The sequence below is a fragment of the Alligator mississippiensis genome, chromosome 5 (genome assembly GCF_030867095.1).
Source record: "Alligator mississippiensis isolate rAllMis1 chromosome 5, rAllMis1, whole genome shotgun sequence".
Lineage (NCBI taxonomy): Eukaryota > Metazoa > Chordata > Crocodylia > Alligatoridae > Alligator > Alligator mississippiensis.
In genome coordinates, this window is record NC_081828.1 from 94,222,601 (window position 1) to 94,289,711 (window position 67,111).

At 45.1% G+C, this 67,111-nt stretch overlaps 1 protein-coding gene across 1 annotated transcript; it reads right to left on the reverse strand.

Moving 5' to 3' along the window:
• Positions 1-27,319: 27,319 nt before the first annotated feature.
• Positions 27,320-42,704, reverse strand: LOC102558265 (U11/U12 small nuclear ribonucleoprotein 48 kDa protein). The gene is made up of 9 exons (XM_059728597.1): positions 42,589-42,704; positions 41,532-41,645; positions 41,114-41,174; positions 39,775-39,849; positions 35,178-35,366; positions 33,684-33,805; positions 31,305-31,435; positions 29,990-30,154; positions 27,320-27,642 (listed from the first exon to the last, which is right to left on the reverse strand). The coding sequence occupies exons 1-9, from the start codon at positions 42,673-42,675 to the stop codon at positions 27,603-27,605; spliced, it is 984 nt and encodes a 327-aa protein (XP_059584580.1). The 5' UTR covers positions 42,676-42,704; the 3' UTR covers positions 27,320-27,602.
• Between the last annotated feature and the right edge of the window lie 24,407 nt (positions 42,705-67,111).

Below are 67,111 nucleotides of genomic sequence, written 5' to 3' on the forward strand. Positions count from 1 at the left end.
GGTGGAGGAAATGAGCCATTAGTTCATTCTCCTATTTTCTCTAGCCTCCTGCTTGTTCTCCTGCTCATCTCCAGCCTTTAGAGGCTGGAGAAGAGCAGGAGAATGAGCAGGGGGCTAGAGACCAGTGTGGGGTGGGGGGAGAGATGTAGCCCCTGGGGGGCCTGGGACCCTGCAGGCATGTGCTGGGGGGGGTGGGGGGCTCTGCCCTGTGGGGGGGCAGGGGACCAGTGGAGATGCGTACAGGGTGCATGTGCACTCCCTGAGCATGGTGGTGCACCCCCTCAAAAAAGGTGCTGCCAACACTGTCAGTGGTGCCTGTAGGCAGTTGCTGCTTGCCACCCCTCCCCCGCTGCCAGTGGTGTCAGCGGGCAGTCAGCGATTGCCACTGGCCACTGCTGTCGCTGCTGCTGGTGTCTGTGGGTGCTCACAGCTTGCCCCACTACTGAGAATGCTGGCGGCATCTGCGGAAGCGCCCTGCTTACCACTGCCACCACGCTCCCACCGCCACCAGCGCCGCCGTGCCCTGCCAGCCACCAGAAGCATGTGGCATTCATGTAGGGGACCCACCACTCCTAAGCAGCCCCCACACCTACCCACACAGTGACTCACATCCCCCCACCCCCCTTTCCACCTCCTCCTGCAAACCCCACATCCCCGCACCACACCCCCACCATGTGATAAGGAAACCCAAAGCAAACATTAAAACATATAGATATTTAGGATTTATTTTATTATGATGCTAGAGACAATGATAGGCTTCCAAATTTCTTTAACTTTGTAAATATAACAATAAAACATTGCCCATCTGATCAATCCCCCTTTCTCTCTCTCTTTTGTTCTAATTATGGAAGAATATGGATTTTGGGGTATTTTAAAAAGAGAATTTGGGATGCTGCCTCTGCAGTCTAGCTGACACAAGGGGCTAGTGTCCCCAGATACCAGTGGCCTGGGCCCCAAGAAGCTCCTGAGGTCAAGTAACCCTGAGCTGCTGGCCAGGGCAGGTTTTTATACTGCTGGACACAGCACAGATGCTGACCCCGGGCTCTAACTTCCCCTGGCTGAAGATCTGGGAGGAGTAAGGCAGGGTTATTTTGCCCCAAGTGGCACAATTTGCTCCACAACAAAGTGCATGTCCAAGCACGTGCACTGAAGCAAAAAGCCCCGGCTCAAATTTGCACTGGTGCTATTTGAGCTGCTGCAAGCGCATGTGCTTGCATGTGTGGATGCACCCACATACACACAGACTAACAGAGTATGTCTGAACAGCCTGGGTCCGATCAGCACTTTCAGCTGATACCCTCATGCACCTCAAAACTCAGCACGTCCCAAGTTCTTGTCACAATGGTCCTAGTAGTAACTCCCTTGATGAGCAGACCCCACTGTAGTATTGGGCATTACAGGAATCTTTGGCTTAGGTAAAAGAAGTGCTGCTGTAAATAGGGAAGTCAAGGGGAAGGAAGAGTAAGTGAGGTTCAGAGAGAAAGTATAGCAGGGGTGTCCAACCTTTTTGAATGTGGGGCCAGATCATAAACTTTTTATCACCCAGTGGGCCGGCGAGCCATATTCAAAGACCTCCCAGGAAGTGGTATCACATAACCCCACCGAAACAAAAGTACATTGTTTACTTTCATTTCCCATCACAGCACCTCGGGCCTCAGAAAACGGCTTCAAGGGGTGTCATTGCATGGGTGTGGCAAGGTTCAGAGCAAGCCAGAAAGCTGAAGTGGCTTTCTATACGAGAAACCTAGAAACTACATCTACATATCAATTGAGCTCAGTGTCACTAAAGAAAACAAAAGAACTAAAATATCCACTGCAAAGCAAAACCTGTAAGAGACAAGAAAAGCCAAGATGCGTTGAAAGCGTGACTGTAATATCCTGAAGATATCCCCCCTTTGATTAAGACCTATTTCCCAAAGCTAACTTCCCATATCTGTCTAAAGTTTTATGCTAAATCAGTGTACATGACTGCATCTAACCTAACTCACTTACTGTCCCCAGTGGCCTTTGATCCTCACTACTTCACATTGCATTTTTATGTATTTCTCGCAGTGCATTTTTATATTTCATCTGTCTCATCTTCGTCATGGCATCCTGTGTGTTACATTTTATTTATGTTCTACATTATATTTCATACTCTTTAAATTAGCTAAGCCTTGTAATATTGAAACTAACTGTAAAAACTTATTGAATTGTATCTCCTTTACAATGTACCAGCCATTCCTCTGAGTGAATGAATCAGCAGATAATCGAATGGCAAAGCAAGAGCCTCTGGCTGTTAATTGACAATAGCCTAGCCAGAGAAACTTACCATTACAAAACTCTACTCTACAAGCCATTTTAAGCTAATCAAGCCACCTGAAACCTGCAATGACACAGCCATTGAGTCAATTAAGTCAAGGGTGGATTCTCAAAACTGTACCATCGGGCAAAACTCCCAGTGACTGTAACTGATAGCTGTCTTGCACTACTTAAGACCCACGTGGGATAGCGACCTCCAGATTGGGCAGCCAAGATGATGCTGGGGGATCACACAAGTCTGCCAGAGAAGGGATAAAAGGCCATGAAGTGTGACCCTCAGTGGAGCCTTCTCATCCAGCACCCAACCTACTGAGACAGAAGGACAAGCAGGTGACCCCCTTCTGGAGAAGACAGAGCCTAGGAGGAAGCTGACCATCGACAGTTTATACCTATCTGAGGCACTGGAGTCTTCTAACACTGGTGCTACACTATTATTGCAGCAATTGCGTGCATGAGTGTGTGCATATGTGCTAAAGTGACCAGTACCCATCATAACCCCCCAGAATTTGCATTTATACTTTTATTAAAACTTCACATCCCATCTAATAAACTAGAATTTATGGTGAGACTGTGAGTTGGTCCTTTGTAGACAACACTACTTAATCTTAATACAGCAAAAGCCACATTATATGACACCTTACAAACTGGCATGCTCTATTAACTGGCATGCCTGTTGACACAGCAAAAGCAAAACTGGAAATGCCCACCATGCCTGTGCTGCCAAGCCCCCATGGCCTGGGGCATAGCAGCCTGTGCAGGGCCCCTCCCTCCCTGTCCCCTGGTACACTGACATGGCGGGACAGCCACGAAGCCCGGACTGCTCCCAGCAGGGCTTGCAGCATCCCAGCTGCCTGCTGGGAGCAGCCTGGGCTCCCAGCTGGCAGCAGCTACCCTGAGCTGGGGCCAGGAGGCTGCAAACAGCTGCTGGCTTCCCAGCTGCAACGCAAGCCAAGCAAAATGGCCTCATGTGCCATGCTCAGCACATATGCCGGGGGTTGCCGACCCCTCCCTGTATTAGAGGAATTGGGCAAATTGTTCTCCCTCTTGCAACAACAGGAATAACTGCTCTTCTTTTAAAAGGAGGAAGAACAATACACAGCAACTTCAAATTACCTATCCCACAGAGCTGAAACAGCTACTTCAAATATGAGTTTATGTTCAACTGAAGCTGCCACACTAAAAAAGTCACACTAATTATAATTGACGAAGCCACTACGATGCACACTCATGCACTGATGCATTAATTTATTGTTGAAAGAAATTATGCAAAATGATATGCCCTTTGGAGTTAAAACAGGGGTGGGCAAAATGTGGCTCGCGGGCTGGTTGTGACCTGCCAAGCCATTCTATCTGGCCTGCGGGGCCCCTAAAAAAATTAATATTTATCTGCCCCTGACTGCCTGTCATGTGGCCCTCGATGGCTTGCCAAAACTCAGTAAGTAGCCCTCCTCCCAAAATAATTGCCCACCCCTGAGTTAAAATAATTTTATTAGGCGGAGACTTCACACAAACATTACCAGTGGTAGTAAGAAGTACAAGAATGGAAGCAATTGAGGTATGCATAAAAAGTAATCATTTGTGGTCACATTTCACAAAAATCAAATTATCACAAAATATGCGAATTGAAGGACAACATTGATTCAGTGAATGGACTCTGAAAATTGGTGAGGAACAATGTCAAATGTTTATAGGTTGCCACCAGATGTAATTGAAATACTAGAAAACTTTATTGAAATGAAGTCTGTTGTCAAAGCAGTTTATGGAAAACATACTGAAGTAGAAAACTTGGATTCCCTTGCAAAGAAAATTATCGTAACTCCTAAGAATAAACACTCCATGGAATTGAATAAAGAAATTATAACTCTGCTGCCTGGTGAAATGAAAAAAAATACTATAGTGCGGATTCAAGGGTAACAATGATTCTGAAAATGAAGCTACTTATTGAATGTTCAGCTTATTTAAGTTTTACACCTATTTAATTTATTTAATAAATATAAAAAGTAAAATCTTATCTGTTTGTTTTTGTTATTTGAAATTCATACGTCATTCTTGACGGGCAATTCGCTAGTGTCAGATATTTAGGATTGGATTTAGGAATCCTATGGAACTGGGAATGAGCAGCTCACAGCTTTCAATGATTTAAAAGACAACAGTAATGCAAGCCCTTCCACTCGTTAACCCAAGAGTAAATAATCCTTTCATTCTGGGGCTGGCTAAAACTAATAAGAGCATTGGTGCCATCCTATATCAGGACCATGGAACAGGAAAAAAGCCATGACATATGGTAGTCTTGTATTGTCTACTATGAACCAAGCTTTTTGTCTGTGTGAATATGAAATCTTGGTGCTCATTGGGGCATTAAATCATTGGAATTATTTCACAGGGATGTCTCACATGATTTTGAGAACTGTATATACCCCCACTAAACTCATACTCACTGGAAGAATCAAGAATACTGGGGTATCCTCCCCATTGTTAGCTAAGTGGAGAATCTCATTATTAAGCAAAAATCGACAACCAAATCAATAAGCAGTATACCAGTAGCACCATATTCACTAATCATTGAAGGAAATCAACATGAGTGTCCTCTTCCTGTTATTAATTAAGAACCACAAGAATCTCTTTACAGGTGGAGCTAGATTTCCAGAACAGGTCCTCACAGACATGGACTTTATCTGGTTCATGGGTGGTAGCAGTTTTTATGTTGAACATGTCCAATATACTGGATTTGCAGCCATTCATGTAGGGAGAGCACCCTTCATGACTATACCTCTGTTTTTTACAGTGATTCGGAATGGGTAGTAAGAGCTTTATTGGACTGGATTCCCCTGTGTAAGCTGAGAGGGTTCCTAACATCAGATGGTAAGCCTGTAAAGCATTTAAGTTTTTAGCAGTATGTTTGGCATCTGGCCTAAGGAAGGAAAACACCAGTTGTTCTCAGCAAAGTAAAGGCCCATCAAAAGGCACTGACACCAGAAAGCTCCTATAACACAGGTGATCTAGCAGCCAAAGAAGGGGCCAGGGTGGGCTCTTCTTGGGTACTGCCCAACACAAGTGGGCTTTGCCCTGTGTCGAAGGTAACACCAAGAACCCGTGACACTGTTGATTTAATTGGGCTTCAGCATCAGGAGTTGAGTTTAAACAAACTGATCCAAAAGAAAAGCTTTTCAGGATTGGTGTATATGGCAAACGCCATCAGCCCTCATCCTTGCCAGGAGAGGAGAGAAGCCGCCAGTCTGGGTGATGCCAGAAATGTCTGGGTGATCGACCTCATAGCTTTGGCTCATGAACAAGAACACTCTGGTATAGATTGGACCATTCAAAGAGTCGAGTTGACTGGATGGTAGCCGTCTCTGAAAAATGACGTAATACGCTTCATTCACAATTGTCTATCCTGAAGCAAATGGTATGCACAACTGTTTATATTCCCCAGCTATTAATTTAAACAACATATCAAATGACCTGTTTTTAGAGTGGATCAGCAAGCTCTTACAAAGTCAGAGAGAAATACCCTGTGATTCAACATTTCGGTTGATTGTGGTAATTGCAAGAGGTGTGGGCGGTGGTGCCCGGAGAGTGATAAATTCTATCCCCTTTTCCCAAATTATTGCCAAAAAGAGATGGTATTTAATTGATCTGAACACCTTTTTTGCTGGTAGTCTGCTTGCTCTAACCACTCTTAGAGGAGCCACAGTTGCAGAACTGCTACATGGTGCCAACCAACTGCACGAGAAGTTGGGGTGGTCAGCACAAAAACAGGTTATGCTGAAGGATGTAGCATTGTTCAAAGACCTGGTAAAAGTTAACATCAACATAGTTATGCATAAGGAGAAAATGGGGTGGAGTTTCTTTAAAACACAGAGCACACCTCGGTATCCAAACACTTGTTTCCTTATGTTGCATGTTGAACATTATTATGGTGTTCTGAATGTGAAAAAGGTTTTTGGGGCAAGAAATTATTGTGAACTTTGTCAGGCGTTGTACAGCCATAGCCACTCGTGCAGGTTCTGGTGCCACCTCTGTCTGACCCCAGACTAAGCAGATAATGTGGGTGAGGCACAGAGGTATCCTAACTGTAAACTGGTCTATCGGTCCTCAGGGTGCTTAGAGAGACACAGAGTTCTGGCTTCTGAGAAAAAGGTTGGCTGCTTGTCTAAAACATTGTGTTATGAAAGTAAATCTTATGTGGATAAAAACCATGAATGCAAAGGGAGGCAATGCAAACAGTGCTATGGGCAGATCAAGGATGTAGACAAGCACCAGTGCTTTATGCCTTGGATTACTAAACCTGAAATAGGGGAGGGTTACATTTTTTATGATTTTGAATGTATGCAGGAGACTGGGATGCACATACCAAATTACATTTTTGTAATGCAGTTAGCTCTAGAAACCCCCTGGGAGGATAAGACCCAAGAGACAGAACAAACTTGGAAATTTAAGGGTGAAGAATGTCTGTCTGACTTTATTAAGGTCTTTATCGATAAAAAGTATCAGGGCTACACCTTCATAGCTCACAATGCCAAGGACTATGATGGCTACTTCATTGTTAGCCAACTATTAAAAGAAAAAATGGCCGTGAATCTGATCACCCAGGGAGGTAAACTCATGTGCATAGAAGTCACCAGCCTGCATATCCGTTTCATAGATTCTTTAAACTTTCTACCTATGAAACTTAGCAAACTCCTCCAGGCCATGGGTTTTGAGGAATGCAAAGGACATTTCCCACCTTTTTTTAACACGTGGGAAAATCTGAATTATGTGGGGCCTCTCCCTGAAGCAGAGTACTATGGGGTTGAAAGAATGATGCCTAGTTAGAGAGAGCAATTTTTAGATTGGTATTGGGGCAACCGTGATAAGACCTCTGATTTACAAAAAGAGCTGGACTATTATTGTCAGGGGGATGTAAAAATTCTGAAGGAGGCCTGTCGCCTCTATAGGAATGAGATTATGAAAATGATTTGGCAGGTACAGATGGTGAAAATGGAGGGTAAACTTGAATGTGTAAATCTCTGCATAGACCCTTTCCAATATATCACGCTGACTTCTGTGTGCATGGCCATGTACAGATTTATGTTTTTGAAAGGCCAGACCATTGCACTACTTCCCCCAGACAACTACCACAGACAGAAAAAGAGATTTTCGACCCCCGCTATCCAGTGATTCATGTATCTCTCTGAAAAAGAAAATATTCAAATTCAGCACGCTTTACAGGGTGGGGAATTTCAGGTGGGGGGCTGTTTTTTAGATGGCTATGCCATCATTGATGGGAAACCCACAGCCTTTGAATTTAATGGTTGTTTTTTCCACGGCTGTGTCACCTGCTACAATGAAAATGAGTGGAACCCTTTGACAGAGACAACCTATGGGCTTCTGAATTATCAGACTCAGCACAAGGGTGATTATCTTAAGAGAGTGGGGTTTACCGTCAGGACCATTTGGGAGCATGAGTGGAGGATTATGTCACAATCAGATGGGGAGCTCTCTGATTTCTTAAGCAGAGCCCAGTTGCCTTCTCCTCTGACACCTAGGGATGCTGTCTTTCTGGGGAGGACTAATGCCATCTGGTTATATTACAAAGCTAACCCAGGTGAGCAAATTCACTATTATGATTTTACTAGTCTCTACCCCTTCATCAACAAAACAAAGGAATACCCTATCGGGCACCCCAAAATCATTCACGACAATTTCGGCTCCTGTCAAGCTATTTTGGGTTAGCCAAGGTGAAATTGTACCTGCCATACAGGCTCTTTTTCCCCGTGTTACCTGTCAGGGTGAATGGGAAACTCATGTTCCCGCTCTGCTGCACGTGCGCAGAAACAAACCAGCCAAAGCGTGCTCACACTGACGAGGAAAGGGCCCTCCTGGGCACTTGGTGCACACCTCAATTGAACAAAGGTATCACAAAGGGGTACAAAGTAGCTAAAATCTATGAGGTCTGGCATTTTCCTGAGATAAGTAACACACTTTTTAAAAAGTACATAGCACTCCACCTCCAACAGAAACAGTAAGTCTCGGGGTATCCCACCTGGTGTACCTACAAAGAAAGGAAAGACCAATACGTGGCCAATTTCTTGCAAAAAGAAGGAGCGTCTTTTACAGCCCCGCAAAATGTCATATTGCAAAATTATTTCCAAATTCTTTGTGGGGTAAATTCAGCCAGAGAACAAATCTCCCAAACACCAGTACTGTGAGAGACCCCGAAGATCTCTTTGGCTATCTCTTTTCTCTGGCCAATGACATTTCCTCCTGTGACTTTATCGATGATGAGATGGCCTGTGTGTCTTGGAAGCACGCCAAAGAGCATTACACATTGTCAGGCAACACTAACATCTTCATAGCGTGCTTCACCACAGCATATGCACGCTAAGAGCTGTATGAGGTGTTGCAAAGCCTACAAGACCGATGTCTATACCATGATACAGACTCTGTGATTTTTGTGAGCTGTGAGGGAGACCAGAACCTCCTGCTTGGCGATTAATTAGGCAACCTCACAAGTGAGATCCTGCCAGATGAGCATATCACAGAGTTTGTGTCAACAGGCCCCAAAACCTACAGGTATAAACTGTCAGGAGGAAAGGTCTGCTTAAAGGTCAAGGGGATTACCCTGAATGTGGCCAACTGTGAAAAAGTCAATTCTGAGAGCTTGAAAGACCTTGTTCTTGATTACGAAGCAAACCCTGTCAGGGACACCCATAAAACCATTGCAGTAAAACAGAACTAGATTGTCAGGAATAAACAACACTGGACAATCGAAACCAAGACTTTTAAGAAAACACGGAAAGTCATTTATGATAAAAGGATCCTTGCAGAAAACTTTAAATCCCCCCCCCCCCCCCCCCCACGGTTTTTTAATATGGATATGCATTGGAAGCATCCCTTTTCTGCGATTCTTGCACAGCCTAGCAACTGTGGCAAAAGTTACTTTATAAAAAACGTGCTAGATAATGCTGATAGTTTGTCTCCCACACCTGAGAATATCATGTGGTGTTATAGCTGTTGGCAACCTTTGTATAAAGAACTACTTTGTAAATACCCTTTTATCAAATTTGTGGAGGGGGTGCCGCACAGTCTTAATGACGACCATTTGTTTCCCCTGAATAAAGTAAATATGGTTGTGGTGGATGACTTGATGGACTCTGCTTGTGAGAGTGGTGAAACAGAGAAGGCCTTTACCAAGTACGTGCATCACAGGAACCTTAGCATCATGTATATAGTTCAGAATGTTTTCTGTCAAGGGAAAAGGAGCCGCACCATCACCCCCAACACAAAATACATAGTTCTGTTTAAGCTACAAGTGGTATCCCTGACAAGATAGATGTACCCAGGGAAGGCCAAGTTCTTTCTGGAAGCTTTTGAGGATGCCACTAAAAAACCTTACAGGTATCTGGTGATAGACTTAAAAACACTTCTACCCCAGAGGCTTTTAGATTAAGAACTGGGCTTTTCCCTCCTGACTGGTTTACACTTTGAAAAAAGTGGTGGGTGGAAATAAAAAGAGATGATGTAGCAGCGGGCTCTTTTTTAGTCCCCGAGCCTGCAGAAGGGGAACATGTCTAACTGCGTGAAGAGAAATTTTGGCTGCCTTAAAACTGCTTGTTCAATCCTCCTCCCAACAGAGGAAAGCTAAACTCTGCTCGGCCTCTGAGGATTTAATAGCCACCATTTCAGAAATTGCTCTGAACACCCTAAAAGGAAGCATCCCTTTGACGCCCCACCAAATCTGTGTACTGAAAAAGAGACGCAGAATCATAAAAAACCTAAATAACAAAAGACTCTCTCTCAAAAAAAAGAAACAGCTGGTGAAACAATCTAGGGGATTTATCGGCCCCCTGTTAAGTTTTGCCATCCCTCTGGTCACGGGACTTTTGACTAATTGGTGATGGAGTATGCAGAAAAAATGTACCTGGTGCCCAGCCACCAGCAAAGTAGACTCCTCCACTACCTCAGGAAAATATCAGAACTGAGGGCAACACGATTATTGGATGCTGAAATGAGGGACATTCTCCAAAGGCTGGGTTTAGCAGAATATGATAAAGCTAAATTGTATGCCGCTGTGCTTCAAAAAAAATACCTGGTGCATGTGAAGCAAGGTGATTTGGATAAAGGGAAATTAACCCTGTTTATGCCAGAACAGAACCCCTTAGAAATGGCAAAACCCCAACGTACACCAACGAATCCTGACCCCACTGTTCAGGAAGTGTTGGATAACATGCCCACCTGATACAGGAAAAATGCTAAAGTGTTGCTCAACAAACTGAGTCAGCACAAACATATTTCTTCTTGGGATGATCAAGGGGGTTTGGTATACAAAGGAATGCTCATCAGGGCTTCTAACATGTTTGACTTAGCCCAGGGGGCCCTCCAGACTCACACTGCTTCTAGTAAACAGCCACCTAAAGGCTGGGACATCTTTAGGAAAGCCCTGGCAGAGCTGGAAATACTGCAAATCGGGCTCATTTGGAACACCTGAAAACCCCTGCTGCAGGCCAAGAAACACCATCACCAAAGAAGCAAAAGGTTGTCTCTAAAAGCAAGTGGATTAACATGTAAAGTTTTACACTTGCAATAAACTATTATACACTGCTTCAAAATTTTGTCTACAATGTGTTTTTAATGTGATATGGGATAAAAGAAAAGTACATACACTTTTTTTTTTTTTAAACCCACCAGAGGGGATTTTTTATGTAAATAACATTTTTGTGGAAGTCACTGCAAGAGACACATGTCTGGGCATGTTGAAACATGATTTGGGCAGGCCCAGACACGTGGAAAGATTTGTATTTACTATTTACAAACTGCATCACCATGTGGTCATTTTGTACTAAATCATCAGAATACGATTTTAAAGTGTGTTCAAATGACAACCCCTTGTTCTAGTGGTGCAGGAAAAACACAAAGTGGTATCCACAGGCAAAAGAGGTGGGGTCTTGTAATTGTTTCATCTGAAAAGCATTCCTGGTAGCATTTTTATTTAAAAATAACAAAATACTTTTGAGGAAACACAGCGCTGCTTGGGGAGTGACCGTACGAATAAAAAAAACTCCCCATGGTTCCTATCCACCAGGTAAACAGCCAGCCAGTGTTCTCCAGGTTGGTTATGTGGGTGCATACTGACCACCAGACTCAGGGGTCTTTGAGACAGCCGAGCCTTAGGGAGCCAGTCACAGAGGAACATATCTAAAAAAGTCTAAGGGTCTGCAGATAAAACCCTGGAGAGCTGTTCACTGTCCATCTTTGCATGTAGTCAAGCAGGACATTTCTCCTCTGGTTTATCTCTAAAACGTTGTCAAAGACCCCATACACGATCATGTTGACAGTGGTGGGCAAAGCCCTGCAAATCATATTTCTGCTCTCAGGTTCCCAATTCTAATCAGGTAATAATGGTCAGCACATTCCTGGTCAGGAGACAGGTCAAAGGCAAACAAGGTATACCCCCGGGCAAACTCTTCATGGTTGATAAATAGGAAACAGTCTTTCATATGCTTACCAGCAGTCTGCACCAGATGCATATATTCTCTCACAGTTACCATTCTCAAAATCCAGTTGTAGCAGTTTTGCTGGGATTTGTTCTCCAACAGCATAAAGGGCAACAAAATTAATATTGTAGTGTTTAAAGTTGAAGGGGTTCACTAAAGGCATCGTGATCCACAAACCTGATAACGAGTTTGGGCAACTGTCCCAAAAACAGATTCTCCTGATTACTGACTCGACTGCCAGCAGGGATGCTAAATACTTTCAAACCTGCGCAGTCTATGGTATATTTAACATTGGCTGTAAGCAAGGCCTCTGCATGACCCAGCCGGACACCCGGGGCCACCTTCACTTTCTTCGCAAAAAGTGAGGCGTATGTGATTTGTAGTTTACACTGTCCAACTGCCGGGGCGCCCATCAAACTGAAGGCGTCTTTACTGTGAATCAATTAAATTTTCGCGTCTATGCCATTCAATAAAAGTTTTTCTTAAAAAAACAAATCGCTGTGGAGGTGGCCTAGCAGCTCTACTTTTCTGCTCCTAGCAGTCAGGCTTGCCCATCTCCTAAACCCGTGGTTATCACCATCCGGGGCGACTGCTTCATGTTGTCTGGGGGTGTCTTTGTAAAACAGGCCAGCCAAAAACATAGTGGCGAGTGTGTCATCACTGTAGTTGAGCACCAATTCAATGAAGGCTCTGTAAGGGTAACAGTTGTTGCTCTGGCTTATGAGATGATCTCCCAGAGTGACATCCAACTGGCTGAAAATAGAGGCTAGAGGGTAACTCACTATCCCTACTGCAGCCCCATCATCTAAATCAATTCCATTATCTTTTACAATCTTGCAACACAGGTACAGCAATGTGTTGTTCAAATCCATATAATCTTCGCCATTCCCAGCAATGAAAAAGTCAAGGGGGGCAGACTCTGTAATAGCTGGGGGGGGGGGGGGGAATCTCAATGTACAGACTTTTCTCAGTGCTGGTCTGCATGGGGGCTGAGTGTACCAGCTCAGATTTGGTACACTCTTCAGATCCGACATGAACAAAAGCCATGGATGGCAGTTATAATATATTTCTTTTTCTTCCAGAACAGCGCCCCTTTTTCCTCCCAGACAGCTGCTTCTTGGTCTTTCATTTCTGTCTGACCTGACGCCTTAGCTTCTTTCTTTTAAGGGGTTGGGGCGGACCTGTATGCGGGGGGCAGGACACAGCTCTTTCTTTTAAGGCTCCTTTTTTTAATATACACAAGACTGGACCCATCCTGATTTGTTGACTGGCCCACCTTATCCAGAACAGCTTGGGAGATGTGGCCATTCACATCCTGGGCTATGACTTGAGCTGTGTTCTTAACATGGGGCTTAATAATCTCGTGGTCCCTTTTCAAAAGCCAGATGGCTTTTCTAAAGAGACTGTGGAATATGCCCCCCTCACCAGCCCCATACATCACGGGCATCCGTAGTCTTGGCTAATCCCTGGGTTTTGATCTGGCCAAGTACAGGCAGCGTACAGACGTAGCACAGTTTCCTTGGGCAAAATGGATCGCATGAGCTGATTAATGTCAGCCCATGTTGGATTATAACAATTTATAACAGTCTGCAATTCTTCCTGAAATTTTTCTGGGTCTTCCCTGATTTTGGGGAATTTTTGAGTTAAATTGTAGAGATCACCTGGAGTCCAGGGTGCATGCACAGTTACTATATTTTGTCCATTGGTGCCAATGCCTGGCATTTGTCTTAGGGGGTAAACTTGTGCAGCTCGGTATCTAAGATTGATGGGAGACCTTTCCGTGCCTATTCCCATTCTTCTAAATGCACCTGTGGTGGGTTGTGACCCAGGAGTAAATTGCCACACTGGTGATGATTGAGTGGCAGATATGGTGGATGAGTCCGAACTATTAAGCTCCGTGGATGAATTTACCAAAGGAGCTTCAGCTAATGGGTTACTAGCCTGGGCTGCAGCCTGATGTTGAACCGGTTGTTGCTGATGTGGGAGTCCCAGGAGAGCAGGGTTCGAACAAAGGTCAAGGATATCCTCTGCTGGCTCCAGTGGTGGCGGTGCCCCAGGCAATGCTGGATACATCGGAGCGGTGGCCGGCGTGTAATTTGGGGGAGCAGCCAATTTCTCCCGAACAACTTTTAACTGCTGTTTTAATTTTTCTTGAGAGTCTTTTAGACTTCTAGTTTGAGATTCTGTCCGCCTTTTGGACATCTCATCATACCAATAAAAGAACACGTCCCACTGGTTTTGTGGTGTTTTGGATCCTCGGGACTCTAAAGCCCCTCTTAAGTGCGCTATTTTATCCTGATCAAATGTTCCTTCCTGTGGAAAATGCTTCACGGGATCATCCCTAGTATACCAGTTCCACTTATCCAGGTACTTGCAAGCCTCGGGAGAATAGTGTGTGTACATAAAGTATGCCAGAGTCCCCTTAGGGGGGACAGGAACTTGTTTAGACTGACTTGTTCCCATTTTCAGTCACACAGGGAGACGTAGGATAGGCTTACTTAGGATGTCCGGGCTGCTCAGTGCCTTGCCCCGCAGTTTTTCACCGCCCAGACAAAAGGCTTCTGACCCGACACCGGCTCATAAGATGGAAATGGGGAGGGAAACACAAGAGGGATCCTTTCACTCCTGCTCTCGGCAGAAGCTACTGGGACAAGGGGTTTGGAAAAGACAAAATCACTCAGACACCCTGTCCACTGGGTCACGAGGTTTCAGCTGGGCCCCCTTGCTTTTGACACTACCTTTTTAGGCAGAATCGGGGCGGCTAGACCCAGCCTTAGTCCCAGACCTGGTCAGTGGCTCATTTTTCTAAATACACACACACATTCATTCAATAGCCAGATAGAAAAAGTCAAAATCATTCTAAAGCCCTGTCCGCTGGGTCACGAGGTTCCAGTTGGGCCCCCTTGCTTTCAAAACTGCCCTGTCAGGCAGAATTGGGGCGGCTGAACTCAACCGTAGTCTCAGACCTGGTCAGTGGCTCATATTTCTAAATACACACACACGTGCATTCATTCAGTGAGCCAAACCTCCTCCCCCATACCGTCTTAGTTAATTAACTACAAGCCTGATGTGCTGTTGGATGAAGGTGCTTCAAACAGTTTCTCCCTGAATAAAACGTACGTTACCAGACACAAAATTGGATCCTTTACCAGACAGAAAATTTTAGCCGGCAGTAAGGTTCAGACTGACCTGTTTTAACATGGCCAAGTTGGGAGCCTACAGGCAGTCCTCCTCCGAAACCCCAATAGAGATTTTGAATTAGGTCTCTTACCTCTCAAGTTTGGCGCCTCGGGGTTCGGAGGGGGGCAGTCCGCGGTCCTCCTTCCTCAGCCCGTGTTCTGGATCCGAGTCACGGCACCAGGAATTGTCGTGGAAACACATGCAGCATACTTTTGGGTCAGGTCAGCAGAAGCTTTTATTCAAAAGAAACTACAGCTGTAGGGGGGATTCCAAAGTGACATGGATTTCCCAAGCACTTGGAAGGGGTCCGCCCCTCCCCCCCCAAGACAAAATCAGGAGGCTTATATACTTTTTAACAGTCACTTACAACTCACGTGATCATATAGTGAAATTAGCATGAAAAGCGGCTATAACATTACTTCATTACTTCTTTGCTGTAATCAGGATGGGAACTTATGGGGGAGGCAAGGTTAGTTCACAAACCTTCTTGCACCTGGAAATCAGAGTTGTACATACTTTTTGCTATCTTCAAGGCCGCGGTGAGTGAAGCAGTTGCAGAAGAGTTACAAAGAACAAACACTTTCCCTTATCTGTTCTACTGTACAGAGCCAGCAATTCTCCACAAAGCGGTTATGTCATCTTATAACTCAAATGATCAAAGTTTAAGGCATTTTTTTTTCTGATTCCACACAACTGTTTGTAACTGTTTTCAAACACAACCTCTTCTAAAATAGAAAAGCGGAACAAACACATACATTCATGTTTTTATCCAGTAGTAGAAGGTAAATTTTCTGAAATCAGCTTTTGAAACTATGTGTTTCTTGGGGAGGAGAGGTTGTGTGTGTGTGTGTATATAAATTAGTCCCCTGTGAACATGAAGATAGAAGGTGGGGTTAAGCAAATTTTAAATTTGTAGTGTGTGAGGAAAGTGAATTCTCAATGCTGAGATGTAAATTTTATATTTCCCAAGTGATCACACTCAACACTCCTGAAGAAAAGCAGGGGCCAGGGTGGAGACCTCTCTACACACCATCAAGAAACCACAGAAATGCTCAGCCTGTAGATCATAACAGCCAAGGATCATAAGACCATCAGGATAGAACAGAAGGGCATGGTTCCTTGGAAGAAAACATGCCATCTACCTGTGAGAAATCCATATGTAAAAAAACAAGGATTTATACCCCTAAAACAGATGATCTGGGCCCCGTGAATAAGAAACCCAGGAATGGTTGCTTACATACTTCAGAGAAAGAGGAGAGTCTTCCTCCTTTTTTGAAGGTCACGATTCCTGTGAAAAACAAAAGACGGTGTTTTTGGGGGGTGTCTTGAAAGATCATGATTATTGTGAAAAAAGAGGAGTTTCAGGGTGGGGGTAACCATCTTGTCTTGAAAGATCATGATCATTGTGAAAAAAAGAGGGGGTGGGTTAGGGTGGTGCTGACAGGCATATATATCTCAGAAAGAGTGTACAAAGGGCTTTGAAAGATCATGATTACTATTGGAGCAAAAGGGTAAATTTTATTCAGAGAGGAGGTAGTCTGTGTAACTTGGACAGCAGTCGTAACATGCATCATAAGAGGGCAGTAAGAATGGGTAGTTAATGAGCAAGTGGCTTGTGGGCTGAAAAGTAAGGGCCTGGTTAAAGAGGAGCGTGGGGAAGCCTAAACACTTGTTGAGAAAAAATAAGAGTAATGGCGCTTTAGAAGGTCCTTTAGAGGGCCTCTCAAACACTCCCCACTCCTCCCAGGCCTGACCCTCCACCAGGACCCATGGAGCCAGAGAGGGAAGATGGCAAATACGATTTAGGAAGCCCTTTAGAGGGCCCCTCAAATGTTCCCTAGCCAACCCTCCACCAAGACCTGAAGAGTCAGTGATAGGATAGCAAATCTAGTTTAGAAGACACTTTAGAGGACCCCTCAAATGTCCTCAGTCTCCTGAGTCAACAGAGGATGTTTTACCAGACATACATATGGTGCGGGTGAGAAGGAAAAGTGGTCTGTAGCTAGGTGTGGGGGCACGAGGTACACAGAGGAGTTCCGTTTTGTGAATCTGGAGCATGTGCCATTACATGTGGGATACGAAGCCATAAGCAGAAGGGTAGAACAAATTGCAGCAAAACTCCGCCAGAGATTCATGGACAATGACTATAACCAGTTACGAATTCAGGCAGATAGAATGGCAAACTGTTTATACTCTCAATCTATTAATTTAAACCAGATGATCCCAGCGCTGTTTTTAGAGTGGATAAGTAACCTGTTACAAAGCCAGAGAGAAATATTGCTTGACTCAACATTTTGACTGGTTGTGGTCATTGTGTGAGGAGCGAGCGGTGGGAGTCGTAGAGTTATAAACTCTATCCCCTATTTCCAAATCATTGCTAAAAAGAGGAAGTATTTAATCGACCTGAATACCTTTGATACTAACCCATGCTTTGCAGGCAGTCAATTGGCTGTTACAAAATGTATAGGGGCCACAGATACCGAACTGCTAGATGGTGCCAAAGAACTGCAGAGGAAATTAGGTCTGTCTATATTTCAAAAGGTTATGCTCCACCAGGTACCTTTGTTTGAAGACCTTGAACAGGTTAACATTCATATAGTAATGAATAAAGAAAAAAATGGGTGGAGTTTATTTAAAAGACAGGACACACTTGTGACAGCTGAAAATTGAACCTCTCTTTCACAAAACTTACAACCCTAGTCACAATTACCATATAACTTTACCATACTACAAATCTTAGCTAACCCCTCTAGAAAGGGTCGCTCTGTACCAACAAATTCCCTGATCAGTCAGATTACTGTCCTGGTGTCCCAGCAAAGTGACCAATAGTTGGACTGAATTTTAGGAACCAGCTCCTATACCTTTGTTCCGGGTAAGCATAACCCTCAAACTGATCACAATACCTGCCAGTTGATAATAGACAGTTTATTGATACAGAGCGGTAACAAAAAGCAACAATACAAACAAACCATTTTATATCTACCAATCCTAGGGTTGTTATCAGAGTCAAAGTGTATCAGCTGTCAGCAGTCTGGAGGTGGGATTCTGATGCCCACAGCCCCCCTCCAGTGGGGTGCATGAGATGGTCTACTGGTATGCCCTCTGTCCATGGCAGCCTTGGGAACCCTCCCCAAGGAATGGTGACGGGGACCCTCAAATCTTTGCTTTTATCTTTTGCATAATAGTCATCTGCAAAGTTTCAACAGACAGCTGACACTAAGGATTTTTTAACTGCTTAACCTGTTTCTCTAGATGTTAATTAATAAACTCCTATACTTCTTACAACCTTCTATTCAGATACCGCTTATTTCCACACTTTAAAGTCCACTTGCCTTAAGTCACAATATATCTCAAAATCTGCGGTCACCAACCGCACAACACCTAAATTTCCCCTTCTAATCCTCAGGGACAGCTACAACCAAGGATTAGTGGTAGAAGCGGAGATCCTAAATTCCCTCCCTAGTTTCTCAGGTAATCTACAGCTGAGAGACATCCCTAAACTTGTTTCCATAAGCTTGTTTATAACTCATTCCTTCTTTCTCCTAACAAAAACATCTCTGAATCTCCTAATTGGTGAGAATCTAGCTTCTCCCATAGGCTTGGGGAATTCTACAACCCCGAGGGTGCACACCAGAGGAACAAAAAGCATGGAGCTTCCTCTATATCCCCTTTTCACATTCTCCATCATTTAAATGTTACACAAATTCCCAATTGCTCAAATCACGAGCAAGATCTTATGAGGGAAGATAAGGCAAGATGTCCATTTACTGATTAAGCGCTTAATACACACACACGTGCACCACATTCATACCCCAGTTTTTGTTCTGCGCTGTTATACATTACCAGTCTTATCAGTACTCGGATCAACTTACTGGCCAGCCAAGTTGATCATGAGTAGGAGCCGGGCTCATGCTGGTCCATCCCATCAGACAAACTGATGCTCCAGGATGACATGCAGAACAAGACCCAAAATTGATATGCCTCAGCCCTCATCTTTTATAGTATTGTCAATTCACTGAGTCCTCCGGGGTTTGCTGTGTTATCACTGTGTTTGTTCTTCCTTGAAAGTTGATTGCCATTGTTCTCTTGCTGTTCTGGGGTGGATTCTTCTTGTTTTGGTCTTTTATCTGCCTGCATTCTTCAGCCAGTTGCTAACTGATGTTTTCTTTTTCCACACACTCTCACCCATTCTCTCACACATACAGCATACAAAAGTCGAACACTTATTTCAAGCTACAGAACAACACAAAGGGGAGTTTCTTAAGGCAATGCAACTCAAGAAAATACATAAAATTAAAAGCAATAGGCAAAAAGTCTATTTGTATAGCATACTCCCACCTACCAGCTCTTTTTAAAGATGAAAAACAGTGCCTTCTTCATGACTTTGAGGGAAACTTCATTGCCATGATTGCCAATGAAGCAACCAACTTCCAAAATAGACCAGTTTTCAACATTTTATTTCAGGTGCTGAAGGTGCAGCCTCCTAAGCATGCTAACATTCCTGCACCACAGCTGGTAAAGACAGTGTGCCTGAGGAAAACTAATCATGCTACCATTGCACAAGCCTTGATTTTTTCTCTGATGAAATTCACCATCCCACTTGAGCAAATATTGGATTTGTAACAGACAATGCGAACTACATGGTGAAGGCTTGAAATGATGTGCTTTGTGGTCTGCGGTCAAACTGTGTATATATTCATTGCTATGCACATATAGCAGCTGTGGCAGGAAATACTTGGCGAGATACATTCAGGCAAGTTGATCGCTTTGTTGCTTTAATGAAGTTACTTTTAGTTAAAGCTCCAGCTCATCATGCATGGTTCTTGAGATACCTGGAGGAACAGTGTTGATGCACCAGCACTTGCACCAGAACCATTTGTGACCAGGTGGAGCACATGGTTCCATTGTGTCAAGTACCATGCACAGTACTCCTGTCTCTACCACAGGTTTGTGAAACAAAAACGAACAGAACAAGGGGATGCATCTGTTCTACAGGAACTAGCCAGCCTGTTAGCAGTAGCAGACCTGCACAATGATGTGAAGTACATTGAACTGTACAGAGAACTGTGGACACCTGGTGACAGCACTGGAACTTTTATGGTCCCAGAAACGCAAAGTACACAAAGTGTACAACACTGTCTTGGATTTAATTTCATGGTTGGAGCATCTTGTCTCAGCAGCTGATAATGTGAAAGGCTCCACAGCTGCTCAGAGCGCTGCTGATGTAGATGTGGGGCTGCATTATCAACCTGGAGCCATAATCCCAGACCCAGGAATCAGGACAGAGTCTGTGACATTGGTCAAAGTGAACAGAAGGACATGGGTCCTGGGTCCATTTGTATCATGTTCGTTAAACTTAGATTGCTCTATGCAAGCAGCAATCTTTAGGCAAGTCGACATCATCTGCAGTCATCCCACTTTGGAAACTGTGGGTATGATCAGAGCTCAGGAAGTGGAGTCTGCATCTGCAGTTATCAGGAACTGTATTATTTTAGTATGGTTATTTACCCAAAATAATTTTTGTAGGTCAAGACATCAATATATATGTTAGGTATTGCATATCTGTAGACATTGTAGAAGATACAGTGAAGTCGGATTATCTAGAGGGAGAGCAGTTTGCTTTCCAGCTCGTCGACGAATTGTCATTGATGCCTACAACTGAACGGATCGTCCATAATCAGACTGTGGGATGGTGTAAGAATGGCAGTAATGTTACTCTTTTTGGAATGGTTAATGTGAATATAACATTGGCAATGGCAGGATGGTGGTTTATTTCACTGGGTCATAAAACAAGAGCAGTAATATGATGTATTATTTTTTAAATGTCTAGAAAGTTATGGGCTGACCTTTAATCAATTTCAATCTTTCTGTGCTTAGAAGGATCCAGACAAGGAAAGTGTAGAAGTTATAAAACAATGGTTTCCTATAAGTCTATAAAAGAAATTATGAACTTCTGAAGATTTTGCAAATTTTGTCATTGCAAGTGGCTTACTGTTTCAAAAAGTAATCATCAGAGTAACACTGTAGTTTTGCCTTAAATAGCACTTTGCAGGCTTTTACTCAACACAGAAGTAGCACTACTGTTCAGTATTTGAAAGGCGTACAGGAAAAGTTAGAGAACTTAAAAATATGGCTTAGTCGAGACAAACAAGTTCAAGATTCAATCCTCATCAAAGAGTATGATTCAGAACATTTAAAAAGTTTTTAGTGTTTGCTGTAAAATGACAGTCCTTCTCTCGAGGGCTTTTAAAAAGCTATGATCAACATGAACTGGGAACTTCCATGCTCTGCTTAGCACCAAGAACAGGAATGAGCTCAGAAATCTTCTTCATGTACAGTCTTTGTACACTGAGAATAAAGCAAGGAAACTTATTTTTGTACTAGACCAAGTGCAAGCCTAATGATGTCAGTGTTATATTGCCAACTGTGCTGAAAACACTAAGGGAAATGAGAACACATGCAAATTAACTGTTCACACTTTTGTGCAGAGGGCCTGGTCATGCTATTCAGCTCATGGCTGTGATGTGGTACTCAATTGCTACCTCATTTCTAACATCTCAGTCCCATATTGTTCACTAACAACCCAACAATCAGGAGCTACAATTGGAATTGCCCATTATTATCCTTTTAATATGTTTTGTTCCCCATATTTCAAAATTTCCATACACTTGATTCCTGCCTGACACTTTGCTTCTAAAGGCTTAATAGCAGCGAAGAACCTAGACATTTCATTTCTATTGTTGTAAAATGTATTTATCTCCCCCTCCTGATAGGCAAAGGGGAACCCATTAAAAACTATTCTTGAAATTATCTAAATGGTTTCTTGAACATTTTGGAAGCACAAGCAGCAGCATCACAAGTTCTGTGGCACCACAACTTCCACATAAAAGCTCATTAATACAGTGGACTACTCAAAATACATGTGTGGGATGCTAAACTGAAGTCTACCGGTAGTTTTTTTACCTCTGACACGTTTTAGATGCCCGCCCACTAGTAACCACATTCTACAATCAGGGCAGGAATGCCCTTAAGATGAATGCTAAGCAAAAGCCACCTCTTAAAATTGTAGGGTAATTGCCCTAGCTAGCACCTTGTGCTGTTGCATTCATAGTATTTGATAGTATCAGCTCTACTCATTTAAACCACGTGAGGTGGAATTACGAGGTTATACGATTGGTGGCAGTTCAAACGTGAACGGCTGCCACCTGAACCAGTAATAAAGCTAGAAGCAAAAACTGGATAGGTTCTCCAATACTTATGCAGCTCCTCCTGTACATTAGGCACCAATGTCGAAAAACGTGTGGCTTGTATCTGTGTAGGCTGCACTAAGCGTATGCTGTTTCTACCCTGAAGCGCGGACACAGGCAGCTGACAAACGTGTAGAGGAGCTAACCCTGTTCAGTGATCTGAGCCAGTCCGTAACTCAGAGCCTTTTTTAAAAAGGCTACAGAACGCTTGTGCGGAGCCTCTCCCTGCTTGCAGCTGCCTGCACTTTGCCAGGCCCCACAAGCGGAGGCACCACCCGACCACGCGCACGGCTCCCCGGGGGCGGGACAAGACGGCTCCCGGAGAGCGGCCAGAGACCTCTCGCCCCGCCCAAAGGAAGTGAACGGGCACCCCGCTCTTCCTGCACCCTGGGGAACTCTATGGTCCTCAGCCTCCAGAACCGGGAGCGCTCCGGGCATGCTCGGTGCTTCCCTGTCCGGGGGAGGGGTGGAGCGGTGTGCTGGTTCTTAAAGAGACACACACACACTCTGAGAGTGCAGACGGAGAGGCTCGTGCTTCTTTCCCATCCCCCTGCTGCCCTGCAAAGAAAGGAGCGGGTAGGGGTGCAGGCGCTGCACTAGGATGGGTGGCGCAGATGAGCAGTGGGTGCAAGGCTGCCCCGTCCCTGGCCTGGGGGCGTGACATCCTGAGGTTTCTTTGCTTCAAGAGCAAAAAGGGCTTTTCTAACCCGTAGGCAGGGAAACGCTCCCCAATGTGGTCTGAGCACACACCACCCGCTTTAATACCAGGAGGCAAAGAACTGGCATCAGGACTTGTTTTGTTACCTCAGAGTGCTTCCTTCCCCGTTCTGCCCTACCCTCAAGGATTTTGAGACACTCTCATGATTTCTGGGTCACTTGACACATCCCTGGACTTGGCTGTGCTACGAAGGCCTTACAATAAGCAGACAGCAGGAGGCATTAAAGCCACTTTGAAAAAAAAGTGCAAGAAAAAGCAAGGGACAGCTACTCCCCTTTCCTCCACGGTCTGGCACAATGGCACAGGCGCATTCAGGGGTTTTATACCTGCCTGTGAATCACCTGGCACTGGCTAAGTTCATGGAGAGAAATCCTGACCTTAGCAAAGGCCATAGTGGTGAGAGCAACCTCTTCACCCATGGCAGCAGGCTGCAGATCAGCCAAAAGTTTTGCTTTTGTGAGTCTGGATCCTGACTATCCTTAGCTCTGCTTTTGGGCTCTGGTTTTTATTAAGTCCATTCATCTTTAGTAATTTGGTCTTTGAACCTTGACTGGCCCTTGTTTTCGACTCTGCCCCAGGTCCTGCTCTCTCCCAGTAGCCAAACTGCTAGGCCAGTCCACCCTCAACCAGGTCCTTAGAATCTGAAAATATGAAACAGCACAGGCCTGATCAGTGACAGAACAGCAAGGGGAAAGGAGATTTAAATGCCAGTGCACACAGCCTTATGCCGCACTGGAAAGATTTGCCAGCTTGGTTACCCTGGATATGAATGTGAAACTTCCCACCTGACAGCTGCCTCTGCGAAGCCCTTGGGTGGACACAGCATGAAGTGAGTCCACACTGGGGAGTACCGCTGTCATAACTAAACCAACACTTACAACCTTGGGTATTTATCCTTCTCCACCAGACACCTCCCCAGGGGTCTGCAGAACCTGCACAGCTAAGAGCTTTACTCTGAATTACTGAGATCTGCCAGCCTGACTACTGGACATGTAAAAACATAAACATGGCCATTGACTAGGTTAGACCAGAGTTCCATCCTGCCCAATCTCCTGTGTCACACTGCAGCAGGCTGAAAGGGACAGTGAACTGGGTCTAAGCAGGGTGTTTTCTGCTGTTCTTGTCTCACTTGCAGTCTCCAGCATTTAAGGTCTAGGAAGTTCTGAGTCAGGCTGTGCCCCTAATTCCTGTGCTCAATAGCTGTGAATGCCCCTTTCCTCCAAGAATGTGTCTGATCCCTTGGTGAATCTGGCTGAACTTGCAGCTTCTGCTGCATCTGGTGGCAGTGAGTCCCACCCTTTAAAGACATGCTGGGTGAAAAGTAACTTCCTTGTGTTCATTTTAAACTTACTGCCTAGTAATTTCATATTGTGAATCCTAGTTCTTGTCTGGTGAAGAACAGTCAACAGTAAATCCCTACAGACTTTCTCTTCACCATTTAGTATTTTGTAAACCCTTTTCATGCTCCCCCGCCTCAAGCATCTCTTAACTGAATAGGCCTGGCCTCTTTAGTCTCTCCTCACATGGAAGCATCTTCCTGCCACTAATCATCCTCATTGCCCTTCTCTAGATCTTCTATCTCCTTTTTGAAGTGTGGGGACCAGAACTGGGCATGGCTCTGCTAACAAGGCACGTGGTTGTTTTACCCATCTGGGGAGGTAAGGCAACTCTTCCTTCTCTTGGCACAGGCTGTGTCTATAGTAGGGAACACTTCTGTCATCATCCTTCCTTGAGGAAGCTGTTTTCCTGACAGTGACTCACAGGGAGAGCCCCATCCCAGAAATTCATCTTTGTTTCTCAAATGCCTCCACAGGAGCCCTGGAGCCTTGAAAAGTGGTGTCAGGATTCACCCTGTGCATGGTTCTGGGGTGAGGACCTCTGAAAGGCCAGAATCTAGCACAGCAAGACAGAGGGGCATGCTGAGGCCGTACCCAAGCTGGGGGTGCTGCAACCATGCCGCCTGTGTTTTGCAGAGGAGGGGAAATGAAGGGCAGGGAAAGGAGCAAAGTGGCAGGAAGCAGGGGATGTGGATCCTCAATGGCCTGGGATCAGTTGGTAGAGGCTTGACTCCGCAGAAAATCAACCTGGAAACAGGAGAAAAGGGAAGTGAATCATTCCACCTCCATGCACAGAAACCACAATATTACAGCTGGAATCACAGTGTCCAGGTTCCCTTGGCACGGGTCATCCCTGCAGACGTGGAGGTGGGTCCTCCATATATGATCTGCTCTGGGGGTGTGCACAGTCAGAAACTGGTGCCAGGGGACTGGGATTCATTTCACTTCCTTCTGCATTCATCACACAGGATTTTCCTCTAGCAGTCAGGCACACTGCTTAGACCTTGCAAACTGCCTGCTCATGAGGCTGCCTTGGCAATGTCTGCTGGAAGGACCCTGCTGGGCTAAGCCACACACAGACCATCTGTGCTCCCCAGAGCTGGCTTAGTCAGGGGGACCCTGCCAGGCTCATCTGCACAGACCCCTTCCCCATGGTCCCTGGTGCTGGATGGGTGTCACAGAGTGCCCACAGGGACTTTTTTGGGGGTTCTCTGCCTTAAAATATTTAGGCGTTGCATCTAGAGTCAGGGAATCCTGGTCCTTTGGGCTCTGACCCAGGCCTTCCAGGCCCAGCTCCCCTGACTTCTGGCTTAGCTCCTGGAGTGTGATGTTACCTGTCTTGGCAATGGGCTCTAGGATTCCTGTGCAATGAAGCAGGATCCCCAACACAGCAGCAGGTACAGTCCACCTGATGGGAGATCTCCCCATGCTCCGGCTCCCAGGAAGAGGCACCGGGACACAGACAGGGGAAGGTGGTGGGTCCGGAGGAGGCCAAGCTGGGAAAACCCCCAACCTAGACCAGACACTGGGGGCTCCTGAGGGAAGGGGAGATAGGGTCTGGGAAGTTACTGAGAGCACCCCAGTGCCAAATCACAGAGCCAGGCCAGGCTGCTTGGAGTGAAAAAACACCCCACCTTCAGAAATAGCTGGCTGCAAAAGGTCTTCATTTTCAAATCTGAGCTGCTGTGTGGGCCAGCAAACAGCACAGCCGTTACTTGAGAAGTTGCAATCTCTACAAATGCCCAGGCTGGGCAGATGGAATCCGCAAACTGAGCAACAATACCAGACAGTGGCTCATAGATTTGAAGGTTGAGATCTGCCACCATACAAAAGAGAGAGAAAAAGGTGTGCTTTGGCTTTGTTCTGCCATGGGCAGACTCCTTGGCTAAGGGCCTCTGTTGCCTTATGGCCTGGATTTGGAGAATGGGAGGAGTCCTCCTGGCTCCGTTGCTGAGGCAGTTCAGACAAGTCTTTTCCTGTGCTTTTGGGGGCTCATTTTAGCCCCTAACATTTCACCCCAAATTTAGTTGGAAATATGTATTGCTTTGGTTTTTCCTTATCTTCATACTGTTGCAATCTGTGTACTTGGCCAGCTGTTCTGGAATAAACCACATGCAAGTTCTCTCTTGATTTCAGGTATGAAATTTATACAATCACACTGCAGAGCTCTGGCTATGGAATACTCTTTGTGTTTTGTATTTTGTAGTTCAGAATATTGTTATTAGACCACTTATCACCTTTCTGAAATAAAATGTACTCAGGTCATCTTCACTGAAACTACATGGCAAGGAACAAAACATTAAATGAACATTTTGATTGTAAAAATCAGTGCTCACTAAAATTGTGCAACATGAGGTTCTGAGAACTTCATTCCAAGATCAACAGGCATTCTTTTGCATTTCACAAATCTCTGTGGAAGCTTCTCCAGCCCCTTTAGGCCAAGACCTTCTCAGCCTACGGCTAGCTCATGTTGCAGAGCTTAAAATAAGGTTGTCAGCACTCTCCGCTACTGAATGTGCCATTGAGGACTACCACTCTCTTAGTAATCCCACGGTGCGATTGTCTGAGCCACAAACCAGAGTTATGCCAGCCCTGAGACATTCTAGCAGATGCCTTTGCTTGTGTGTGCCTGCCTCATGTCACTCCTGCAGCATTTCAGGAATTCACTGGAGCCAGCCAGATGTTGTGGCTGTCCCCTTGCCTTTCCACTGAAAACTGAGTCAGGATAGGGCTGTATTCCCCCTCCGCATGCTTGCTCCAGAGTCTTTGCCTGTGCACCAGATGAGACATTGGCACTTAACACGAGGCTGCTGAAATAGAATGAGAGCAGTCCACATGCTGTCACTTGTGACTCAACCTGGGACCCAGGCCTCCAAAGCCAGTATGGTAACTCTGGGCTGCCCCTGTCCCTGACTTGCACTCTTTTTCCAAGTTTCATTCAAGTTTCTGCTGGGGTGACTGAAGCCCTGGATGAGAGAAGTTCCTCACAAAGGAAGTGAATCTGCAACATTTCTTTATCCTTGTTGCTTTACTCCACTTAGCAGACAAACCTCAACTGAGTTAGAAACAATGTAATAAATTGTATTTATTAATCACATGTCATGCAACAGATTACATATCAACTTCTGATATAAAAAGAACTCCAAAACATGAGACTACAGCCATGTTTTCACAGAAGCATAATGCTGGTAGACTCACAGTGGTGGTGAGTCCAATGTAATGAAGGTGCCACTCTTGCCAGCACGCTGCTGATAGGCAAAGGTCTTCTGACTTGTACAATTTCAGTCTGTTCCATTAAACAAACAGTGAACACAATGGACATTGCCTTTACAGCTGCCTTTTCCTATTTTCTTCTTTTGTGACTCAGATATTTGCCTTCATCCCTAAAATTAAACAACAGCAAATCATTACATTTGATGTCTTGCTGGGATCTCAATATAAACATTACATCCAAAATTAACAGACAGCATTTGTTCCTTCAGTTTTCATTGCATTTGAAGCCTGAAGTCTTACAAGATTGACAAATGCTCTTTCCATTTAATCACATCCTTTAGGAACTATTCTCTTCTTAGAGTACATTTCCAGCAAATTGTTATCGAAAGCTTGTCATACAATACTCCATTCTGACATAAGCAACTGTCCATCTTGCAGAACCAATGGTATAAAGCAGTGGGGGGCCAAACTTTTTGGCAGGTGTGCCACAAGTTAGCCCTGCACTCTCCCTGGGCATGTCTACACATGCATATTAATGTGATGCAATAAGGTCCGGTCCTTACCGCACCAAAGTTTATTGCTTCTGGATGTGCATTAACATACATGCTCAGGACTGCAGCATGCTGAGCTGGGTCAGAACAGCCCTGACTGGCAGAGGGCCAAGATGTCAGCCTGATAGCCCAGGGCTGCTCCCCTCCACTCAACATGCTGTGGACGGCACTGGTGACTGGTGCCTCCCGAGTCTGGGGGGGGCACCAGATCGCCAACAGGAGGGTGGGGAGGTCCACCAGTGGCCGATCGCCGAGCCAGGAACTACCAGTGGCGAAACGGGAAATGCACTTCCAACAGCACTTCCAGTTTTACAGCTGGTGCTTCTAGGGAGTGCAAGGCCAATCTCAGGAGGTGCACATACACCTGCTTGCACGTCCTAACCCATCACCAATGGTGGAGGGGCTGACTGGGGCACGAGGGTGCTTCAGTGCAGGGCTAGCCTGCAGGCAGCCCCCACACTGAAGCACCCTCATGCCCCAACCAGCCAGTTTTTTACTCCACAGTGGGATAGTACTTGTATTTACACGTACTATCCCGCTGCACAGTAAATTACTTTACTTCAGCCTAAGAGGGGTGCATGTGTCAATGTGCAACATTTGCTCTGTAGCTAATTAGTCTACTGCACAGTAAGCAATTTGTGTGGATGCATCTCCTGAATACAACTCATCTCCTGCCCATCCCTCATTGCTGCTCTGCTTTCTGTCCCCTACCCTATCTGTTACTATACTGCTTGTCCCCTCCCCAGGCTGTCATGTGCCACACACAGGCTGCCTGTGCTACTGCTCATCCAACCTTTGTGTAAAAAATTCAAACTTATGAGACAAGAAGGCCCCCTAACTCCTTTCCCAAAGTGCACCATCAAATTATTTCTGTTTTAGAAACTCATACCCACAGGTACTTTATACAAAATCCAGAGAACCTGGCAAGAATATACACAAACGTGTTTTGATGAAGTTCCTGTTATCCAACAGTGCTTAATCCCAGATCTTGATTTAGGCCATGCTGGCACTGACAACTGCCCCAGTGCCATGTTGCAGGGGATTGTCTGGGACTCCATGGAAGTGCAAGAGGCTGCAAGATGTGGGTTACAGTCCTCCCTTTGGTTTAGTACTACGAGCTTCTCATTCTTTATTTCTGCCAGTTGCTTTGGCCTCACATATTAATTAGAGACCAATGGTGTTTTGAAGCACAGGAAAGCATTTAACTGGGAAAAGGTATGGATGAATCAGACATGACAAAACTATCAGTAAAGCAAGTGGTTTTCAAACTGTTCCATGAAAACCAGGGGTTCCATGACAGGTCATTAGAGGTTCCACAAAGAGATTGGGGTTAAAGGCCAAGCAGGCTGGGAGGCAGTGAGCCACCATTGCCACACTGTGTTGCTTGGCTCCACATCAACTCATACGGCCCATGGAGTCAGGGGTAAGACGTCTGCAGAAGTGATATGAAACAGTTCTGTGACTGGAAGAAGTTTGAAAACCACCAAGTAAAGCAAATGGTAGAAGTGATGACAAGTCTAATAAATGGCACTGGCTTGACAATAATACAAGGTGTGGTTAATCCATAATATACAGCTCACATTAAAACAGAGCAGAGAACACCCAATGCTGCTTGTGAGGAATAAGTGACACTCTTTTCTCTGGGTTAGTAGTGAGCCAGTACACCAGCATCCTGGTAGGGACATGATGTAGTTGGAGGTGCCATCTATGCGTTCAAGATTATACCCTAACACCTATACCAGCTATGGTTATTCAAGTTCCCACAGCAAATTCTGCAGGAACAGAAGTACTAGCTCCACTCTTCTAGGTTATTCCATTCTGCCATTGTCTGAATTCCCCTAGGTTTCCCCTGAAACTGAGCCTTAAGTTTCTGCAAGAAACTCCTCAGCATTCTTGCATTACACCATAATTCTCATCCCGAGTCAGTGACATACAAATCAGTTGGCCAGAATCAGGTAGGACTTGCCTCTCTTTTTTTCTTCTGGAATCTCTCTCCTTGCCCCTCTCTCGACTTCTCCTTCGTTTCTCGGGGCTTCTGCTGGCATCTCTCCTCTGTCTAGATCGATCAGTATCCTTAGAACTTTCACAGGATTGTCGAGAGTCCACTGATGCTGACCTCCTCTCTTCCTTTCTGATGGGGGAAAAAAATGCTCTCAGCTGTAACAAAAAGCTTCAGAATCACTGCAGCTATTGGAATACTTATCAGCTCCATCTAATCTGTTTCTGCTGAGCAAGGAGAGGCAGCATTTCAGCGTGCAAGAGACTTTTATACAAATATTATAATGTTTGTGCTATTAAAAAGCTTGGAAATAAAACTTTTATTTTAGTTTTGGTTTCTCTCACATGACAAGCCACATTTCTTTTCCCCAAGTTCATTCTGCTGTAGAAGGCAAACAAATCAGATGTATGTTACCAATTACAAAGTCCACGTTGGGAATAATGTGAAGCCTTGGGCAGTGACACTGACAGTGATGTACATACATAAAGCATGCAGTAGAATTCCTGTTTTCTTTTTTTAAACCTCCTTACTTGTCAGTATTTCTCCAGTATACACAAATGCAATAGTAGGGCAAAGTGCCTAAGGGCACTTTTACACAAGCTCCAGTACATTCTGATCAGAATGTGTTGAAGCAGATTTGATTAAACAAGCTTTAGTTAAAGCACCCGTGCCATTTTGAAATGTGGGACACTGAATACACAAGACGTTGCACGTTGGTCCCAAGAGCCGCTCTAATTAAAACGTGCCCCCCCTCACCTGGAGAACATAAGTCTCTGCAACTAAAAAGGACTTGACAGGTTGTGAGGAAAAAAATTGAAGTATAAAATGTAGGTTTAGGTGCCACATCAGCTCTGTAATCACCCTGCAATTTGAAGGGGGTTTAACAACCATGTTTTTGAATGCTGTTCTCCAACTGTTCTTTAAGAGTCTCACAGTTAAGGCTCTGGACTGGGACTCAGAAAAGTAGCGTTCACTTCTGACTTTGCTGCCAACTGCCTACGTGATATTAGGAAAGTCAAGCAATTTCCACAGCTCCCCCTCTGTAAAGCATCCTGGATGCATTATTTCTCCCACCTCCTGTCTGTAAGCTCCGTAGGCAAGGGCTGTCATGGTATGTGTTTATACAGTCTACTTTGCTACCAGGTCTCTCCCCCAACTCAGCATCTATTGTACTATTGCAGTATCGCTAAGAATGGGGGTGCTCTGCATGTCCTGGTTAACTGTGTCTTGTAGAGAAAGCATTTGGGTGTGCGATCTGAGGTGCATGTGTATTTGCTTTTACCTTCCTGAAGATTTTGCTGGAATGGAAGATTTTCCTCCTTCACACACCTCTGCATCATTGTCCAACCTACTCTCTTCCTGCCAGTGGCTGCTCAGTTCCTCCATGTGCACAGCAATCACATCTCGAATCACCTGGGAAGAGATTAGAAAAAGACCAAAGTAAATGAGAAGAAAACTTGCAGTTAGAAAAAAGACAAGAACTGGGGATTATCTTGACACAAGATGAGCTGTCCCTTTTGGTTCTCAGGCTAAACGATTACAAGAGGGGAAAAAGTAATTTGCTGAAAAGCACTCTAGTAAAAGCATTTGAAAGAGATCTTATATGAAGGTTGCTGGAACTTTCCTGCATAAAAAAACATTAAATGTTCAAAATAGCTGTAATGATTAGGGGTGCACTGACAGATTTTTTGGGCCAATACCGATGGCTGATTTTTAGGGAGACCGTACTGGCCAATACCTATCCGATTGCCAATATGTGGCCTGGCATCTTGGAGAGCAGCATCCAGCTGGTAAGACTGTTGTGGGAAAGGGGGGGGGGGTGGAATCAAGGTCCCCACAGTGAGGGAAGGAGTGGGGCTGGGGCAGGTGCTACGTGGAATGGACCCATAGCTCATCTGGGGGCACAGGGAGGGGATCCTGTGCTGCATGTACCCTGGAAGGGCCTGGGCAGCATGTGACCCCAGATCTGCATGTGGGGTAAGGGTGGGATGCTGCTGCAGGCTGGGGCCAGGGCTACGCTGGGCTCTTCCTGGCAGAGCAGGGCTGGACCAGGCTGTGCTCGAGGCAAAAGCAGTGCTGGGAAGTGGATACGGGGTGGCTACAGCCACTCCAAAATTTGCTGTAGCCCCCCCTCCCATTGCTGCTACCACCTGCCCTGAAAACAACCTGGCCCAGCCCCCCAGTGGGAAGAGCCCAGTGCAGCCACAACCCACAGTGGCAGCCCGCCCTTGCCCACCCCATACACAGATCCGGGAGTGCACGCCTCCCATAAGCTCCCAGGGTGCATGCAGCAGAGGGAGCCACCCCCCCACCCCCAGGACGAGCTGCGCCCTGCCCCAACTGCGTAGCACCTGCCCCAGCCCCACTCTCTCCCTCACCATGGGGGCCTCGGTCTGCACCTCCCCTCACAACAGACTTATCAGCCAGACACTGCCAGGCTGTGCTCCTGGCCACCTGCATGTTGCACTGCAGCTGCATACATGCACCGGGGCATTTATCAGTGACATTATCAGCCACATCAGACAAAAAATGCTAACTGCCTATACTGTCAATTTTCCTTATATTGCTGATATGGGACAGATATATTGGTACACCTCTAGTAATGATGTATCTAGAACTTGTAACAAAACTTCTCTTTTTGAACCTAAATGTTTCTGTTAACCAAGCTAGCTCAGGAACAGAGACAATAAATTAGAATAATTTAATCTAATCTCACTGCTCACAGCTGAAGGACAAAAACCCGCAATGGATAAGTAGGCACCTACTTAATTCATACCATGCTCTGGTGTGGACACTGGAGTAAGGGGTTAGAAGCCCTGAGGTTGAGAGTTTGAGGCCATAGCAAAAGCGCTAATGGCATGACCATGTCAGACTTCAACAAATCTCTGAATTCTGCTAAATACTTTGTCACAGGGACACAAGAAAAGAAGGACCTAATTTATAGCTAGACATAGGAATTTCTGCAGTTTGATTGTGGTATGAAGGGCCGATTTCATGGACATTTCCTGGCAGCCCCACCCCAAGCTGCAGATTGGCAGAGAGGCCCCAGGACGAGGAGGGACAAGGGGGTGGCCACCATCTTAGCATGCTGGTAGCCCTTCATGCTCCCCCCACTGGGAAGCCAGCATTTTAAGTTTTTCTTTTTAAGTTGATTTTGTGGACAGTTGCGGATTTGGTGGTTTCCGCAAGATGTGCAACACAACAAATTAAGTAGGTCTCTCTGCATAAGGGGCTTGGATTTTTTTGAATTCTTTCACTTTTAAAAGCCTCAAGCATCAGTGATGAAATTGGGATAAGGAAAACAGAGTTTTAAGCCTCAACTATTTTTAAGTCACTAATGGCTTTTTTTCAAAGTTGGCAAATGAACAAATTACAGACCAAACACCAATGACACTAGGAAACACTGGCAGCCTCCCCAGGGAAAGAGAGATGCTTTATAACATTAGCTGTTCCTCTCAAGATCCATGCCACTGCCAGCATATTTATATAAATATTTAGTTGGGTTAAACCAGTTCCTTTTGAAGATTAGCTTTTTCTGCCTCAGCAGTATAATTAAAACAGCTCAAACTCATCCAGATGAGGCATGCTGGGGGGTACGTACTATGCTGGAACAAACACTCCAAAGTCCATAGGAGCACTCAGTCCCCTACTGGACACTCACCTCTGTATATGATTTCTTTGTTATATGAACATTCTTAGCTCTGTATGACTGCCGGCGTCTTTTATAGTCCCTCATTTCTGCCAGGATTTCCAGATGAGACTTTGGACCTTTCTGACTATCATCTGAAACAAAGCCAGGATAAAATAAATGGTTAGACAACTTCAAGACAAAACCAACCTTTGTTGCAACACATCAGAGCTTAAGACAGTGTAGCCCTTGTGTCTTAGAATACTGCTTTGAGCCACAACAGGTAAGTTTGTGCAGAGTTCTTGTAAACAGAAGTTTCTCCAGTATTACCCTTTATACCAGTGGTGGGTAACCTGCAGCACACATGCTGCAAGTAGTATAGGAACCTGGTGCAGTAGGCTTTAGGCCCAGGTGCAGAGTTAAAGGGGGTACCAGTAACAGGAGTTGGGGCTGGAGTAGCACTCAGAGAAGGGAAGGGCATTAGAGCAGCACTCTGGGAAAGGGTGGAAGCTGTGCCGGATCAAGGGTTGAACTCCAGAGAACCTGCAAGGGAAGGTGGCACCAAATTCAGTGTTGCCACAGAGGCAATAGGATTTGACAGCACTAAGCAATGCAGGTGACCAATTACTAGAGTGACACTTGTACTCTAGACTTAACTTGGGGCACGCTTGTCAAAAAGGCTGGCGACCAGCGATTTATATCATGGCAACCTGTTTAGGGAGATGATGCAATTCCATGAGGGATGAAACACAAAACACCAAAGCAACTATACAACCCTTTAAAATGTGATCTCTGAGCCAGTCCATTACAGCAGCTTGCAAAAGAAAGTAACTCTGAAATACAGCCTCATTTTCAATTCCTGCATTACCGAACTGTGGAAGTCTACATACAGAAGTCAAAGGGTGGAATCCTACAATGGGATCTGTGCATGGTAATCCAGAAGCACATACAATACATGTGCAGAGACAGTCTATGTGTTTGAGGAGAAACACATATTGGTGTGATCTAATAATAACTGGGAAAGTTGTGAGCTACATTGCTGGTTTATTTCTTCCTCAGGAATTTCCTTTGTACCAAAAGGCCATGCATTATTCCTACATTCAAATTCTAAATGTCAGTGCTCCATGCAGGATCCCTCATCTTGCCAAGATGAAAGCGGTAGACCAAAGAGAAGAGCCATAGTACTGCTTGGACCACAAAAGAGCAGAAGAAGGAGGAAATTGCAAAATTACAGCCAACAGGTAGGAATACACAGAATACTCCATTGCAGGAAGTTGAGGGCATCTTCTTCATTTTTTAAATACCATCATTTTCTTTTTAAAGTAGAAAGTACAGAGTATTTGCAAACTCTTTTCTGGGATACTTTGCCACCTTTTTTGTCCTTTCGCTACACTACAATGACCAAACCTACAATTTTGGTCATTTTTGTACACATTCAAACATTAATAGGCTTTCAACCAAATCCACCCGCCTGCACAAAGCAACATTTTAAGATGACAGACTCCAGAGCTGGATGACTTCTCAAACCTTGACTGATTTTAGCTGCCAAATCCACAAAAAGGTCGCTGTCATTTTCTGTGAACTGCGACCTGGACCGCTGTTTCTTTGTCTCTTCGACAACATAATCGTAGAGTGCAAGACGATCAGCTTGAGACAGGTCACAGATGAAACGTTTATGATTTTGGGGAACTTCAACTGGCAGCAAAGAACTAGCACCTAAAGATTGTAAGCAAAAAGATAATGTAAATTACTATCCAGCTCAACAGTACTTCACAAAGATAACATTGTGGGGAAGAGCAACACCATGAATCTGAACTCTAATCATGACCTTTCCCCATGCAGCTGTAAGATGGACTTCTCTAGTCTCTCTGTATGTTGGTGGCTTAAAAAGCATGTTAGGGTATCTGATTCTAGGAGGTAAGTGGTATCTACTTTATGATATCATTGACATATGGGCTAGGGACAAAAGTTACACATAGGGTGTGTGTAGATGAAATGTGGGTCCTAAATTGAAGCAGTGGGTTTTTAAAAACACCGCTTCAATTTAGGGTGAAGTAAACCCATGTCATGTAGATCTGTGTCTTACCTGCCTTACCAGCAGTTGGGAGGGAAGTGCGAGCTGCCGGCGGGCAGAGCAGTCCCTGGGTTGGGCTGGGGGGGAAGGCTGGTGCTTCCCTCTGCAGCAGCAGCAGCTCCCCCGCCAGGAGGCACCTGCCCACAGGCACCCAGCTCAGGCAGCCCCAGGGGGGTACCGTAGCCGCTGAGGGAAGGACCGGGTCCCTGCGCAGCTCATGCAGGCAAGCATGCTCCAAGGGGGAAAAAAAGAAGAAAAAGATCAGGCTCATTGCTTTTTTTTTTTTCTTCTCCTTTGACAGAGCCTGCATTCCCTGGCTGCTGCCAGGCTGCCTGCACAGTCCCTAAGCCACATGGAACCCAGTGCTTTGCTCCATGGCTGTAGGGCAGCAAACTAAAACTCGTTGGAGGTGTTTTAGTTTGCTGCGCCCCAAAGTCATTTAAGGTGCATTATGCCGCTGAATGTGCTATAGCAGCTGGAATTAACGTGCAATACGCCACCAACGCATGCAAACACCAACACCATTAAAGCAGTGCAAAAGCATTTAACCCACTTTAAAGTGCCATGCACACATGCCCCTTGTTTCATCTACGCACGCCCATAAACCAGTATGAAGTGATCAGAAACTGGTTCAAGTCTGTAACACAACAGAAGTTCAGTGCACATAAACCACTTTCAAAATGTCCCAAACTGGTTTATGATAAACCTGCATGTATGTAGTATCAGACTTCCCAGATTTAGGTTAAATTGGTTCATAAACTACCATCAAAAGGCCTCCAAGCTTCTCTTTGGGTGCTCTTCCCTTAGACATTTATCTGGGTAGCCAAGAGGGCTCTCCTCCAGGGATTATTTGAGGGAAAGAGGGAGAGAATGTCCACAGAATAGAATCAAGCTGTTCAGAGTTGCTTGTGTTACACTATCAGTGACAGCCCTACAGTTGCCATCTGCAATTAGAGAGCGTTTTCATGCTAACTGTCCCAACTAGCACGCACAACAGAAAAACATATTTTGCAGCAGCCCAAGGGTCCACATTTATACACTTGTTTAAAATATGAATCACAAACTAGTTAGTTGCCATTGTTATCAAAACCTGGAACTGGAGTCTCTGATGACCTAGACAACTCAGCATCATCCATGTGATTTTTAGGAAAGATCTAGGAAAGCCCACTTTTTAACCACTCGCATGGGTAGGTTGCTTAAAACCCTGGTAAGAAGTAGCATATGGACAAAAGCAATGATAGAACTAAAAGCACTGCCAAGCTGTTCTCAGTGGCATCTACACTGCTCATTAGCTATAAAATTAACAAGAGCTAGATTCATTTCTGGCTCTTGTTTCCCCAATGTATTAACATTGCTGTCAATGGAAACCTTCCTGTTTCCTGGATAAAGATTTAATTCCCTTCTCCCTTCCCCCTCTCAAATCACAGGAACATCTCAAAGTGAATGTCCTGAAATTGAAAAAACAGGGTCTTCTAGGATCCCACTTCAGAAATGACACCGGTGGCATTACAGCTGCACTAGGGCTCAGTCAAAGTTGCTGTACCCTGCTAGTCACCTGCGACAATTATCTCAGAAAAAGCACCACATTGATGTGGCTATGCTATTTCCAATACCTAAACTGGCTCAGCTGGCTCTGCAGACCCTGCACTGAACTGGACATATACAAATACAAATATGTCCAGATACAGACAGACATAAAATCTGAAGCACTTCAAAGGGCGAGTAAACAGACATAAAAAAAACCTGGAAAAACATTTAACTTCTCTGAACTGCTTCATTCTGCAGTGTTCCCTATTACATCTGTCTTCCAGCATCCATCCCCACTCCCAGGCAGATGGGTGATGGGGCAGAACAACACTCTCCTGTGAATTCAGCTGTCATCAGAGGTAGAGACAAGAAATGCCTGCATACGTCTCTGCCTTTGGTCTCCCAGTTTCAGAAAAGGACAGGGGGGAGGAGAGGTAGGACAGTATGCTCCGGAAGATTGGAGACCAGAAACCAAGTGCACAGAATTGGAGCACTCACTGGCTGCCTGTCCCACTTCATCCCTTTGCCACCCTGGGAAAGGAGTGGAGTTTTAGCACAAAGCAACTCTCTACCGTACCTCCTGGCTGGAGAGCAGGCTACTGTGTGCCGTCATGGGAATTTTGAAGTGTCCCTAAGGTGGGGGGGTGGGGGCTGTACACCTGTGTAGAGCTGAAGCACTTTCTGAAGTGCTTCAATCTATCCCTACCCTTCATGTCACTTTCTTTGATGATTCAGTATTTAAAAATAAAATCCCTATGATTTTACATTTATGCTGACTCTCGTATTGAATTCGTTCACCCTTCTTTGATTACCATGAAGTGCTTTATAGAAGAAGGTGGACACAGTTAAGCTGCCTATACAAATACTCTAATACTTTAAGATGGTATATTAAAACTCATATCTTTGAGTAAAAAAATAGCCACACATTACTGTGCCAGCCTTCTCACTCAACTAAGCCCCTTATTCTAAATCATGTCCATCTAATATTATTAAAGTTTCTAAATGAGCAGGAATAAAGCATAGCGCATACTGTATTTAGCACAATTTACTGACTATCACTGCCTTCCACATAAAACAATAAAAAAACAGAATTGAAATAAATATCATTCTAAATGAAAAAGGCATCTATGTGTTTCAAAATACAACTTCATAACAGGCTGAGGAGTTTTTTGGTGAATGAAAACAGTTTGTGCAATATTGGTTTTTTTCCCTTTAGATCACTTCAAAACAGGCAAGGTGGCCATACTAGAGCAAGCTTCAGAGATGTAACAGTGACATCTAGTGACTGAAATATCATGCAATGCAGCATGTGGGACAAATTTCAATATTCACTTATTTTCTTTGTACTGTAACTAGTTTTGCGTTTCGAGCTTTCCTTAGGAACAGCCAATTTCACATGCATTTGTGTCAGATCAAGTTTTTATATTAATGCTGATACAACTTCTCTTCCATAGGAAACTCCCTCACTTTCTCCAAGCACAGTATAAATGTTATGTTATGAAGTTTCTTGGTGCCTCCGTTCCAAAGGTCTAATTCTAAGTGCTGCAGTTTCAACAGTGGAAAAACAAAATGAGACCAGAAAAGTCTGTGAACGACAACTGTGCTACTGTAGTCAACTGCTGAGTTGCAAGTTAGAAGAGCAACATGCAAACTTCTCCTCCACCCTTGGGTACACATATTCTAACAGGATCAGCAGGTTAACATAGTACCCTCAGGTGCCACAGTCCCTCCCACAGTACATAGTGGCTGTCTTGCCTTCCTGTTGGGAAACCCCTGACTTTCTTTTCCTGGGCTCCCACCTGGTAATCAGAGAGCACAAAAACCCAAAGAAAAACAAGATGCAGTTTCCCAACAGTTTGACAAGATGTAGCCACCTTTCTACAAGGTGAAAAAAAAAAAGCCTCAAACCTATAGAGAAGCAGGCACGTACACCTAAATCAACATTATTTCTCTGATGCCTAGAAAAAAAAAAACAAAAAACTGAAGGCTTCCTGTCTCTTGGGGAAAATGAAAGATTACTACATGTCACATACCTGATAACACACATGTATTGTTTGGAGAGGCAGGGGAAGAAATAAAAGCAGGAGGGAGGATTTCCTATCCAGGAAAAGAATTTCCAGCAGTGGTTATGAGGAGGTGGGCCAAAGGGAGCCTGACACGGTTCTGGGACTTGAGAGGCAGAAGCATGGAAAGCTCAGGGAGCAGGAATGAATGAAGGGTCCTAAGCACTGGGGATTGTGACAGGAAGATGGCACTGCTGTTTCAGGAGCCTCCTGAACACTGCAGGCTGGATTGTTTAAGTCCAGAGAGCTCAAGTTGAGCATGACAGGTTCTAACCTGGCTAACTGAAAGAAGGAGATAACAGCTAAAGCAGCAATTGAATATTGTAACAGCAGATAAAAACATAGCAACTGGGAAGGCTGGAAAAGAGACGGAGACAGTCTGCACAATCCAGAATTGGAGGAGAGAGTTCACACAGTAGGGAAGCTAGAGAATCTGGCTTGGCTTGGATATTCCATTTACCTTGACTGTAACTTCCACCTTCTTTTGCACTTAAAATTCTAGCTTGCTTCATAACATGGAACTGCAGATCTTTATCTGTAGAAATGGAGAACAGCATTTAAATGGGGTTCTACATCTGTGCCAAGTCCCCCCTGAGATAAGCACATACAGACATCAGACATGCAGCATTGCTAATGAGGTGTACTGCATGTGTAGGCAGTGGATATTCTCAGGCTACATTACTAGTACTTAACAAAATACCACCTGCCTCTCAGAAACACTTGCACTGTAATAGAAAAGTGTGGAAAAAAATGGAAGGGGGGGGCAAATCAACACCCCCCATGGTGAGGGAGGGAGTGGGGCTGGAGTAGGTACTACCCAGGTGAGGGAGGGTGGGGGGCAGGTCAGAGCTGTGGTTTGGCCAGGGGGCATGGAAAGGGGGAAGCGGCTCCTGCCACTGCATAAAGCCTGAGAAGGCAGAGGGAAGGGGTGTTCCCTCTGGATCTGCATGGGGTGGGGCAGGCTGCAGCTGCAGGCTGAGGCGAGAGCTACACCAGACTCTTCCCCAGTGTGAGTAGCGGCTGGGCTGTGCTGCGCTCGGGGCGGGTGGCAGCACTGGGACTGGGACTGCAAGGGGAGGTGTGCAGCTACCCCAAATTTTGCTGCAGCCTGGCCCATAGCCCCCTCCCAGCACTGCTGCTGCATGCCCCAAGTGCAGTGCAGTCCCCTCCCCGCCCCAGTTGGAAAAGCCCAGTGCAGCAGCGCAGCCCCCAGCCCACACCTGCAACCCGCCCCACCCTGCCCAGGGGGGCACACACCCCTCCATGCCCTCCAGGGGTGCGCACAGCAGCGGGAGCTGCTCCCCCTCCCCCGCACAAGCCTTGGCTCTGTCCCGCACCCCAGCCCACTCCACCCTGGCTGGGCAGTGCCTACCCCAGCTCCAACCCCACTCCCTCCCTCATCGCAGGGGGCATTGATCTGCTCCCCCACACCCCTTCCCTCCCCCAACCCCTTCCACCACAACAGACTTACCAGCCAGACACAGCTGTATCAGAAATTGGATCGGTATTGGCCAATAAGCCTCCTTAAAAATTGGCTATCTGTATTGGCCCCCAAAATGTCTATCGGTGCGCCTCTAATATCAATCTATTTTAAAACGCCCTGATAACTAGCAAGAGGTGAATGATAATTTCTTTTACGGATCCTGAAAATGAGCATGAGAGAGAACACCTGCTAACCGTTGTCATGCTGAGAAAACAAGGCTCATGCACCAGTGACAGAAATATGGAAAGTGCCAAAGCCCAAAGAAGAATGGCATCTTTACTTGAAGCTTCAATTCCATGACCAAAGTCACACTTACCCATGACAACGGTGGGAATATTTACTTTCTCATAGAAAACACTCGAGTCATACATCTCCGCCTGAAAAACAAAATGTAGCTTGTCTTTCTCTGAAGTGAGAGGTGTTTTATAGATCACTCAAACTCTCCCACCCAGAAATGATTGTCCCAGTATTTGCATAAATATGACAGGATCCTTGCATCCATGTTAAGCATCATGGAGTTCAGATAGATCGGCACAGCTGCATGAGATTGTTTGTTTGTTTGGATGGCTAGGATTTCAGGATTGGAAACTTTTTCATATTTTGTGTAACTGAAAATTCAAGGCCATCACAAGCTACTTCCTTTCAGCACGAAGGAGAGAGACAAGTTACATTTTTCCCAATAAAACAAACAAAAACAGAGAAGCAACAAACTTAAAGAAAAAAATAGAAGCCACCTCCTCTTCTTTTGAGTAATCCAATTTCCTCAGTCTGCAGGAAACTACATGCTTTTCCAGAGAGGACTTCGGCATCTGATGATTAGCATCATAGGGACACACAACTTTATCATCCTGGCAAAAGCAAACAACAATCAGCAGAGGCTATGACAAACAAAGAGCCTCAGGAGAGGGGCTGAAGAAAGCTCGCCCTCTCTCCAAGTGCTGGCCAGGGCACTCCGCGGGGGCAGTCATTGTGGCCCCAGTGATGCCGACTCTGCACCCAACACTGTGACTATGTTCATGCTTTAAAACATCAGACTAACAAGATGGCACCAGACCCCCACCACTGCCAGGTGATACACTGCAGCACATGCATAGTGGGGGGCCTGTAGTCAGTGGACACAGGGTAAAGCAGTGGTTCTCAACCAGGGTGTTGCAGCACCTTAGGGCACCATGAGATCCTTTCATGGGTGCTGGTGGAAGCCACACAGCGTGGGCACCGCTGGGTGGGAGGGGGCGTTTAGGCAGCAAAAAACATTGTGGGCAGAAAACACACAAGGCACCCAAACCCAAGCCTGTCAGCAGAACAGAAGTGATTTTGAATAAGTGCAAGTGCGCACACGTACACATGTGCATGTAGCATACCGATGTGCATACCAAGCATGCATGTGGCATGCTCGCACATCAGCAGGTGCACACACAGGGGCAGGTGTGCATGCATTTGCATGCTGTGGGGGCGGGGCTTCAGCAGGAAGGAGGCTCCAGCAGTGTTGCCAAGTCTCCCGAGAAAAAAAAATTGCCCTTAAAAACAAGCCCAAAACAACCCCAACCCATTTCAGAGAGGGGAATGGGGGGGAGGGACGGCTGTTTGTGGGGGCAGTAGGGCATGCTGGGGTGTGTATGCGGGAGGGGTTGTGCCCTCGGGGCAGTGGTGGCTCGCGCAGCCCACGGTCGCCTCTCCCCGCGCTGCTCTGTCTCACCCCCACGCGCTGCCCGAGCGGACTTGGCACCGCCTCGCTCCGCCCCGCCCCGCCCCCACCCGCGGCTCCTGCACCCCCGGGCGCGCGGGCGGCACCTCGGGTCCGAACCAAACCGCGCAGGGCGCCGCCATCGCCAGTGAGGGCAGGGCGGCGTCGGGCTCGGCTGCAGCAGGAGCGGCCATGTTTCCCCGGCTGGCAGGCGCTCTCTGGGGAGGGCGGAGGGGAAAGAGGCGTCCATCTTAAGTGAGGGCGACCTGTTGTCAGCTCGGGGCCTCGCTGGCAGCCATGTTTGTTACGGGCGAGAGGCGACTGCGCAGGGTGGGACCAGCCCGGCGGGGAAAGGAGGTGTCTTAGTGCAGCCCGTGGCGGCGCGGGGAGAAGGGAGACATTTCTGGACAGGCACTGGCTTGGACAACCCCGGGTGGTGCCTGCCGTAAGGGCGGAGCCCGGGCTGGACCATAGAGAAGGGAGTGCTGGCAAAAGCGGCATCCCTGGGAGTCCTGCAGTGAGGCGAGCCGTAGGGAGAGCGGGGGGTGGGGCTTCAGGCCTCATTTTCTCCAGCTCTAAGCTGGGTCTGATGGATTCGCTTGTCTTTTGAAGAGCAACTTAGTACCTGGGAATGAAAGGAGCTGTACACATGCAAAGAAGTGTCATGGTGGTGATGTTCGGTGTAGGAGACTGGGAGGCATTTCTGAGCACACCAGCATTGCACAGACCCTTTGGGCAATTGCAGTCTGTGCTCTTGCTGCTGTCACCCCAGGGCAGTCTGCGAGTGTGCACAAGAAAGCATGTCAGCAGGTGGAGGGAAGGACATAGATGCCCGCCCTTGTGTAAATATTCAGCCGCTGAGAACAGTGGCAGGGGATGATACGAATACAGGCCTGTCTTGGAAGAAGGCAGTCTTCCTAGATTTAAGTCAACTTTAGTCTGGTTATGTCTTTGCAGGCTGGGACCCAGTGTCCTAAGTATCAGCTTAATCAGATGGCAGTTGTAGGACTCCTGAACCTTTGCCCTTGTGGTCTGCAGTATTGTGAGGATGAGGAGCAGAAGATAAGTTATGCTGAAGCAAAGTCAAGTCACACAAGACATGGTATCTCTGTTCTGGGGCTGTTGGCTCATACCCAGATCCTGAGTACTCCATCCTGCCATATCACTTTAGGGTCAGGGCTTACTTTAGGATTAGCCTGGCTCAAAACAGCTGCAAGCCCCATTAGAGAAGAGGTCTCTCTTTCTAGTTTTGCAGAAGTGCGTGCACAAGCAGCAGCTTTCTTCCACTGGGATTTTTTCCTGTTCCTCTGCAGACATGTAGCCAGAAACAAATTTGGGAGGGCAGAGAAATTTCTGGGGCAGACTGGCAATTGTGGCAGAAATGGTCCTTGCTGTGTTGCACTAGAGCAGAGCAGATGAGGACAACCCCAGTCTGCTGCTAAGCATTTGGGTCTGCCTAGACCAATGGTTGTCAAATTCTTTCTGGATTTGAGGCACCCCTCCATGCTTTTTGTGAACAGAGTGGCACCCGATATCAAACACCGCATGTTACAGTGCTTACCTCCTTTCACAGGGCTTACTCAGTATGCGTGGGAGATTGTCCAGGCAGGGATGAACCTAAGCCTGGCTTATCTGCTTATCTTATCTGTTTATTTTCTTACACCCTTCAAAGGATCTGGTGGCATCCCGGGTGCCCCAACACCCTGGTTTAGAATCATTGACCTAGATCCCTGTATTGGGTGTGGGACAGAGATGATGTCCCAAGCAAGCACTTTGCTTTTTTGGCCAGACCCCTGGCATCTGGGAACTACTCCCTCCAGGATGAATAATTTAAAATGAGCTGCAGAGAGGGATTTTAGGACTATGGCAAGGCCAAGGAAACCTGGGACTTAGGGTTTAGGAGAAGGAACAGCTGTCGTAAAGAGTGAGTTTTTTATGCTGACGTTTTCTGTCATTCTATGATTTGTGGTTGCCAGCTTTCATCAACTGAGAGGCTCACAGTGTCATACCAAGGGAGAAGCAAGTGGGGTGACCATCCCAGGCACCAAAGCGAAGGGGTGCCAACAGGCACTGCCCAGCTGGGGCGGGGCGGGGCATGCGATGGAGCCTCAAGCAGCTCATTTGGGGGGGCGCTGGGAAGGGAGGAGTGTGGCTCCTGCTGCTGTGTGCACTCCTGGGCAAATATGGGGGCGGAGGGTGCCCCCTGGATCTGTGCACAAGGCAAGGGTGGCCTGCCGCTGCGGGCTTTGTCCCCAGGCGCCAAACTTCCTTGCCACAGTACTGGGCTCATGTGACTAGCAGGAAAAGTCACTTTAACAAGGGAGGCGGAGGTGGGGGGGGGGGAAGGGGCAGATCCAGCTGACAATGACTTGTTCATTTGTTTTGGCTAGAGCCTCTTTTCCCTTGTACAGTAAATTTGTGCCTGAGCTGGGATTACAGCTCTCCCAATAGACATTTTCTGTCTCTAACAGAGCGTGGGGAACTTTGTCTTATCCTGCTTCATTTTGTGTTCAGTAGTAATCTTGCTTCCTAGCTGCCAGTTGCCATATAATCTGCATAGCACTAGTACCACCACATGTACTTTCGATCCAGAGAAGAATGGAACAGGCCAGAATTTTCTGAAAGAACATTTATCCCCGTAGAAAGTACCATGTCATCAGCATTAGGACACACAGGAACTGGCCCATTTCAGCAACATTTTTATTGCCAAAAAACTCCCAAAATGAAATGTTTGGATAAGGTCTAACAGAACATTTTCCTTTTGAAATGACTTGCAGCATGAGACACGTTTCTAGATGGAATTGTTTAAAAAATACAAATTGTGAATGAAACATTATAATTTTATCAATCTAGTTGACCCCAAATAATACAGGATGTTTTGGTGGGGACGATGCTAGAGAAACCAGCAATTTGCACGTAACATGTTAGCCTTGCCTCTATGGAGCGTCTGCTGGCTTTCAAAGCTTTGAGGAGCAGCCAACATAGCAGCAGCCAGTAGAGGTTGCTGTAAGATCTAAAGCTTGCAAAGAAGAATTTTTCCAACTTTTTGAGTTAGTCTAATAAAAGATATCAGATTTACCCAAAGAACCTTGTCTGCCTATGTTCTTAGACCAACACAGCTACGACCTATACCCATGTAAGATCTAGGAATTAATTAAACCAGCCAGGAAAGGGCCTTGGAAGCCCCCCGGGAATTATGGCAAGGCGTGGGCCCTTCTCATGCAAATGTAGCCATGAGTGACAGGCCTGAAGCCAGAAGACCATCTTCCTGCATTCTCTGCTCCCTGCCTCACCCCATAGACAAGGTTCTCTCTGGAAACCTCCAGTGCCATCTCCATGCTGTAGTTCAGGAGTGCTAGTTTATGGGCCTGGTTTCTACCTGGTCACAGGTTCCCCAATGCCTTGGCTCTAGGCTGACCATCATAAAGGACATTCTGGTTTTCTGCTACAAGAAAAAATAGAGGACATAAAGGCGTCCAGTTTCATATCAATAGAAGACAAAGGACAACCGGACTACCTGGCTCTGCCCTCAGCTTACTTTTCGTGATGACCCATCCTGGAGAGCGGTGATCCCTTTTCTGAAACCCTCACTTTCCCACAGAGACCAGAGCATTTATAGAGCCCACAGCTTTGCAACCCCTTTTCCTCAGGTAGCCTAGGAAAAATCCCAAAGGAAAATTAAAAACTGTTCTATTTTAGAAACAACTCCAGTGGCCAAACCCATTTCTAAACCTGAGGTAATTAAACTGCTGAAAATAAGTCTAATCAAGGGCTCTCACTGGTTTTGATAACATAAGTTCAGCTGAATCAGTGCTGGAACCAGTGGGAATTTCCTGGAACATTGCTGGGTGCAGTTAAGGCCAGTGGCAGAGGCCTCCTCTACATGGAGCAGAGCTTTGTCAGAGTTCCTTATGTCAGTCTGTCCTCCTCAAACCCCCCTCTCCTCCGGTTGCTCTCCAGCTTTCATTGCTCTTGGTTTTAGTCTCTAGCCATCCCAAGAGGCAATGGGCTGTAAGGAGGCAGTCTGGTGCTAGTTCACAGCAGAAGGCAGGGAGGGTTCTGCCATGTCTTGCTCTTCTTCCTCATTCACAGATCACGTCCCCATTTGTTGTTTGTGACTGACCCTCACCTGCAGTAGGGTTTATCATTTAACTGCTGAAGTCACTGTTAAAGGCTTCTCTCCATACCACCATGCACTGGACAGTCCTAAATAGATTTAGAAATGGCCTATATCAAACACTCTATTTATACCATCATAAATCCACTAATTTTTATTCCTGTCTCTCTAATTGAGACATTGTATGTGGTGCCTGTTATGGTCCAGGCTTGAATGAGATATTAGTAAGCATTAGGGCAGGTGTATTGATGGCAGGTGAAAACTAATAGATTAGGTAGAGTTGGAAATTCCCTGTCAGTTGTCGATGCCCTATTTCTGATAAAGCTGAAAGCCCAGGGGGTATTTTTTTCAATACGAGCTGACTTTTTAGCCTGTGTCTGTTCTGTCTGAAGTAACCCTACCCTGGTCTTGGATCTTTTTGTCTGCTGTCTCCGTTCTTTGCAGCCTTTTGTGAGGTGTCTCATACAGTGATATCAGCTGATTCCTCAGAGCTGAGACTTTTTGGCTCCTCATGAATTGTTCATGGCAGCACAGCCTGGCAGAGAGCTGCTTCTGGCTGCTGCCAGTGCCTTAGCACTTGCTTGATACCTGTTTTGATTTGTGATAATGGCTTTGAAAATGTCAGTCATTTTTTTAAGGTGTAAAAAGCCAGTGTGTACACAGGAGGGAGGCTAAAAATAGAACATTTTGTGTCATAAATACCATGGAGATGGGAAATGACTAAGCAAAAATGCCGTGGGGACGTAGTAACCTTGAAACTTAGCAGCTTTTCTGTTATTCAGTATTCCCTTCCTATTCAGTTGCTCTAAAGTCCAATGCACTTCACATTTTAACCCATTCATATTGTCCTCTCAAAGATGCTCTTTTGCTTTGGAAACTGGCTTAGTTGGTGGTTTGGTTTAGAAACCACCTAAATACTGCACATACTTATCTTCTTTGCAAGAAGGGGTAAAAGAAGAGCTCAACCAGTCATCTATTTACTTATTATTTCTTTAGAGCAATCCTTCCTGGGGAAGATGGACAACTCCATGCCTTTCAAGTGAGACTTGTGTTGCTTAATGTTTATAACAGAGAACTGGGGCTATGTCTGGACCACACAGCTGAGATACCTTGACTTAACTCTGAATAATCCATGAGTTTCCCTGAAGGGTTATGTTCATTTGGGATGTAAGTGTGCACCACTCATAGACCAGCCAGCGCACGTAAAAAGAGCCAGCCTGAGGGGTGGCTCAAAGGTTTGTGTGTAGATTTACGGGCCAAACTTAAGTCAACTCTGCTGTGAGGATAAGCCCTCAGCGCCAACCCTGCAGGCTAACACTTTTAAATTTGGATGCCTAAATTTCAGAGCCTCTATAAAAGCAGCTGATTATTTAACAGGCCACCTTCTTCTTGTGAGTGCTCAGCACCTCTAAAACTTAGGGTCCAGTCCAGTGTCAAGTTGAGGAGTAGAAAATACAGGAAATGTTAATTATGGAAACTTAGTGGCAACCCAGGACTCCATGCTCCATTTCTCCACTGCGATTTTTTATCTATCTCAGAGATGTCCTGCAAGTTTCAATGTACAGTAGTAATGAGAAGGGCTGTACCAATGAGGAGTGTGATTTCATTCCCTTCTCTGTGTGAGTATATCTCCTACAGTAACAACAGCGAATGCAGTGCCAAGTGCTGACAGCTTTGTCAGGATTGGCTTTAGCTCTTGCATCACTGTTGTGAACATCACTCATGCTTCACTTCTTGCACGCAGGGAAACTCTGCAGCTAATTACCCACAGGAGGATAGCTTGGGTGTCAGCTGCACAATTGCTCCTGAAAGCAAGGAGTGAAAGAGCTTCCCAGTGAGGGAAAGACCTGTGAAATTTAACAAGGCTCCAGTTCCTTTTACAGCAACAATATCCTCACGCACCTCAGCATGAACCAGCCTAGCTGCTCAGTTTGTGCCGCATGACAGCCTGCAGTCTAAATACAGAGGCTCAGTTCCTCAAAGCCAACTGGTAAAAGTACTAATTATGCACTAAACAGGCAATCCCTGGAGCTGGCTATGGGCTAGCAGTGCCCTGCTATGAGATCCCACTGCATGAATCCAGAGCCCCTTCAAGTTCTGGCAGATGAACTGCCACAAAAGTGTTTTGGAATGAAAGCAGTTTCTGATAGCCAAAGCCTAATACCTCCCTCCAGCCCAGCAGTATTAACAAACCCTCAGATGTCCACAAGGCATACAAGTCACAGGAGCACTGTGGTAAATGAAACCAGTCAGCTACATTTGCAAACTTGCCTCTAAACCAACATATGCATTCATTCCACATGCACCTGTGTGCAGACTCCAAATCTGGAGCCAGAGAACGCCAACATCTCTTTGATTTATTTGTTTCTCTAAGTACTGAGAGAGAAAACAAAATGCACCTATTTATTTGTGTGCTCAAGGCCCTACTACCTTCCTGCTTCTCCCTCAGGTCAATCTTGTGTTTGCTGTGCACCTTTGTTTGTACAGAGCTTGGCACCTTTGTTTGTACAGTGCCTAGTGCAAGGAAGCCTCAAGCGCCATGAGAATACAAATGATAAATCCTAGGGATAACTTCTCTCTGTGCCAGCTGCGTAGGTCTGAGAGCTCCTCCTGCATGCGCAGGGATGTACAAACATAGAGCACACTTAGAAAATGTGGCCCAGTGTGTAAGGCCCTATTATTACAGTAAGTAACAAGGCAGCTGTCACTGTGTATTACCAGCCCTTTTTATACGAGAAGTGATATCCAGAACAATTATTTTAAAACTAGTCTAACCTTTCAAGAGAAGGAGAAATTTACTTATCCTCAACAATGCCTCTGGAAAGAGTCAGCAGGAACAATGACAGGCCAGCTTTTATAACAAGCTTGATATTCTGTGTGTGGATTCCAAAATGCTGCCTACACGCATCCTCTCCCTGGCAGGAGGATTAACTCAGTGGATTACAGTTTCCCTTCAAAGAGACTGGCCAGTGTTTGGAGGGTTACGTTGTTTCACTAGTAATCTATCCACAGCCCTTGAGGAGGCTGAATGGGAGGGGACAGAAATCTTGCTTAGCATAGGGGAAAACATGGTTTCAGCTCCTCTTAACTCATCACTCAAGGTCATTGACATTCTTTCATTTGAGTCTGTGCAGAAACAGCTCCCCAGCAGATCACTAGGTGCAGGAAGCTATTGGAAGAAATGGTCATCTGCTGAGATGTTTGACATACCAGACTGGTTGTGGTCCATAAGGATCCTATATCATTAGAGGGGGTTGGCCAGCTTCAGATGCTGAATCCTAGGTATAATTGCAGGGAAGCCCAGCCAGACTCTTTCTCCTGGGAGCTGGGGAACCTTCAGCCTCTTGTGGTGCTCTAGGAGGGTGGGAGATATGGACCACTGAAGTTGGGTGCAAATTGGGAAGGGAACCTAACCCAGGTGACTGCCCCCCCCCCCCCCCCGCGCTGCAGCTGCTGTGGTAGATCCTAGGTGTCCCTTAGATGACATGTGCTCCTGTATTGAGCTCATTGGGACATTCATGGACTAAGCAGGTATTTTGGCAGCCTGCCAGGTTTAACTTGGAAATACAAGCAAGAGAAAAGAAATGGGGGTTTTAGCAGGTTTGGACCCAGATCCACAGCATAGGCTGCTTCCACCTGAACTGCAAGATAAACTCTTAGTAGAAGCAGACTTCTGTCTTATGTGTAGACCAACCCACAGCAAGAGAGAACATGCACATTCCCCTGGGCAACATAACTACTTGAGAGGCAGCCACAGAATATTTGGCATCAGGATCCCTGGATTCTGTCCCCAACAAAAGCAGTGTTTGCAGATGGGATAGCCAAGACCACCCATTTTCTGATAGGCAGCATGACTGACTGTGGGAGAAAAAGCTGGCAGAAAGCTAACTTATCTGTAAAACAGGAGAAAGGATACTTGCCTACCTGCAGAAGATGAATCCTGGCTCAGTGAGGACTGTGAAGTCAATAGAAACATTAGAACAATGGTTCTCAACCTAATTATGCTCAAGACACCCCTCAAAATAAGCCAGCTCTTAGTTTTTACTCTTTTTTGACTGCAGAAAAATAATAGAGCAACCCTTCTGTTGCAAACAATTCAGAAAAACCACACACAGGTCAGACTTGTTTTAACACTATGGATTCGTATTTGAAATCTCCCAGACAGATAAGCCGATCTCCTCATTTTAGACTATGCTGCAAATATCAGGATGGTGGCACCTACAGCCTGGCATCTGTGAGAATACTTGCACAATTTCCTCACATACAAAGTGGGAAACCTGGCAAGAGGGGAAGGTCTCAGACAGATGTTGTCATGAAGCAAAGGGAGCAGACAACAGCGCAAAGGGTAAAAATGCTGTAGTCTCATAAAGCTCCTTATTCAGTGCTGGAAGAAAGTGGTGATCATTATCTTTGCCAAGCTGCATTTTCTGACCCTGTGAATAAAGACCAGTATGAACAAGTCCACTTAGCAGAATCTTCCCAGGGTGACACCTGTGAATCGCTCACTGTCTTCAGTGCAGTTACAGAAGAGTCACTGAGCACAGGACTGGACCTGCAGTTGGAAATTCAACAATGCTGTTGGTGACACATAAGGCAAAAGAGAATCCTGCTTCCTTAAGTAGTGCTGGTTCTTTGAAATAACAGAGGAATGAACAGGAAACACTTATGTGGCCTCTTGCAAGAAGCAGATGTGACTCCAAACATGCACAGGAAGAAGATCTGATGATTTAGGAGAGTGCCATTTTTAACCTCATCCCTTTTCAGAGTATAATCATGCTTCATGTTATATTCAAGGCTCATGACTGCTGATTTTTAACCATTAGTTTCAAATATAGAATTTACAGTTTATTTTGGAATTGTCAGAATGCAGTGCTAAACAAACAGGGGCTGTTCCTTCTTGATAATTGGTGCAAGAGTCAGAGGTTTATCAGTACTTACCTGGAAATGTCAGTTGCCTGTATTAACTATACTAAGCTACAAAATGGCTAATATTTAGCATGCAAATCCCCACTGAAGTCAGTGGCAAATTCCTCTTGTTTTCACACTGAGCACAGTTGGTTCTGGAGGAGGTAATGTCAGCCTCTGCTCAAAAAAAGAGTTGAATTAGCATCCTCTGGTTACGTGACTCTGAACGTAAAGAATGTATTACAACATTTTCAAGGAAAAGGAACCTTGGCTGCAATGCTGTCTTTCCTTCAAGCCTAGTGAGGAAAAGAAAGGAAAAATACTCTAGTACTCTGCCTGTGGATAACACTGCAAATGCTTGATTTCTTTACTTTGGTTTGACACCAGATGGAGCTAGATCAGACTAAAGCAACCCAGACAACACTTGCAATTCTTATGGGCGTGGGAAGGCACACGCTTTCCTTCAGCAAAACGTCCATTGTCTTTTCTGATTGTACTCATTCTTCTCTTCCACATTCACACCAGCCGTTTTTAGATAGAATAGTCTGGCCAAATGAAATAGGAAGAAAGAGTCTGCCTAAACACAGTAGCGCACTAATTTGAAGTCCAGTCATACGGCAACTTCAAAGATAGAGCTGCTATGATGTTTTAGTAAAAAGCTGTCTGCCCTCTTAGAGACCCCATACAGGTTGCATTAGATGACCTAGATGCTTCCTTCTGTGATGTATGAGTTAGAAAATCCATCAAGTTGAGAAGTGATGATCAGGATAGTTAGGGAGCAAAGGTCCAGATTTAGATACCTCACTCCAATTGAAATCTGCCAGTTACATTATCATCATTCATATACTCCATCATATTCAGGTAGATTTGAGCACATTTAAAAATATGAGAGGGAAGAGCAACCTTTTAAAGAAATCTTGAGTGGTTATTGGCCAATAGGGAGACTCAGCTGCTGGAGCAGATCAGCATCTTACTTTAATCATACAAGTACACACTTCCTGAGCAACCCGAACTTCCACCTGCTTGCCCAGCAGTGTCTAAGAAGTGGAGATGCATGTCAGCTGAAGGGAATGTTGCCATTTCGGTTTCATTGAAACCTGTCCGTTTCACCATAGTTACATTCTAGAGCATATTTTAACAAGGAATTTTTTCTATTTCACAGTTAGTAAATACAACTCTTTTTCCCCAGCTCAACTTAGTTAAAATGAACATCAGAACTCACATGAAACTAAGGAACAGAATAAAAGTCAGAAGGTAGATAACAGATGGATGTGAGGTTAAAGGAATCCCTCTGAAAGTAGCTCAGTGTAATTACCATATTGGTGGCCTCTAAGCACACATAACAGAGAACTATAGCTATTGCTGAATACCACTGTCAAAACCACAAATCTTTCTCAAAACGAGTAGAGCGGACTTAACCAACACAGCTGTCATCACCTTAGTACTGAACAAGGCAATGCAGAATTGTGAAGAAGGAAAAAAATATTGAAATGAGCTACATGTTTTATATATATATGTACACTCATTCTTGTTGAAAAAATGAGTATGAAAATGACACTTCCTTGCTCACTATATCTACCTTATGTGTGCCAGAAGTGGGCTTTTACTGCTTTTATTTATTTTCACCCTGAAGAGCTAAAACAGCAAGGAGAAGAAAGAGGATTGCCCACAATTTACATTGCTCACAAGTAAATCAACAATCAGCAATGAAAAAACTTATGCCCTGGACTAGTAAAGCACATACCTACATACCTAACTTCAAGTCTTTAAGTAGTTCCATTGATTTCAAGTCCTGTCAACTTCAAATCAATGGGAATATGAAGCAAACCTGATACAGTCAGTGAGACATAATAAGCTTGGAAATCGCTTGGTGCCATGTTTTATAGTGAATGTGCATAGTACCTTTCACTTTTGTACCTGTAGAAAATAATACCATACAGGTAACTGGAAGCACCGTCTGCATTTTAAAAGTACTTACAATAAAAATATGGGGGGTTAGTTGTGGGGAGGGAAATGAGGGAATAAAGCACAGAGAAAGGGAGACTGTGTGCACACAAGGGAGTGTAATCTGCAGAGATTTCCTGTTTTCTTGCAGAAACTCAGGAACAGCCTCCAAGAAGGGCACTATGGAAAAGTAATGTGCAGAACCCTGGGTGCTGCCACTTATAATAATGTGGGCATATTTCTAGACCATTGTTCTATTGAGGTTTTAATTCAAATGTGCTACGGTAGGCACTGTTAATTTACTTTTCACTCAGTTACACTTTCTACTGTGCACATATAAGACTGGGTAGCCTCCCTACTTCTCAGCAAAGATATAATGCAAGTGCTCTTTAATTTGGTTCCACATTCCATTATTTTTACAATATATGTGCAGCACAAATTCTACTAGACTAGTGGGATTGACCCCTGGCCTTCTGACTTGGTAAAGGATTTCAGCTGTGCACTACTGCAGGAGATTAAAGAAGTAACTGAGCTGAACTGCACATTAATACTGGGCAATTTCTTTTACCCATAAAGACAAGGTTTAAAAGAAACCATTTATTACTATCTTACTGTCTATTATTATCTTACCTCATAAACATTCACAGCCTTACCTCTATAATTCCAGTGGGAGAAGGCAAAACATCATCATTATTCCCCTTTAACAGGTAGGGAACTGGGCCAGAAAAGTGGATGGCTGGAGGGTGTATAGTAAAGTAATGGTAAGAAATCAGGGTCTCCCACTTCTCAAGCTCATGCTTCTACTTCCAGATAGCACTGCCTTTGTTGCAAAGCAGCAAGAGTCCCCATTGACCTCAGCTGCAGCAACTGATGCAAGAGCTATAACTCTTCCACTATTTTGCAAAATCCAGAAATGTCCAATGGACAAGAAATGTCCAAAAGTTTGCTAAGATATCACCCACAGAAATCCTTGGCTCTCATATTTTTCCTGGACCATCATGACTACAACATCACCCCAACAGTATCACATGATTTCTGCCAGTTAGTAAGGCTTACGTTATGCTAACACATTTTCACGGCCTTCTCTTGTGCAGCCATGTTTCAGCAGCAATTCAACTATCTGATAGTAAAAGAAGAGTCATTTTGGTAGGTTAAGCCAGGTTAAACATACTAAAGTTTGTCAAAGAGGAACAGTAGGCTCCTGTGCTGTATAATTTCAGAGGCAAGCTAGGATTACTTTTAGATGTCAAAACCATATATCCAGGGTTCTAGAAAAAATGTTTGTTAATATTGTCCTTTTTGAGAAACAGTATGTGAACATGTCATACAAAACAAAGATGGAGATATGAGTACCTATACACGCAGACAGGTATTCTGGAGCAGCACTGAACTTGGTTTTATTGGTGTATGTTTATTAAAGATGAATGGAAACTATTTAAAATATTTATCCTGTTCCTCTTCACTTTTTATTCCCAGTCTTTTAAATGCTTATGCTTGTAAAGCTATAACATTTATTGATAAATGCACATTTCAATGTTGATGTTAAATAACAGCCTTGCCTTACCAGTTATTGAATGTCTTAGCTGTTACAGCCAATGTGAATGAGCTTTATAAAATACTCTTTTAATGGATCTGCTACTTGTGAGCATGTTTGACTATTCTGACATAATGTTTTGAAGCTTGGTATTTCCTGGCTGGGGAGGCAGAAGATTGAAGCTGAAGCAGTTGGCAGATGAACAGACAGGAAGGTCTGCCATGGCTCCACTGGCTATACCCATGCCCAATAGGGAATTTATTTCCTCACAACATAGCACCAATCAGGGTTATAAGCCCACTTGATTGCCTCTACTTGTGCATACTGTATCCCTGCACATTTTCTCCTTAAATATGGACATTCAAAACTGATTCAGACTTCCTGGGCAAAAGGCATTACTTTCTCATTTTCATTTGGATTCCAAATAGTGCATGCCTCATCAAACACTTGATACTGTGGAAATACTGAGCTGCCTTGTCAAGCTTATGAACACAAAGGAAGTTCTAACACATTATTTTAAAGGCTTAGGGAAGAAGGGTGAAAAGACAGGGAGATTTCTGAAGGCTCTATTTACCCTTCCCTCGTATTCTCAGAACCAGTGACAATATTTAGGGCTTGTGCTTGTCCTCCACTTCAGAATATGCTGAGCTGTGCATCTTGGAAGACCAGTAATGGCAATTGTACATATGTGCATTTCACAAGACAAGATGGGGAAGGTGACTATTTGGCATGCAATCCTACAGTCTTTGCTCTGTCAAAGCACCAATGGGAAGCCTTTGTTAGTGTAAGGGTGTCAGGATTGGGCTCAATGAATGAGGGCAAAGCTTCTGTGGGTCCCTTTCTATTTATGATGGGACAAGAGTGTGCACGAGGCAGTTACCACCAGGCAGCTGACATACAGCAACATCTCGCTTTCTTATAATCTGTGGTAAGTTTTATGTGTGGCTATACTCTATTTCTCCATAAGCCTGATGTCATGACTGTAGGAAAGTAGATAGTAAAGGCTAATTATAAAGAAGAATTTACTGTAAAATGCTGTACAGTTTATACAAAACAAAATAATTCCTTTTGTTTTGCAGCCTTTTAGAATCCCTCTATTTGTCAGTATATCTGAGAAGTCCTATATCTCAGCTTACTGAAGCTACTGCATTTCTGAGTGGAAACTGTCCCTTCTGTTAGATGCAACGTCACAAACCTATCCATGGGGGATTCCTGGAATCGAGTTTCTCCACACGGTGCTGCCACTAGACCCAAGGAACAGGCTGAAGTTGTCCTGAAATAGCTCTCAGTTCCTCAGCCCTTACACTGGACTCTGCAGCGAGAGATCTTTGCTGTTGTCCACTATGTTTTTGGATTGAGAAGAAATTATAGGTCCACCTTTCAATGGATAGGGTAGCCTGGAATATCACCTGCCCAGAAATCATTCTTCCCACAGGTCCTCAGTAAGGCGACAAATAACAAAAGGAATGAAAGAATTATGAAAAATGACTGATCTAGCCACAAGGAAACAACGCTTATTAATCCTACAGCTCCAGTGAATTATTGGAGCTTTCATATGCCATGCCACATAAGTCCTGGAACCAGTCACTAGCTGGAGACACCACCCTAGCCTAGCTGGACCTACAAAATAAACAAGATCTGGTTTAGCTGCCTCTGACACACACACACCCCTGGGGAGTGTTTGGTCCCCATTCGCTGGGCCCATATGCTCAATGTTTCCTTGGATTCCAGTAGGCTGATGCACAATTTCTTCCTTTGGCTTAGCACATTTTCTGGCCCAGGACTGTTACCCCCTTTTGGAAATGGAGCAGTGCAGGCCAACTGCTCTGGGCCAGTGTTGAGCTCCAGAGCACTCCAGAAGTTTAAACACCAACTCTCCCAGAACTCTGACTTTGTGGGCACTCTGAAATCACCATTTACCTCTTCAGGGGCAGGCAATAGGCTTCAACACCATTGCTGTTTATTAAAAAATAAAGCAAAAGAAAATATAGATCACATAGAAAACAACAAACACTCTGAACACAGTGTCCCTCATGCTTCCTTACATGTCCCTGGGGAGTCCTTGTAGTTCCACTGGTTCAGGAGCATAGGGCCAGGCCTGGAGCTGGAAATGGGGGCAGGTTTGGGACCTTACCCTTCCTCCTCCCAGCACCTCATCAGTCTTAGTGTAATTAAATGCCAATTGGTTATCAGAAACATTTATTCACGTTTCATAACAGGTAAGCAGATTTGATTAATCCACACACTGTAATCAGATGGTATAAATTGATGGCCTAATGTGAAACACCAAGAGAAATGGAATTTTGTGCTTGTTTATTATTAGCAGCTAAAGTTTGCTGAAACTGCACCAGCACATCCACGCTAGGGAGTTTCTTGGTTTCTAATCCTGTTATGTTTACAGGGTACTTTCAAGAAAGGTCGATTGGCAGCTGGAGCACAGGCCAGATAATCAAGTAATCATACTTTTATTCCTATTCCTAATTTGGCCAAAGGTTTCCTAGGTGACCTGAGCAAAAGTTATTTCACTACTTTACTGCCTCATTTTGCCCTACTGCTTTGTTCTATGTGTTTACCCCATGGTTAGTGGATAATAAACCCACAAAATTTTTCCACCTTCCTAATTCACAAGCTAATGTGAAAAATATTTCATCAATATTTGTGAAGTGTGCTGCAATCCTCCAATGAAAGATGAGAACAAATTATTATTTCTATTTTGGAGAGCATTTTATTTAAGCACATTGGTATCAAACTCCATTTAAAACAATGCTGGATGTGTTCAAATCAGTGGGCCCTGATGAACTTCATCCAAGGGTGCTGAAGGAATTGGCCAGTGTCATAGCAAGAGCTGCTGGCACAGCTGTTCGAGCACTTATGTTGCTCCAGTCAGGTCCCAGAGGATTGGAAAAAGGCCAATGTGGTCCCTATTTTCAAGAAGAGGAGGAGGGACAAACCAGGAAACTATAGACCAGTTAGTCTCACCTCTATCCTTGGAAAAACTCTGGAAAAAATCATTAAGGATCACATTTGTGGGAGCCCAGCAGAGGAAATAATGCTGAAAGGAAATCAGCACAGATTCATTGCAGGTAGATCCTGCCTGACTGACCTTGTTTTTTTTTATGACCAGGTCACAAAATCCTTAGACACAGGAGTCGAGGTAGATGTCATCTACCTAGACTTTAAGAAGCCCTTTGATACAGTATCTCATTCTGTTCTCGTAAATAAACTGACAGGCTGTGATGTAGATGATTACATGGTCAGGTGGGTGGCAAATTGGCTTAGGGGTTGCACCCAGAATGTGGATGGTGGATGGGTCGATATCAACCTGGAAAGATGTGGGCAGTGGAGTCCCGCAAGGCTTGGTCCTTGAACTGGTGCTATTCAATGGCTTCATCAGTGACTTGGACAAGGGTGTAGAGAGCTCCCTGTCCAAGTTCACAGCTGATATCAAATTATGGGGCAGAGTTAACACAGCAGAAGGTAGGGAACGAATCCAGGCAGATCTGGACAGGTTGGAAAAATGGGCAGAACAAAATAGGATGCAAATTGCTGCACTTGGGCAAAAAGAACCACCAACACACTTAAAAGCTGGGGGAGGACCTTCTCAGCAGCACAGCAGCAGAAAGGGGTCTTGGAGTCATAGCTGACTCCAAGATGAACATGAGTTGTCAATGTGGCGAAGTGATCAACAAGGCTAACCGTACTTTATCCTGCATTAGCAGATGCATGACAAACAGGTCCAGGAAGGTGATGCTTCCCCTCTATGCAGCACTGGTCAGGCCACAGTTGGAGTAATGCATCCAGTTTTGGGCGCCGCACTTCAAGAGGGATGCAGAGAATCTTGAGAGGGTTCAGAGGAGGGCCACTCGTATGATCAGAGGCCTGCAGGCAGGACCCTACAAGGAGAGACTGAGGGACCTAGATCTCTTCAGCCTTCTCAAGAGAAGGCTGAGAGGTGATCTTGTGGCTTCCTATAAATTCATCAGGTGAGGGTAGCAGGGAATAGGAGATGCTCTATTTACTAGGGCACCCCTTGGAGTAACTAGGAACAATAGCCACAGATTGATGGACAGCAGAATTAGGTTGGACATTAGAAAAAACTTCTTCACAGTAAGGATTGCCTGAATCTAGAATGGGCTTCCAAGGGAGGTGGTACTCTCCCCATGCTGGGGGTCTTCAAGAAGAGACTGGACAAGCACCTAGCTGGGGTTGTCTGATCCCAGCACTCTTTCCTGCCCCAGGGCAGGGGGGCAGATTCAATGACCTACTGGAGGTCCCTTCCAACCCTAACATCTATGAATCTATGAAACACAATTTTTACAAATTAATTTCCATGTGAAATGCAGTTTCCAGGCTTAACTTACTGTTTCTTTCATTTACTGTTGAGTCCATTTATTGTCCCCATATCCCAGTATGTCCTTTGTACCATGCACAATGGACGCATGAGTTTTGAGGGTTGGCACTTGCAGCTTGGCATGACAATGCTAATTTAACTGATCATAGCATACCTTATTTTTCCAACTGCTGAGTTCATTTCAAATGCTAACAAGTACAGGAATTATTCTGTTAGATAGTCTTCCATGTACCTTGATCAAATACTGAGTCTGTTTGGGACCCGTTCATACAACACAGCATAAAGTGCTATAGCATGATACTTCCATGTGACACTTCTGTAATAAAGTCCCTCTATTTGTGTTGGAAAAAGCCAAAGGTTTTGCAATGCTCTGAAGCTTGTTTTACAAATCGTCTCCTGCCTGCACAACTAATGGACTCAGACAGCTCCATCTCTGTTGGACATACTCTGATTAGAAGTGTCTCAAGACAACGCTGAATGAACATACCTTTATAATGTAGTAAAAATTTTGAAATGAGATAGAAGTATAAAACAACCACATCATGATCCCTAGCCAATAAAATTCTGTTCTTGTCATTGGAAAGCTCTGTAGTGAGGAATATCAGTTTGACGACACTTCTAGACACTCAGTCCTTCAGAGCATAGTGTGACCTATGTCTCTGGAGATTAGGAATATGCTAAATTCTGTGAGAGTGCCCCTGGGAACAGGCTCTGCCAGGATTCCCAAATGCCCTCCATACCCATTTTTTTCTCTGAAGACATGAGCTGTCCGAGCCTTTTGATCAGCTTCCCTTATAAATTTTGAGCTAGGCACATCTCTGTCTACCTAACAGCATATTTTAACTCTCACTTTATACTTGTCTTTATAGAAAACCCCCTTTCTCATTTTACACAGATGGAAAACCAAGCTCTGTGTGTCCCAATTTATGACCTCATTGCTTCACAACAGGTTCAGGCCTGTATAAATGACCATCTATTCACAACTCCAACTCGTTGGCTGAAGATATTCCTCAGGTTTTACTGAAACCCATAAATGCGACTTGCAGAACTGTCCTTGGGGCATTTAATTAAAAATACAGTTCTTGGGCTCCTGACCCCTTGAACTTCCTGGGGATTAGTTCTCATAAAAACACATTACTAGGAAAGGACGTAATTGCAGAGGAAAGACTTTTCACATAGCACTTTCTTTCATTAATGTCATTATCTTTCACATTCCAGAGCATTACAGGTGTTTTGCAGAGAAAAGAAGGGGGGAAGTAATTGGTCACATGCCCTTTTTATTTTTTTTCTAAGGTATCTGAAGAGGACTTGAGAGGTATTCATCAAAGTCATTTGGTGCTTGTTTGTTACACTAGAATACAGGTCTTCTCTGTCACTGAAGGCTCTATGGTTACTACATTCCTAATTGAATTTCCGTGTCTTGCCTGGGAGCAAGTGAGTCAACCTATTTTGTTTGCCCTCATAACCCCCCTAAAAGATACATACCCAGCCTGTAGCCCACAACCTGGCAAAGCCAGGTTGATTCCATGGCTAGGGACAGACATTACACATAAACTGGTTTAAGTGATCAGAAACTTGTTTAAACCTGTAACAGAACAGATATTCAGTGCACATAAACTGGTTTGAAAATGACTGAAACCGGTCTGAGATAAACCTGGTTGAATGTAATATCAGACTTAATTGATTTCACTGAAACTGGTTTGTGTAATGTCTGTCCCAGACCCCTTGCTGGTTTTGAGATAAAACAGACACCCCCATCATCCCAGCATGCTCTCTGGGCTGGGCAGGGCTCTCTGCTCCGCAGCAGGGCTGGCTCTTCCCCTCTGCTCCCTGGCTGGAGCTCTGGCAGAGACTTGCAGGCACAGCAGTGTCTGCCTGGCTTCCTCCTGCTCTCCCCCTCCCCTCACCACTCCCTTGCAAATAGGGCTTTTGGAGCTAATCAACAGCTCAGCTGGTAACGTCCCTCCATTCCTTCTTTGTTTAAGAAGAACTTGAACTGAGCGAGGCTGTTTTCTGATGGGGTGATAAATGCTGATAACAGAGCTGACCCTTCCCTAATCCTGCTGAGGCCTGGCCATGACCCCCTTAGCTCAACACTGCAGAAGGGAAGGGAGGGCTGCTCTAGTGCCCCCGGCTTCTGGTCTAAGCCACTGCAGGCATGTGCCTGCATGTCTGGGATGTCTGTCCAGTTACAAAGTGATTTATCCTAGCCAGGTCAGACTAACCTCAATTCAGGCTCAGACTTTTTGAATGTCTGTCCCTAGCCCATAAGTAGGATTATGAGCTGACTGGAAGTGTGGTCACAAGCCAAGAAGGGTTGGGCATTGTAACCATTGGATCTTCCCAGCCCACCTACAAGTAAAACGTATTTCTTTTAGCCCTGAAACAAATGAGAATGTCAACACTGTTCATTTCTCCATTCTCCTATCTAACAGTTTGTCAAAAATGATACATTTCTACAAAACATTCCATTTCAATGAACCTGCCTTTTCTGATAGAAAACAATTTTGTCAAAAATATTTCAACTAGCTCTAATAGTAATAGTAGTAATAGAGATACTTCAGGTTAAATGCCCTCAGTTACACCTGCCCAATCCAATCAAGCACCTGGAGGAGTGGACAGTCAAACAGGCCATAGTGCCTACAGATGATCTGTTTAAAAGAAATGTATGGGATGCACACAACATAGCTGGTGAGCTCATTACATTACAGAGCTCATTTAGTGTTTCTGCCTGCTTCCTTATGTATATACTGTACATTGCAGCTGCATCAACCATGTTTTTCAAGGACAGAGCAAACTTTACAAGCATCTATATAACTTCCAAAAAGAATGGCATTATAGCTAACAAAAAAGGTAACAAAAGCTACCCACCCATGTACTCAGTTACACAGGGTTTGCCAGGCTATCTATAATACTACTCAATAACAGTACACTGTACTTGGCAAGGCTGGGCTGCCACCAGCTGTGGTGTCAAATATGACTTTATTTCACTGCAATGATTTTCTAAATGTTTTGAAGATGGCTCTGTGTCACACTGGACTAGCTGCTTCCAGCAGAGCTGCATTTAGAGATGTCAATATCCACTTCAGATATGGTTTGGTTTTAACCAGTTTCATTGCTTTTCATTGGGCACATCTACATGAGATGTTTACTATGCAGTTGACTAACTAATTGCACAGCAAACATCTCGTGCTGTACATGTGCATCCTTATTAGGGTGAGTGAAACTGATAAACACCTCAGTGGGGTAGTACTTGTAAATACAAGTACAACCCTGCTGTAAAGTTTTCTCATGTGCAGCAGCACATATGTAGACACTACCCCAGCTGCCTGGGGCACACACTGCAAGCTAGCCCCACACTGAAGCATCCTCATGCCTCTGCCAGATGCTCCACAGCACATGGAACCCAGTCAGAGCAGCCCTGGCTGGCAGGGGACCCAGGGTCAGCCTGTCAGCCCAGTGCTTCTCCAGCCTGAATGAGCCCTGGAGTTTATTCATGTACTAGCTAATTGCCCATCAGCAATGATGTGAGGAGGGAGGGTAGGCAGGGATGGAGCACTGCCACCCACCACCCTGTGCCGCTGTCTCCCAGGAGCGGGGAGGTGGGGAAGCTTGCCCCGCCATCCCCTCTGTCCCCTGCTGCCCTTGCCCCCCTGCTCCGTCCCCTCTGTCCTCATTGCTGCCACTGCCTCATGTCCAGAACGCTCTTGGAGCACTCTGATGGGTTGTTTCAGTCAGCATTATGATTGGCTGCCGAGACAACCAATCAGAGTGCAAATAAAGCATTATGGACAGATAGACAGACTAAGGCTTTCATTATATTTGATATTAACAGCACATGTAGACATGCCCACTTCTAGGAAATGTAAGCCACCAGATGCAAATTGCTTAATAAAAACAGTCAGCTGGATGTTGGTGGAAACCGTTAAGGCCTTCTGAATGGGAGGCAACCTGCCAGGCACAGCACACCATCATTTATGTAAATGATGTTGAGACCGCTGGCTCTAATATGCCTTTTCCAGCCTTATCTTTAGGTTTTATTCCTACCTGTCATAGAGAATCCAAAATATGATGGATAGATACACACACTTGTGGTCTTCATAGGTTTGTCTTATGCCCTGGGGTCTTCTACAGGGGTCTCTGATGTCAGCTCTGCTGTTTATGTATTTGAGCTTGTTAAATGTGCAAATGATTTTATTTTTCATTGGCCCACATGCCTCCTGAAAATATTATGAGGACATATTTTTAATTTTTAAAAAAGCTGTAGGGTATGTGATTACATGATCAGCTTGGATCCTTATGACAAAGAGGGAACTGGAGCAATGGTTTTGCCAAATGGCCTTTTCTCCCTGCTCTCTGCCATCTCTGCCTCCTTCCCTGTCCAAGAGAACCAATCTACAGATCACGTTTCTCTTATTAAAGAGCCATTCCATGCCTGTTTTACTACCTTAACCCTCAATCTAAAATTGATGCAATTTCTCTTAATGTTAAGGGAATTAATAACCCAATTAAGCTGGAGAACATTTTAACCTCCTGGGAGAAATGTCATTCAGAGACAATACTTGTGTCTGAAAAATAATTAACCCCTCCTGAGGATGGGAAGCGTAAGTGCTAGAGAGTAAACCTCTCCATCACACTTGGTGTCTTCTGATCTTTTTCTCTCCTCATCTCCATGACAGCTTGCTATGCATCCCCAATCTCCAGAGATCAATGGAATGTTAGAACATGCACTTGGCATTGTGCCACCAAGGTCACAGTTACCTGAGAGCTAGTAGGCAGCCAGAGTCAACGTGTACTCTGTGGATGAACCTAGAATGCGCAGCCCTATTTATAGTAGTTTTATGCAATTTATTTCAAAAGTTGATAAAAAGGGCCATATATATTCACAGTGATAAATCAGTTTTGCTTTCAACAGACTCAATTAGCTGGACATGCAGTACACTGGGGCTGCCCACAAGCATTTGGGGAAGTTAGGGGGAGATTAGATCAGGTAAAAAATGGTCACCCTATCTAACTTAGTTTGCCAAGGTGTGGACCTTACACTAGTTAGTTGGATCTAAGTGCAAACTATACAAAAGTTCAGGACAGTTAGGTCAGTCTAAAAATGGCTGACCCAATCTAAGTTAACCTAACTCTGAGGTACAGCTAACTTACATTGAGTTGGCCATTTTAAAACAGATCTAACTGTCCTGAACTTCTGTACAGCCCAGCCGCTGCCCTGGGGCTGCACTTTTTCCAACCCCTCCCTGGCACCAAGTTATTTTTAGCCCCCACACCCCCAGATGGACAGCCCCTCCTCCCAACCCCCTCACCTCCAGCCTGCCAAATTCTCCATCCCACAAGCTGCTCCCAATGCTGTTTTTACCAGTGTTTGTCAGTGCCAGGAGCTGAGCAAGTAAATTGGGCTGGAGAGGAGTGGGAGGAGACTGGTTCACAAAGTGGGGGTGTTCATTTGGGAATTGGGCAGCTAAAATAGGCTCTGGTCGCAGGGAGTAGGGAAGAGATATCCCCCATCTCCCCTCCTCCCCACCCCCGGGCAGATCCCATGAACTCCCTAATCCTGCTAAACTCCTGGACCCTCCCAAACACCCCCTGTGGATCCCCCCTGCCCCCTCAATTCCTTCAGTCCCTCTTATGGACCCTGCCTGGCCCCCCTACCCCCTTGATCTGTCCTCTGGACTCCGCTTGCCCCCTGATCCCCCGATCCACCCTGAGGATGATGCTTGCCCCTGCCGACCCCCTACAGACTGCACTTGCCATTCCCCCCATGGATCCCTCCCACCCACCCCCATCATGCTACGAAACTCCCATCCCCTCATGGAGCTTACTTGCCCCTGAATCCCCCCAATAGCCCTCTCCATCCCAACTTAGGTTAGACTGGGTGGCTATTTTTAACATGCTTTAACCTCCCTCTAACCTCCCTGAATGTCTATACACAGCCTGAATGTACATGCACATCAGAAGTGTTCTGCGATGGTCTCAGCTTGCTCATATTGAAAATAATAGTAATAAATCCCACTAAAGCAAACTTTAAAAATCCTGAACACTTGAAAATTCTGTACTTGCTCTGTTTAGTTACAGACTATACCATCTGGGGCAGATTTGCAGAAGCATTTCATGGACTGAGGCCCACAAATCCCTTTGAAAGTGACCTCGTAAGTAAGGCACTTCTGAAATTCTCACCCAATAGGACCACTCTGAATTATTTTCCTTCCCAAGGACCGTAACTGATTGAAGATTCTGTATGGAAGCATCATTAAAATTTTAGAAGTTAGATGTACCATTGTTTTACTAAGTACATCCCTTATTTTTCTCCAGAAAAAGATATAGTAGCTAGGTAGTGTATCCAAAGCATTTTACAATGTGAATCAGCAAGAGTTACTTGAGCTAATTTATATCGGACCTTGCCTTAATCCATCACGATCACTTGATTATCTGCACAGTTATTATTAACTGTTTGTGTGTGGTCGTTTATCCACAAGAAGGAGATTTTACTTTCTTAACTAGTCCCCTGACTGACATATGTTTACAAAATAGTGGATATAATATATACCTCACTAACTTTGTTTTGTCATATAATATGCATCATAGTATTGCAGTATTGCTTCAGAACATCCAGTTCCTCTCATTCCCAAAAATGCCATGAGTAAATTCACCATATAATAGTGGCCACTTTATTTGCCAGGCTGAGAAGGAAATTGACTCTTTGTCCGTATTCAGTAAATATTCCAGAAATAAGCATTGGGAAAGATAGTAAGGCTGTCTCTCAGTGGGTAGTGAGTCACACTTGTCAGATATAGTAGCTTGAACAGCAGTGCAAACACCCACGGAGATGGCAATATCCTCAGCAGGAAATGCCACATGCCTTTCAGCAGCTATGGAAATCACCCAGGACTCTTTTGGGCAAAATGTTCTGAGTGCATCAGCATTAGAAAGGCTGTTTACTCTCCAAGTCAAGGGGCTCATTGCAGCTGAGCAAAACACTTTCTACCAACAGTAGATTCACAGAAAAATGCAATCTCTGGGAAAAAATGCAATCTCCGGGACCTGGCACACAGGCCAGGTCCCGGAGGACTGGAAAAGGGCCAAAGTGGTCCCTATTTTCAAGAAGGGGAGGAAGGAGGATCCAGGCAACTATAGGCCAGTCAGTCTCACCTCCATCCTTGGCAAAGTCTTTGAAAAGATTATTAAGGCTCATATATGTGAGAGCCCAGCAGGAAAAATTATGCTGAGGGGAAACCAGCATGGGTTCATAGCAGGTAGATCATGCCTGGCTAATCTAGTCTTTTTATGACCAGGTTACAAAACACCTGGACGCAGGAGTAGGGGTTGACATCGTCTACTTAGACTTCAGGAAGGCCTTCGATACGGTGTTCACCCATACTGGTGAACAAGTTAAGAGGCTGTGACTTGGATAATTACACAGTCCAGTGGGTGGCAAATTGGCTAGACGGTTGAACCCAGAGAGGTGGTGGATGGGTCGGTATCGACCTGGAAGGACGTGGGCAGTGGGGTTCCGCAGGGCTCGGTCCTTGGACCGATACTCTTCAATGGCTTCATCAGTGACTTGGACGAGGGAGTGAAGTGTACACTGTCCAAGTTTGCGGATGATACAAAACTGAGGGGAGAAGTTGACACACCAGAGGGCAGGGAACAACTACAGGCAGACCTGGACAGGTTGGACAAATGGGCAGAAAACAATAGAATGCAGTTTAACAAGGAAAAATGCAAAGTGCTGCACCTAGGGAGGAAAAATGTCCAGCACATCTACTGCCTAGG

Excerpts from the sequence above, each read along its gene's own strand:
- LOC102558265 (XM_059728597.1), bottom strand. The coding sequence starts at position 42,675 with ATGGCCGCTCCTGCTGCAGCCGAGCCCGACGCCGCCCTGCCCTCACTG. Across the intron at positions 41,175-41,531 it reads ATTACTCAAAAGAAGAGGAG|GCGGAGATGTATGACTCGAG; the intron begins GTGGCTTCTATT and ends TTTGTTTTTCAG. Across the intron at positions 30,155-31,304 it reads CCAGCAAAATCTTCAGGAAG|AAAGGAAGAGAGGAGGTCAG; the intron begins GTAAAAGCAAAT and ends TTCCCCCATCAG.